Genomic DNA, 72,089 nt, shown 5'->3' with positions numbered 1-72,089 from the left:
TTTGTGAAAAAAAAAATTAATAAGAAATCAACCATTTTTATAAAAATTAGATGAGGAAATGTTCACTAACCTTCACAGTACCTACTACTAGCTAAGGCTCAGTACTGGAAAGTTATAATAATTTTTCCAAGTTGGAGGTATTGATATTAAATCCTATTTTTTTTTTTTTTAACCTTGCAAAAACATGTAACTATGTGCTGGAACACATAAGTAGGAATGTCTGCAAAGTTATTGGGAATGTGGGCCTGTGTATCAGGAAAAAGATTAGTACTGAAATGATAAACCATAATGAAGTGACAAACCAGACAGTTCAAAATGTATGTAAGAACAACATCTTATACAAAGTGACTGTAAGAGATCATTAGAGAGTCAAAGCAGAATTAGAGCATATCTGTATTCATTGAACAGGATAAAGAGACTATAAAAAGAAAAAAAAGCATAATTTTAAGAAAGCAAAAGAAGAGTTATGTATTCTCAAGTATGTTCTATACCTTTCTTATTGTGCTTATTTATTTTTAGCAGCTTTCTAAAGGTGTAATTTGCATATTCTAATTCATCCATTTTTAAATACACAGTTCAGTGAATTTTGACACATGTATATAAGCATATCCCCACCATGAAAATCAACTCATAGAACATTTCCATCTCCCAAATGTTTCATGTCTCTTTGTACTCCTAGCCCTAGGCAACCAATGATCTGCTTCTAGTAAATATAATTTTGCCTTCTAGAATTTTATAAAAATAGAAATACTTGTTTGATTTATTTCATTAAAAATGAGTTTTTGAAATTTATCTATATTATTACACATAAAAGTAGTTTGTTCTCTTGTATTGTTAGATAGCATTTAATAGAGTAGAATTTAGTTAAATAAATATGCCTCAATTTGTTTATCCATTCACCGGTTAATGACCATTTTTTTCTAGATTTTGACAATTATTAGTTATACTGCTACACACATTCATGTGTAAGCCTTCGTCAACACATTTCATTCTGTCTTATATAAAAACCTAATAGTGAAATTACTGGCTCATATGCTTGTCATATATTTAACTACCTAAAAAACTGCTTAACTTTTTTCCAGTGTTGCTGTTTTGACTTTGAATTTTTACCAGTAATATTTAAGAGGTCTGTTTGCTCTACATCTATGGCAAAAATTTATTGTTAGTCTTATTCATTTTTAGTCATTCTATGTTTTTGTGTAGTAGTATTCACTAGAGGTTTTATTTTTAATTTCCTGTTGATTAGTTGTGCATTGGGCATGTGAATAGCTTCTTCTGTTAAATGTCTATTAAAATCTTATGATAGACACTTCTAATAATTGTTTTGTAAAAATTAGCTAAATACTTACCTTCATTCAAAATATTTTCCTGACGTTGGTGGGTTGCTCTTTATTTTTAACCATTTTAACTTTCAAAGGGTAACAGTTTTTAATTTTGTTGTGGTCCAAGTTATCATTTTTTAATATGTTATCTTTGTGTTATACTTTATAAAGTTTGCCTAAATCAAAGTAAAATATTTTCTCCTATGTTTTCTTTAAACATTTGTATGATTTTATCTCTTTGTGGTAAATCCTTATTTCATTATTTCTTAGTTTTCATTTCGATTACAGGTTTAACTTTCTTATATTAGAAGTAGGGTTCAGTCACTCTCAACATAGTTTTCAGGTATACACCCCACCCAGATGAATAAATCTGGTTGCCAGAGTTAGGAACTTAGAGACATCTCTCCCAGTTGGCAGACTGGGCTCCCTGTTTTGCTGCAGCTTCATTTAAAAGGACCATTCAGGCATTTGCCTACATATACATAATTTAAAGTTATCCATATATGTATATATGTGTGTGTGTGTGTGTGTATATATATATATGAAATAAGAAACTTAAATTCAAGAGAACACTGAGAAAGAATTCAGACTCCTATCAGATATATGTATCAAAGAGATTGGAATTTTTTATATATATGTGTGTGTGTGTATATATATATGTATTTTGCTAGTTGCCAAGTGTACTCTCTCGCTTATTCTCTCACTCACTCTCTCTCTCACTCTCTTTCTCACTCTCTCTTCTCACTGTCATCTCTGTCTGCCTAACTCTTCATACATGCATAACATGGCATAGGACTCAACTTTCCCTGCTCAGGATCTGTAAGTAAAATATTTTAAACTTATTTTCTGTGATGGTGGTGTATTGAATGTGTGCCTTCCATCAAAAGCACTAGGGTCTGCCCCAGGCCAGGTTTTCCCTCAGATGCTGGGGAACACAAAGTCAGCCTACCAGTGCTGGAGTGATTGTCAGGTGTGCATAAACTGGACACAAGTCAGACAGCATCCATAAGCGTATCTGCCAGTATAAATGATTTTCCTGTGTGATGTACTCCCTGGTCATGGGTTGGACAGCAAGTCATTAGGTCATCTGCCAGGTAAAAACATCCAGCTCTCCATTTCCCCTTAGGGCAGATTGCTAACAGTTCTGGTATGGTATTAGAACCCCAATTTATCTGGGCACTCCCAAAACATTGTTTAGATATAAGATTGCTTTTGAGTTTATTTTTACAGTGTTAAATAAGAGTTGAAGTAATTTGTTTTCCACAAAGATTCATTGTTTCCGGCACCTTTTCCTGAAAATATTATTCTTGCCCTGTCACATTACCTAGTCTATCAATTCGATTGCTTTCCTGCTCTGTATTTCTATCCTTAAAATCAATACCTAGTTCTCAAGTACCATATGGTAAGTCTTGAAGTGTGGTATTGTAAAGCCAACTTTACTCTTTTTTTAAAGTTCTTTTAGCTTTTTCTGATTCTTTGAATTTACATATAGCATCTTAAATAAGCCTGCCATTTCTACATAACATCCTGGGGAAATTAGGTTAAGATTGAATTGAGGAGGCAGAGCAAGAGGGTTGAATAGAAGGCTGCACTGATTGTCCTCCCCAGCAAGGATACCAATTTAACAACTGTCTACACAGAAAACAAACAAAAACCCTTCATAGCAATTAAAAATCAGGTAAGCACAAAGAGTATCCGTTTTTAACTTCACATCCCTAAAAGAGGTACTGAAGAGATGGAAAAAAACAGTCTTGATGGCGGATGCCACTCCTTCCCTCCCAAGGCCCCCACAACCTGCAGCACATGTGTGGTTCAGAGAGCATCTCTGGGCATTGGGAGGAGAGCACAGCAATTGTGAGGTTTTGAAATCAGTGCTGTCCTGTTACAGCAGAAAGGAAAACTAGACCAAAGTCACCTGACGCCCACGGAGGGAGCATTTAAACCAGTCCTAGCCAGAGGTGAATCGCCAATCCCAATGGTTGTAACTTGAATTCCCACAAACCTAGCCACCAAGAGTTACAATGCTCTGTGTCTCTAAGTAAAGTTAAAAGGCAGTCTAGGTCATAAGGACTCTTTGGTGAGTCGCAGTGCTGAACTGGGCTCAGAGACATTGGGTTTGGGGGAGGGGGAGTAGGGATATGACCTGGTGAGACACCAGCTGGGGCAGCTAAAGGAGTGCTGGCATTACTCCTCTCCTAACCCCAAGCTGTACAGCTCATGACTCCAAAAGGGACTCCTTCCATCTGTTTAAGGAGACGAGAGGGAAGAGTGGGGAGGACCTTGTCTTGCATCTTGGATACAAGCTCAACCACACAGGATAGGGCACTAGTCAGAGTCATGAGGCCCCTTTTCTAAGCCCCAGCTTCCAGATGACATTTCTAGATATACACTGGACCAAAAAGGAACCCGCTGCCTTGAAGTAAATGACCCAGTTCTGGTAGCATTCATCACCTGCCAAGTGAAGAGCCCTCAGCCCCTGAATAACCAGCAGCAATACTCAGGTACTACATCAAGGGCCTTGGATGAGCCTCTGAGATTTGCTAGCTTCAGGTGAGACACAGCACATTAGCAGCTGTGTTACAAGGAGAAACTCCTTCTGCTTGAGAGAAGCAGAAGGAAGAGTAAAAGGGACTTTGTCTTGCATATTAGGTACCAGAACAGTCACAGGGAATTAGAACACCTTTGGGCTCTTGGAGTACTCGACTCCAGGAGTTGACTCTTGAAGGGCAATTTCGGACATGCCCTGGGCCAGAGGGGAGCCTAGTGCCCTGAAGCTTGAGTCCTAGGCCAGACAGCATTCACCACAAGCTGACTTAAGAAACCGTGGGCCTTAAGAGAACATTGGCAGTAGTCTGGCAGTACTCCTCATAGTATGTGGTGGCAGTTGCTATGGGGTGAGGTGCCTCTGCCTTTGGAAAGGAGAGGGAATAAAGAGAGGAACTGCTTCTTGAGGGTTGAGTGCCAGCTCAGCCACAATGCAATAGAATACTAGGAAGATTACCAAGGTTTTTGAGCCTAGTCCCTGACTCCCAGATGGCACCTCTAGACCCACTAAGGGCCTGAGAGAACTCACTGCCCTGAAGAGAAGGACACTGGCCTAGTTGTCTTTGCCACCTGCTGGTTGTAGAGCTCCAAGGCCTTGAGAGAACATAGGCAATAGCCAGGGAGTTGTTATAGTAGGCCTTGGGTGAGACCCAGTGCTGTCTGGCTTCAGGCCTAACCCAGCACAGTCATAGTGGTGATGGCCACAAGGGAGCTTGTGTCATTCCGTCCCCAGCTTTAGGTGGTTCAGAATAGAGACAGAGACTCCATTTGTTTAAGAGAAAATAAGGGAAGAGAACAAGAGTCACTGCCTGGTAATCCAGAGAATTCTACCAGACTCTTATAAGTCTCCAAGAACCACAGTGTTACTGGGCTTGATGTGCACCCTCAAATAGATGTAGCTTAGATCACAAAACCCATGTCCCTTTTCAATATCTATAAAGCTTTCCCCAGTAGGACAGGTACAAAGTTCAGACAATAAGGACTAAATAAATACATAACTCTTCAATGTCTGGACACTGAAGAACATCCACTGGCATCAACATGACCTCAGCAAATGAACTAAGCAAAGCTCCAGGGATCAATCCTGGAGAAACAGAGATATGTGACCTTTCAGACAGAGAATTCAAAATAACTGCTTTTTCCAAAATAGGAAACTTAAATTCAAGAGAACACTGAGAAAGAATTCAGACTCCTGTCAGATAAATGTATCAAAAAGATTGGAATAATTAAAAAGAATCAAGCAAAAATTCTGAAGCTACAAAATTCAATTGGCATACTGAAGAAAGCATCAGAGTCCTTTAAAAGGATAACTGATCAAGCAGAAGAGAGAATTAGTGACAGGCTATTTGGAAATACACAAAAGAGACAAAGATTAAAAAAAAAAATGAAGCAAGCCTACAGGATGTAGAAAATAACCACAAAAAGTCAAATTTAAGAGTTATTGGCCTTGAAAAGGATGTAGAGAAAGTAACAGAGGTAGAAAGTGTATTAAAAGGGATAACAGAAAACTTCTTAAACCTAGATAAAAATATTAATATCTAAGTACAAGAAGGTTATAGAACACCAAACACATCTAATCCAAAGAAGGCTACATCAAGGCATTTAATAATAAAACTCCTGAAGAGAAAAGATAAAGAATTCTAAAAGCAAGATAAAGGAACAATAACATATAATGAAAATTTAATTCCACTAAAACTTGGCAGCAGACTTTTCAGTGGAAAACTTACAGGCCAGGAGAGAGTGACATGACACATTTAAAATGGGGAGGGGAAAAAAAAATACTTTTACCCTAGAATAGTATATCTGGCAAACATGTTCTTCCAATGTGAAGGAGAAATAGATTTTCCCAGATCAATAAAAATAGCTAAAAAATTCAATTAGTACCATTTCTTGTCCTACAAGAAATGCTGAAGATATTACTTCAATAAGAAAGAAAAGGATGTTAGTGATCAGTGAGTAATCTCCTAAAGGTACAAAACCCACTGGTAATAGTAAGTGCTCAGAAAAACACAAGATATTATAACACTGTGGCTATGGTGTGTAAACCACTCATCTTAAGTAGAAGGACTAAATGATAAATCAATACAAAATAATAACTACAACCACCTTTCAAGATGTAATACAGTAAGATATAAATAGAAACAACAAAAAGTTAAAAATTAATGACACAGTTAAAGCATAGGGTTTTTATTAGTTTTTATTTTTTGCTTGTTTATACAAATAATATCTACATGGTGCTGGCAAAAATAAATAGCCTTATGTAGAAGGATACTGGACCCCTATCTCTCGCCATATACAAAAATGCAATCAAAATGAATTAAATACTTAATGGGCTTGGTGTGGTGGCTCACACCTGTAATCCCAGCACTTTGAGAGGCTGAGGCGGGCGGCTCACAAAGTCAGGAGATTGAGACCATCCTGCATAATACGGTGAAACCGTGTCTCTAATAAAAAATAGAAAAAATTAGCTGGGCATGGTGGCAGGTGCCTGTTGTCCCAGCTGCTCTAGAGGCTGAGGCAGGAGAACGGCGTGAACCAGGGAGGCAGAGCTTGCAGTGAGCCAAGATAGCACCACTGCACTCCAGCCTGGGTGACAGAGCAAGACCCCGTCTCAAAAAAAAAAAAAAAAAAATTAATTAAATACTTAAATCTGAAATGTCAAACTGTGAAACTACTACAATACATCTGAAATGTCAAACTGTGAAACTACTACAATACATAGAAGGAAATTTCCAGGACATTGGTCTAGGGAAAAATTTATTCAACAATACCCCACAAGCACAGGCAACCAAAGCAAAAATGCACAAATGTGATTAAGTTAAAAAGCTTCTGCACAACAAAGAAAACAATAAAAAAAAAGTGAAGAGAAAACTAACAGAATGGGAAGAAATACTTCCAAACTACTCATCTGACAAGAGACTAATAACTAGAATATGTAAGGAGATCAAACAACTCTATAGGAAGAAATATAATCTAATAGAAAATTAGCAAAAAGAATTGAATAGATATTTCTCAAAAGAAGATATACCACTGGCAAACAGACATATGAAATGGGGCTCAACATCACTTATCATCAGAGAAATGCAAATCAAAACTACAATGAGATGTTATCTCACCCCAGTTAAAATGGCTTATATCCTAGAGACAAGTAATAACAAATACTGGTGAGATGTGGAGAAAAGGGAACCCTGATACACTCTTGTTGGGAATGTAAATTAGTACAATCACTGTGGAGAGAAGTTTGGAGGTTCCTCAGAAAACTAAAAAATGGGCTACCATATGATTCAGCAGTCACACTGCTGGATATATACCCAAAAGAAAGGAAATCAGTATATTGTAGAGATATCTGTACTTCCATGTTTACTGCAGCACTCTTTACAACGGTAATATTTGGAAGCAACCTATGTGTCCATCAACAGATGAATGGATAAAGAAAATGTGGCACATATAAACAATGGAGTGCTATTCAGCCATAAAATAGAATGAGATACTGTCATTTGCAACATGAGTGAACTGGAGATTATTACGTTATATAAAATAAGCCAGCCACAGATAGAGATACATTGCATCATCTCAGTTATTTGTGTGATCTAAACTCAAAACAATTGAACTCATGGAACTAAAGAGTAGAAGGATCATTACCAGAGGCTGGGAAGGGTAGACAGGGGCTGAGAGGGAGGGGAGAATGGTAAATGGTTAGAAAGAATGGTAAATGGTTAGAAAGAATGGTAAATGGCAAGAAATAATGGTAAATGGTTAGAAAGAATGAATAAGACCTACTATTTGATAGCACAACAGGGTGAGTGTAGTCAATAATAACTTAATTGGACATTTGAAAATAAGAGTGTAATTAGATTGTTTAACACAAATAATAAATGCTTGAAGGGTATGGATAACCCATTCTCCATGATATGATTATTTCATACCACTTGTCTCTATCAAAACATCTCATAAAGCCCATAAATATGTACACTTACATACCCACAAAGATAAAAAATCAAAAAGTACAAACAAAAATATAAAATGATACCAAATGAAAAAAATTATTGAATTAAATGTATAGATCACTTTAAGCATTATTGTCACTGTAACACTTTTTCAATGTATAACATATATTGCTTCATATATTCAATTTCTCTCTAAAAGTTATTTGTCATTTTCATTGCAGAAGATTTCTAAAAGTAATTTGTGATTTTCATTGTAGAGGATTGAACGTATTTAATTAATTACTGAGTATTCTATTGTAAAAATGCTTGTTTTTTTAATTTCCTAATTGTTCATTACTGGTATATAGAAGTGCAATTGATTTTGTATATTGTTCTTGTTTCTTGCAAGCGTGGTAAGTTCACTCTTTAGTTCTAGTATTCATTTTGTAGACACCTATTATGTATACTGTCATGTCATCTGTGACCAAGGATAATTTTACTTTTCTTCCTGCTTTTTATGTCTTTTATATTCTTTTCTTGCTTTATTCCACTGACTATGATTCTAGTACAACAGCTAACAGAAGTGATAACAACATAATCCATCTCATATCACTGACCTTTACCTATAAATAATTTTGTTATTAACCAGTCTAAATGGCTATAAATTTTGGTATCTGTCCTTTATCAGTTTAAGGGAGTTTTTAAAATTACTACTTTGCCGGCCATCTTTACTAACATGAATGCATGTTGAGTTTTTTAATTGAGGCAGATTTTCTCTTTTATATGTTATTAATATAGTGAAATACATGATTTGATTTTTTGATGTTAATCCAAATGTTCATTCCTAGGATAAAACACCTTTAGTGATGAGATAGCTTTCTTTTTATATACAACTAAAGTTTATTTTCAAATAGCAGGTTAAGATATATGGACCTATATTAATGGAAGAAATTTGTGTTTAATATTGTTTGAAACAATTTTCTGGTTTAGTATCAGATAATACCAGTCTCATAAAATAAGTCAGAATGTATTCTTTTCCTCTCTGCTTTCTGTAAGAGTTGTTTAGCATTGTTTACTTATTGAAAGTTAAAAAATAAAATCACCATGTATCACAACAGGGCCTAAATTTCTGTTGAAAGGACTTTAATTACAAATTCAACTTATTTAATAAATATAGGGGTATTTAGGTTTTCTATTCCTTTGAATACTGCTTTTGATAATTTAGGCTTTTAAAGGATTTACCTACTTGAACTTCTCAAATTCATTGGAATAAATTTATTTCTGGTATTCAGTTATTATCTTTTTCAGGGTGAGCTCTGTAGCAATGTCCCCTTTTATTATTGATATTTAAATTGTGACTTTTCTTTTTTCTTCTTGATTAGCTAAGAGGTTTTTCCAATTTTATTACTCTTTTAAAACTCATATTTTGGTTTCAATGAATTTTCTCTATAGTTTTGTTTTCTATTTCATTGATTTCTTCTTTTATCATTTCTTAAAATTTATTTGCCTTTTAATGTAACTGATCTTGCTTTTCTAGCTTTTAAGATGGAGACTTAGATCATTAGTTTTAGATCTTCCTTATTTCATATTTGCACATGAAATAAATTTTACTTTTTTATTTGACCTGCCCAAATATTTACATGTTGTGTTCTCATTTTCAATTCAAAATATTTTTCTTTCTCTTTATTTTATTTTATTTTATTTTTTTGAGACAGAGTCTTGCTCTGTGGCCCAGGCTGGAGTGCAGTGGCCGGATCTCAGCTCACTGCAAGCTCTGCTTCCCAGGTTTACGCCATTCTCCTGCCTCAGTCTCCCGAGTAGCTGGGACTACAGGCACCTGCCACCCCGCCTGGTTAGTTTTTTGTATTTTTTAGTAGAGACGGGGTTTCACCGTGTTAGCCAGGATAGTCTCGATCTCCTGATCTCGTGATCCGCCCGTCTCGGCCTCCCAAAGTGCCGGGATTACAGGCTTGAGCCACCGCACCCGGCCATTTTTCTTAATTTCAATTAGAAATAATTGCAACTTTTGGACTGCTGGATCATTTAAACGTATGTTATTTAAATTCAGTCATTTTCAATTGTCCAGATATCACTTTTGCAGTTTGTTTCTAATTAATTTTTGTCAGATTTGTATAATTTTATTTTTTATACACTTATCAAAATATAGCACTTCCCATGACACATTTTGATGTAGGTTCTATGTACACTGGCAAAGAATGTATATTCTTCTTCTCTTGAGTGGAGTATTTTATAAATGTCAGTAAAAGTAAGCTAATTTATAAAGTTGTTAATATGTTTTCTGATTTTTCATCTACTTTTTCTATCAATTTCTGAGTGAGAAGTATTATAATCTTCAACTATAACTGATACATTGTCTATTTTCCTTTCAATCTGTCAGTTCTTGCTTTTATATTTTGGAGATATTTTAGTAGATAAGTATACAGTTTTTATTGCTATTTTTGTTGCATTGATGATGTTATTATGAAATCTCCCTTTCATCTCTAGTAATACTTCCTATATTACTAAAATTATGTTTTATTTGTTATTGATATAGTCAACCAGCTCAATGATACTTATTGGTTAATAGTATGTATCTGTGTGTTTTTATTTAAAGTCTATCTCTTTTAGACAATTACCTAAGTGGCCCTTTCTTATTAATTATGGTAATCTCTGCCTGTTAATAAGAAAGTTTAGTCCATTAATATTTAATGTAATGATATATGGTTGGATTTAGGTCTGCCTTTTTTTCAGTTCCATTTGTCTAATGTGAGTTTTTTCTATATTTTATGTCTTTTGAGTTAAGAAGATTTTTAGTATAATGTTTTAAACTTGTAACTTTCAACTATACACTTTCACATTATTTAGCAGTTGCTTTAAAAATTACAGCGTTCATATTAAATTTATTACAGTTCTCTTTAATATGTTATTATTTCTGATAAAACAGAAAACTTATGACAGTATTATTTCATTTATACCTCCTTATCCTTTACACTATTGTTATTGTATATCTACATACGTTAAAACACTAAGGAAATAGTGTTAGATTTTCTTTTGATTAGTTGTATTCATCATAAAGAAATTAAGAGAAAAAATTACACCTATGTATGTATATTTTATATATTGCATATATCTCTATATGCACATATGCTATATGAGTGTAGTCTTTTATATTTACCCATATCTTTATTATTTCTAGTGTTCTTCATTCTTTCCTGCATAATCCAGGTTGCCCACTGGTACCATTTCTCTTCAGACTGATTTACTTTAGTGTTTTTTGAAGTGCAGTTCTGCTAACAACAAATTCTTTCTGCTTTTAACATAAAAATGATTTTATTAAGCATTCATATTTAAGAGTTAGCCTGACTGATTATAAAATCCTGCATTAAAAGTTTTTTTTGTAGTACTTCGAATATACTATTTAAATAGGTTCTGGCATCCATTATTTCTAATGAGAAAACAGCCATTAGTTGTTGTTGTTTCTATATGTAATATGTAATATATCATTTTCTCTAGCTGTATTTAAAATTTTCTGATTTGACTTTTATCTGTTGAATTATAATGTACTTAAGTAAGTACAATTTTCCTTACATTTATGCTATTATATGTTCACTGAATTTTAGAAGTTTTAGTCATTTATTCTTCAAAAAATTGTCTGTTCCTTTTTCTGTTCTGCTCCTGTTGGAACTTTAATTGCAAATATATTGTCCCATTTGATAAGGTCTTTATGGTTTTTTTTAAAAAAAAAACTTTTTTTCACTCTTCATTCAGATTGTATAATATCTATTAATTTAATTTAAAAATGTACTGATTATTTACATGCCATCTAAAATGCTCTTTTAATAACATATAGAACATTTTCCTTTCAGTTAATTCAATTTTTAAATTATTATTTGAATTACTTTATTTTTATAATTTCTCATTTCCAGGTGAGATTCCCTCACTGTTTTATTGTTAATACCAAATTAACATTTAATTTTTTATACATAGTTTAATCCCTTGAGAAAATTTAAAGTAGTTGCTGTGACATTTTTAGCTGCTAAATCTCACAGCTGCATCCATTTGGTGTTAATTTCTAATGCCTGCTGCTTTGCTGAGTGTGATTCACACATTCATATTCCTTAGGTTATCGTGAATGGTGTTTTAAAGACTTTGAGATCTGGCTTTTTTGGTTTGTTTCTACTAGGATTATTGCCCTAATCTTGGTATAGTAGCCACTTAATTCACCAAGGCACAAATTGGAAAATCTTTCTCCTACATGGTGGGTATCTGCTGATGTTTCCGCTCAGTTTTTTCCTGCTCCTAGCTCTTATTCTTTAGCTTGAACCCTTGAAAGTCTTCACTGAGGCTGTGTAGCTTAGTAGTCATTCATGAGCAGAGTTTATATTCAGATTTTGAGGTTCACCTTCTGCAAGGTTCTTTGGCTTCTTCAGGTTTGCCTGAAATCTCATGTGCCCCCACATTCTACCCTCAAGCTTTCCATGTTGTGTCCAGGTTTGGAATCACATTAAAAGCACAGCAAACATGCAAATCCCACAAGATAAGGTCTACTTTTTTTTCCAAAGTTAGATCCTCTAATTTTTGTCTACTTTTGCACCGGGTTCTTGGGAGTCTCCTATATGTTTTCTAACTTACCTCTTTTCAGAACTCTATTGTATGCATCTTGAGCCAGTGAGGTTGAATATTACCACTGCCTAGACTAGGAAACTTTGGGGTGAGGGAACAGGCTCAAATAAGAAAGCCACAAAGTTAGTTCTTCAAGGTAGCAGTTGCTCAAGAGTAAACATTTTGCAAGTTTCTAACTCTAATTTTCAAATGCTCACAAGTAATCATTTCTAAATATTTTGTTGTCGTAGTTTGTGAAATGATAAATTATTCTCTCTGATTAGAAACACTTCTTCATATAGCCATTTTTGAAAGACCCTGCTTTGTGGATTTTTGTTTTGTTTTGTTTCATTTTAAGACAGGGTCTTGCTCTTGCCAGACTGGAGTGCAGTGGCACGACCTCAGTTCACTGCAACCTCTGCCCCCCGGGTTCAAGCAATTCTCATGCCTCAGCCTCCTGAGTAGCTGAGATCACAGGTATGAGCCACTAAGACCAGCTAATTTTTGTATCTTATTAGAGACAGGGTTTCACCATGTTGACCAGGCTGGTCTTGAACTCTTGGCCTCAAGTGATCCACCTGCCTCAGCCTTCCAAAGCACTGGGATTTCAGGCATAAGCCACTGTGCCTGGTCAGTATATTTTTAATTAGACACATTTCGTATTAAGTAATCTACAAAAGTGTTTACTAACATGTTATTAGATAAGACATCATGTTTGGTAAGCTCAAATCCAGTATCAAATGAGTTACCTAAATTTAAATTCTAATTTAATAAAAGAATTATACAATAAACAATTATCAATAAGAATAGGTCTTTGAAACTATAACCTGTATAATCAAAACCATCCCCCTGACTGTGATTTTTCATAAGTGGGATAAACACATGTTGAACTAGAACAGATGTGATTCTGAAAAGGGAGTTCCTTCTTCCAAGACTTGTTTTATGACTCACAGAATAAAATACATCTTCCTGTTCTATGATTTCAAAATAATTATTAAAGATATTCATTATTCTTTCAAGAATACTAGAAATGCCTTGTAAAACATGCTAGGAAGATTAGGAAAAATAAGCATAAAACACCTCTCATATTTACCAGTGTGATTTAAATTTCATTTAATTTGTTCTATTCTTGTTTGATGTTTCTAGTATTTTATTGACCTCAGATAAGATATAAACCCTAACGAAAATGTTACTATTTTAAAAAAATATAACTCCTCTCATTATTTTATGAAGTATGTTTGAACTTCAGAGATTTTTTGATGATTACAGTGCCTTATATTATGTGACACAGCTGCCTTGTCATGGTATATAAGATATTATCACTAATCTCTTTTTCTTATGTTTGTTTGTTAAAACTTTAATAAAGAGAAGAAAAAGTAAAGAGAGAGACTGTAATTTCAAAACTGGAGAAACCATGTCATTTAAGTCACTTTTTTGTTGTACTCTTTTTTTAAAAAATCAAAATAAGGCAAAAATAGAAGAAATTTGTTTCATATTTCTGTCACGCACTAATGACTGTATTTTCTTCATTTGTCTTCATGCTGGATTAGAAGCACTAGCGGTTAAAGAGGTCTCTAAATTTCCTTGGATTCCTCAATGTTTATCACAATGTCTGACATACCATAAGCAATCATAGTTTCTGTGGAATTAACTAATAAATATTGAATTTCATTTTCTAAGCTCATATCCATCCTAATACTCATTTCCAGTTAAATCTAACACATTTTTAGCCTTTTAGTGGAAGAAGGGAGGAGGTCGTATATCAGTGAGGAAACTGAAATAGGAAAAGCAATGCAGCCAGTAACTGTTATCAGTTTATAGAAACTTTCCTATTAGCCTGTTAGAGATAATCAGATTTCTGCCCACTGAAGCAAAACCATCCTCAGTAAGAAAAAGAGAATAGATTAAAGCTTTGTTCTGCTCTGGCTGACTTTTAGCATTCTTGTGTTTTATACAGAGCTCTGATACAGGATTAAATGATATCCAAAGAGGACTTATACCACAGTCCTTTGTCTCTCTACCAGTAATGTCTGCAGTAATCTATAACAGATGGTGCTGGAAGTCTTTAGTTTATAACATTCTCCAAAGAACTTGTGGCTGAAATCAGGGTAAACTTTAGGAACAGAATTGTAAAATTTGTGGAAAAAAAGTTAGATTGTTCTTTGTAAATTAACATTTACTTTAAATTAACACTTTTACTAAGACATTTTAAAAATCCTCCTCTGTAGTAGAGTTTCACAGAATGGTATACAAACAGAATCAAGGTAAACATTCTGGAAATAAAAATGAATAGCTATTTGTGAGCATTCCTACTGCACTATTAAAATACTTTGCAATGTATATGTGTGAAAAGTTTGTACTTAAAATTATCCAGAAATTGGTTTGCTGTATAATACAGTGTCTTAAGTAAAATCTAGTTAGGCTTTTCCCAATTTTCCATTCATATATTGTTGAAGAGTTGGGGCACTACTACTGGTATTACCCAAGATGTGTTTCCTACGTGAACATGTTGTGGCTGTGAGAAAAGAAAGTTATATTCTGATACTAATATATACTTGGCTCTGAAGTTCAGTCACTTGTGTGCCAAATTTCAATGTATCACACACTAGAAATATCAGAAGTTGATTCCAGCAGCATTGCATTAAATAAACCCTGCCAGATACTGAGAATGAAGTCATAAATTATACACAACAATGTGTACAGCAGCTGTAAAAATGGTAAGACGAATCCATGAGCACCCAGGTTAGCAAAGAATTTGGCCAAGAGCTATGCATATCCTCGAACCATTAGGAAAATATTTGGTCATATTTTGTACAATTAAGCATATATATATATATATATATAAAACCTAATGTAGTTATAAAATGTTCTTTAGAATAAAGTAGAACATATTTGAAGACTTAGCAAAAGATCACATCTATAAATATTTTATTATAGGAAACAAATTGTTACATCCCACATTATTATATTTTGCCCATTTTATACAAATTCCATACAAAACTTGTTCCTGTCACATTTGACAGAAAAAAATAACATTTCAGAAAATTATTTTGCATCTCAGTGGAAAAAATGTTGCTCATGCAACGTAAAACAAAATTTGATAAGGAGAAAACAAGATCCAAGACACAGAATATGAGCTGAATAGAAAATAGATGAGAAAAAAGACTGAAAAAAAGTCAATCGATTTAGCAAATTGTTATACAAACTGCATTTGAGGCTTTAAATATAGTTAGCAATGCAAAAGAGAAACAAGTTTTGCATGACATTTTTAGAAAGTCAGCAAAAAAGTAATAATGTGTGATGTTATAATTTGGAGAAGTGGGAATGAAGATCCACAATAAGATCTACTTTTTAATAAACCCAGGATAGTCCCCCATTATGTTTTTCATTTCTGTGGCATCAGTTGTAATGTCTCCTTTTAATTTCTGATTGTATTTATTTATTTGAGTATTCTCTTTTTTTCCTTAGTCTGGGTAAAGGTTTGTCAATTTTATCTTTTCAACAAATAAACTCAATTTTGTCTATTTTTCATATTGCACATTTCATTTATTTCTGCTCTAATCCTTATTATTTCCTTTCTCATGTTAACATTGGGCTTATTTTGTTCTTTTTCTAGTTCACTGATGTGCAAAATTAGGTTATTTATTTGAAATCTTTCTTTTATAATGTAGACATTTATTGCTATGAACTTCCCTCTTAGTACTGTTTTTGCTACATCTCATATTTTGGTACATTCTGTTTTCATTTTTGTTTGTCTCAAGATATTTTATAATTTCCCTTTTGATTTCTTCTTTGGCCCGATGCTTGTTCAAGACTGTGTTGTTTAACTTCCATTTATTTGTAAATGTTTTCCTTTTACTTTAGGTTATTGATTTCTAGTTTGATTCCATTGTGGTGTGAAAAGGTATTTGGAATTATTTTAATATTCGTAAGACTTGTTTTGTGACCAAGCATGTGATCTATCCTAGAGCATGTTCTATGTACACTTGAGAAGAATGTGCGTTCTACTGCTGTCGGGTGGAATGTTCTGTATATTTCAGTGAGGTAAACTCATTCTATAGTGTTGTTAAAGTTTGCTGTTTAGTTATTAATTTTCTGTTTGGATTATCTATCTATTATTAAGAGTAGAACATTAAAGTCTTCTGGCCGGGCGCGGTGGCTCAAGCCTGTAATCCCAGCACTTTGGGAGGCCGAGACGGGCGGATCACGAGATCAGGAGTTCGAGACCATCCTGGCTAACACGGTGAAACCCCGTCTCTACTAAAAAATACGAAAAACTAGCCGGGCAAGGTGGCGGACGCCTGTAGTCCCGGCTACTCGGGAGGCTGAGGCAGGAGAATGGCGTAAAAACCCGGGAGGCGGAGCTTGCAGTGAGCTGAGATCCGGCCACTGCACTCCAGCCTGGGCGACACAGCGAGACTCCGTCTCAAAAAAAAAAAAAAAAAAAAAAAGTCTTCTATTACTATTGTTCCCTACTATTTCTACTATGTGGTACAGTAATGCAATTCTGGTTATAAATTTGAAAGAAGTGAAATCAAGATTTCAAAGAGATATCTGCACTCCCATGTTGATTGCAGCATTATTAAAAATAATCAAGACGTGGAAGGAATGTAAATGTCCATTGATGGATGAATAGATAATGAACATGTAGTGTGTGTGTATGTGTATTATATATAAATGTATATCTACATAACATATATAAATATTTATTCAGTTTTTAAATTGAAGAAAATTTTACCATTTGTAACATGTATGAACCTGAAAGTCATTATGCAAACTGAAATAAGCCAGACACAGAAAGTCAAATACTACATAATCCCACTTACATGATTAATATAAAAGAGTCAAACTTATAGTAACAGAGAGTAGAATAATGGTTGCCAGGGCTCAAGAGAGGGAGAAATAGAAAAGCATTGGTCAAAGGGTATGAAGTTTTAGTTATGTAAGATGGATGAGTCCTAGAGATCTGTTGTACATCATGGTGCCTATAGTTAACACAATCATGTCATATACTTTGAAATTTGTTAAGAAGATAGATCTAATGGTAAGTCTTCTTATCACAAATAATAATAAAAATTAATAAAAAGTGAGGAAGGAAGCTTTTGGAAGTGATAGGCATGTTTATGGCATAGCTTGTGTTGTATACCTAGCTCCAAATTCACCAAGTTGCATAAATTATATATGTACACCTTTTTGCATGTAAATATTTCTATAAAGTGATTTTAAAAAGAGCAACTGCAATGACAATAATAATTAAAGATATAAATGAAGCAATTAATGAGCCAAAAAAAACCCCATAAAGGGTACAAAAATAAAAGTATCCTCTATTGAAATGTTGAAAACTTTCCTTTTGTAATAGATAAATATTCACTGACAGTATTTCTATTTTATTTTATTGGGAGTCCTAATGAGAGCAATAAGTCAATAAAAAGAAATAATACTGTATTAGTTGGAAAATATGAACCACAAATATACATTATTGCATATACATAATGAAAAAAGATACATTATTAAAATTAAACTTTTAGCATGTAGCTGAACACACAAAAATGTGACAGTTATTTTTCTGTTTTATGTCCAATTTCTGTGGTTCTCTGCCCTGCTTTGTCTAGCAGGGCATTTGCAAATGCAACGCTTTGTCTAGCATTGTATTTTCCAGGCTTCCTTGTCTTCAGTTTTCAAATAGCTTTAGGCTATGCAGGTATACCAGAAGGCTGCAAGGTGGAAGGAAGTGAGAAGACAGGATGTTTCCATTCAGCTGCCTTGAATAGCATCTCCAAAAATAGCTACAGTCCTCCTTCTTACCCTACATGGGTTTATCACCTGTTAAGCAACTCCATGCTCCATAGACCCAGCTCCTGGTAAACAAGCCCAACATAATTCGACACGGTTTCTGTGTGATAGATCTGTTCCTGAGCTCTGGTAACATCATGTCTTCATAGCTCTAGAGGTGCTAGGAAGTTCCCACTATTGCTTATTTCTGGGATGCCTCATCATCCTGTGTTTACATTCTCTGTTCTTCCATTATATGTGAAATCAGTTTCTTATATAAAGTTCTTCTGTTACAAATGCAGGTAATGGTTTCCATTTTCTGACTAGGTTTTGACTGACATAGTTCTTGGTATCAAGACTCTCAATACAAGATTATGGGATTAAATAGTCCAATTCTTTCAGTTTAAATACATTGATACAATCTTTTTAGTGACAAAGATATATCAATAATGTGTTACTTTATAAAATTCTGAACTATAAATGTTTGGGATGAACTGCCCATTGATTGTGAGGCTTTATGTAATAGATTACACCCAGCACTTTGGGAGGCCAAAGCAGGTGGATCACTTGAACCCAACAATTTGGGACAAGACGGGGCAGCATGGCAAAAACCCATCTCTACAAAAAATATAAAAATTGGCGGCCGGGCGCGGTGGCTCAAGCCTGTAATCTCAGCACTTTGGGAGGCCGAGACGGGCGGATCACGAGGTCAGGAGATCAAGACCATCCTGGCTAACACGGTGAAACCCCGTCTCTACTAAAAAATACAAAAAAACTAGCTGGGCGAGGTGGCGGGCGCCTGTAGTCCCAGCTACTCGGGAGGCTGAGGCAGGAGAATGGTGTGAACCCGGGAGGCGGAGCTTGCAGTGAGCTGAGATCCGGCCACTGCATTCCAGCCTGGGTGACAGAGCGAGATTCCGTCTAAAAAAAAAAAAAAAAAAAAAAAAAAAAAATTGGCTAGGGATGGTGGTGCACCTGTAGTCCCAGCTGCTTGGGAGGCTGGGGGTCAAAGGATTGTTTGAGCCCAGTAGGGCAAGGCTGCAGTGAGCTGAGATTGTGCCAGTCCACTCCAGATTGGGTGACAGAATGAAACTGTATCAAGAAAACAAAGCAAAACAAAACTGTAACAGACTACAAAGTCTGAGCATTAGGAGAACTACTAGATTTTTAACTCATAGATTTAGACATTGTCAGCTTTCAAATGTATGAAAGACCATGACAATCTATAGAAACTTTTTTTTTTTTTAAATTGAGACAATCTCACTCCGTTGCCCAGGCTTGAGAGCAGTGGCACAATCTTAGCTCACTGCAAACTCTGCCTCTGGGATTCAAGTGATTCTCCTGCCTCAGCCTCTCAAGTAGCTAGGATTACAGGCCTGCACCATGATGCCCTGCTAAGTTTTGGATTTTTAGTAGAGATGGGGTTTCACCATGTTGGTCAGGCTGGTCTCGAGCTCCTGACCTCAAGTGATATGCTTGCGTTGGCCTCCTAAAGTGCTGGGATTATAGGTGTGAGCCGCTGTGTCTGGCTTAGAAACTTAACATAATAATTTTCTCTTCTAGAACAGGGTTTAGTGAACTTTTTCTGTAAATGGTCAGATGGCAAAATATTTCAGGGATTATAGAAGCCCATCTAGTCTGTATTAGATATTCTTCTTCTTTTTACTTTTTAACTTTTTTTTTTTTTTAATTTTCTGAAACGTTCTTAGCATGGACCCATAGTTTTAAAATCTCTGTTAGCCTCAAAGAACACATGGTTTAGAATTGGATTCATTTGCTAAATGTACATGTTTCACAATCAAATCTCAAATTGAATACAGTCACAACAGGGTATTTTTGTTGAATTTAAAACAATATGGAAGGGGCAATACTTTGATCATTGTAACTGGGTATTTTAGGTTGATTTTGATTAACATGGAAATTCTAAGTTCTCTGAGCTCCCTTTGCCGGAAGACTTATCCTCTCCTGTCCTCTCCTGTAGCTCTTCCCTTCCTAAAGCCAGTGTGATGGCTTTACCTGAGCCAGTTGCTTCACAAGTGGTATTCTGTTCTTCTTATAACCCACCCAACCACTCTTCATTATTCTCAAACCCATAGGCAATTTGACACCAATATAACCCAGGAAAATTGCAGAATCTTCTCTAGAAGACATAGCTTATAAACCAAAAAAAAAAAAAAAAAAAGAAATTGTAATATTTTGCAAATTCGTATCAGCCAGAAGTTTAGTTAGTATGTATGTGGTTGGATTCTAAGAATGTTACACCGGCCAGGTGTGGTGGCTCACGCCTGTAATCCCAGAACTTTGGGAGGCTGAGGCAGGTGGATCACGAGGTCAGGAGATCGAGACCATCCTGGCTAACATGGTGAAACCCCGTCTCTACTAAAAATACAAAAAATTACCTGGGTGTGGTGGTGGGCACCTGTAGTCCCAGTTACTGGGGAGGCTGAGGCAGAAGAATGGCGTGAACCTGGGAGGCGGAGCTTGCAGTGAGCCAAGATCTCACCACTGCACTCCAGCCTGGGAGACACAGCGAGACTCCGTCTCAAAAAAAAAAAAAAAAAAATGTTACACCATAGATAAAGACTACATTTATTGATATAGGTGTCCTTAATCAAATCAAGATTCTTGATTTAATATATTAACATGAGTAGCTGGAAGTGACGCTAACAGATTATTAGTTTAGTTGACTGAATCTTGGTTTTAAAAATGGCTTTCATTCAGGTAGACCCCAAAACCGGAGCTTCAGCAGGGAGGGTTTCTGGCTTCTCACAGGAAATAATTTAAGGCCAAGCCTGTGGTGGTAGACAAAAATCTTTTACTGAATATATTGCTCCCTGTAGAGCAAGGCTAACTCATAGTGTGCTCAGAGTCAGCAATGTAGGGGCTCTTGGAAATAGTACTTTACTCACTTAAACCCACTTTTAATTATATATAAAGTAAGGGGAAGGTCAGTGCAAATTGAGGGGTGAGTTATTTAGAACTTTCTGGGAAAGGGACAGTAACTTTTCAGTTATTTCCATGGAAAGGGCTGGTAACTTCTGGGTTATTGCCATGGCATTTGTAAACTGCCATGGCACTAGTGGGAGTGTCTTATGCCAATGAGCAGAGGACAGCTAAGGATCTCTTTTGTTGACATTTGTAGGTTTCTGCCATGTTTCTTACCTTTTCTTGTCTGGATCAGATTCTATTTTGGTAAGCAGGGCAGTGATCAGAAAACAAGTCATGCCCATCTCATACCTCATTTTCCCTTCAGAGATTAGATACTCTTTTTTAAACTTTAAGGAGGCTGCAGAAACGTGGAGATCCATCCTCTGTTATTGCTTTTTGATGATTTTATAGGCATAAGCCCTGCCTAGAATTGGAGGAGTAAACATTTTTGGATACCTAATCCAAGGGGTGCAATTGCAGGATGTTTTTATTTTGGGGTCAGAAGATGGGCTGGATTAGATGGCTTGTGTTAGTATCCTCTTTATGTGGAATCTAGAATATATAAACTTTACTAGGAAATTAAACAAGAAAATTAAAAGAGAAGAAAGAGGAAAAAATAGTGTTTCTATGTTCACCTACAGCATCACATAATTTATACATTTGTGAAACAACAACTTTAAGTCTTTAAGAGTTTACAAGTGTAGGTTATGGTGTCCTCCAGTTATGCCTGCAGGGACTTACATGAAACAGGTTTAATCCTGGACAAGTGTATCCAGTTAGTGATTTCCTTAAGTTTAGCAGCAGTGAAGGTATTTAATAATACCTGATAAAGGCTTTTTATTTTAGTTGTAATTTATTTTCAGGAGATTTAAGAAAGGTTTTAGTAAGATTAAGTCTTTTAGTTGGAGACAATATTTTATTTTTATATTTTGAAGGACCTTGTGAACCTAGCTTAAACGTTAAAGGGAATATAGTGAGATGTGTCCAACCCTCTGTTTTCTTCATGGCCTAAATTAGATTATTTTAGATTTCTTAGGATTTCCACTGGCCAAAAGACCTGTATCCAATTAAACATTTTAGGCCATATGGGAATGGAGGTGGGCAGGCACTCATTAACTCTAAAATCCCTTTTTTAAGAGTCAAAGACTGAAAGACAAAATTAAAGTTATATATTAAGAAAAACAAAGAATGTAGAAATAAGCTATATTGAGGGAAAACACTGCTCCCATATACCTTTAATACAAAATACTTTAGCATTAGGCCACAATAATAGTGAGAACCAGAAAAGAGAATGTCAGAGAAGCAGACCAAAAAAAGCTAAAGGAGAGGGATATATTAATCTGAAATTATGAAAAAGAGATTGCAGAATTGAAAAGTAAAATTTTCTTGTAATTTAGCAATTAATATCTTAAGAAAATTTGATTTTAACATGTAGACCATTTTTAAGAAAGTCTATTATAAACAATATTTTAAATTACAGCTAGCTTAATTACACACAGTTTCCTCCATAAATGCTGCTTATGAATTTTGTTACAACTTACACAGACTATAATATGCTTGTACATTTTGAATTATTCTATATATTTTTTAAAAAACAGTCATTTTAGGACAAAAATTTACTAATAATAATTCTTTTTATATACATTTTTAAATAGTCTTTCTGTCACATGTGTCCGTGTGAAGAGAGTCCACCAACAGACTTTGTGTGAGCAACAAGGCTGTTTATTTCACCTGGGTGCAGGCAGGCAGGCTGACTCTGAAAAAGGAGTCAGCAAAGGATTATGGGATTATCATTAGTTCTTATAGGTTCGGGATCGGCAGTGGAGTTAAGAGCAATTTTTTGCAGGCAGGGGGTGGATCTTACAAAGTACATTTTCAAGGGTGGGGAGAATATTACAAAGTACCTTCTTCAGGGCCACGGAGGATATGACAAAGTACCTTCTCAAGGGTGGGGAGGGTGTATCATACAAAGTACATTCACAAGGCTGGGGGAATATCACAAAGTACATTATCGCAAGGGCAGGGAGGGTGTATTGTCACAAAGTCAATTGATCAGTTAGGGTGGCGCAGGAATGGAGGAATGTCTCAGTTAAGGCAGGAACTGGCTATTTTCACTTCTTTTGTGGATCTTCAGTTGCTTCAGGCCATCTGGATGTATACATGCAGGTCACAGGTGATATGATGGCATAGCTTGGACTCAAAGGCATGACACTTTCTTCAAAAACATTTTATCTATAATTATTAATATATTTTTTATTTACTGGCTTCTTTGTATTTTGAACCTCCCATTAATAATTTCAAAATGTAACAAAAATTATTCTTTATTCCAATAAAGAATACATTTATTTGTCATATTTTATACAAACTCAGGAAGAAAGAAATCCTGAACTGCCCACCAGCCATTAGCATTCTAGAGTTGAGAATTATTTTATAATTGTAAGATTTTTAACATACATAAAGCTGACTATGTAAGCCATCTTTTTAACATTTTAAAGCCTATAAAGTGATTTATTTAGGTAAAAATATTAAAGTTAAATTTTAGAAGACACAATATTCTCTTGGAATTTATACATTTATACTAGTCTTATCTGTTTATGAGCAGTCTTTTATAAGCCGATTTGATAGCATGCTAGACATAATACATGTCACAATATCTGTATAGACATATAAACAACAACATTAAACAAAGCAACCTAGCTGGATCTAACTTATTTATAAAATTGGGACATATCTGTCTGGCCAAATTTTGTTTGTCCTGATATGTATGGAAGACAGGAAGAGACAAGGAAGGGGATCCCATAACATTACATAAGGAAAGCAGGGGGCAAACTGTATTGCTCAAGGCAAGACCTGAGTCTCTGAGCCACTGGAGAGCTCACCCAGTAGCAGAGAAACCAAAGAAAAATGTTGAGGAGGCCAGTTTTCTGCCACTGTGGGAAGCTGTCCATTGAGTCAAGGGCCTGAAACCCTCAGTAAACTTACTTGAGCAAGGCAGCTTGTTTGGGCTAGTAGAAGGTGTTTAGCTTTTGTATTGATGGGGAGTTTTTCCTTTTTTCTCTCTCACCAGGGATGGTTAGGACATCCTCATTGCCAATGGCTCTTTTGCTTATAGTAAGCACACTGATTCTGACTCAGGGGCTGGCAGTTTGGGGACTCTTGTCTGGGCATCCCAGCTGCCAATCTTATAACAATGTTTTGGTAATTTTTGTTCATTTTGAAGTGGTAGGGGATTTAAAGCAACTGTTAATGGTTGCACTTTTTGGCTATTTTTTTTTTTCATTTATTTTGCCCTGCCCCTATTGTTGTACACTTTAAAGACCACATTTAAATTGGCCTATAGGGATTCAAGGTCCCATCGATGCTTTCTGTAACTTCTTCCTAATACCAGGTGCACATTGAGTAATAAAATGTATATCCAGGATAGCTCGCCCTTCTAGGAAGTCTGGGTCTGCATTAGTATATTCCCTGAGTGCCTCAACTAAATAAGTCTGAAATAGAGTAAGATTCTTATCTTTTCCTTGACTTATTTTTCCTACCTTATCACAGTTAACTGGCCTAACCACACCGTTTTTTTTCTGCCTTTTCTCCATGGTGCAGCAAGCAGATGACAATACTTGCAAGTCTTGAGAAGTTAAAAGAAAGAATATGGTCAATTCAACAAATTTCTCTGTAAACATTTTTGGATCCTTTGAAAACTGGCCAAATTTTCCTTCTATAAAGCCAAATCACACATAGAAAAATGGCACATGTTCTCTATGTGTTTATTTTTATTAAATATCTCCTGAAATGGACACAGGTTTGATTTTAGAGGCTGATATGGGGCCACATTTCTGGTGCTACTGGTCAGGTTTACTTTATCAGGAAGAAGTGGTTATAGGCTGGGGCCAGTTGGATAAAGGGCAGGGGCGCTTGATGACTTTTGGGTGGAATCCTTCATTAGATAACTGGCAGGTTATCTGTCAGAATTGGGGGACTTGGGAGATGATGGGGGGTGTAGGCCTTTTAGGGGGAGCATATAGGAGATCTCTTAAGTGTGGCTTCTTGGTACCAGGCAGTGACATGAGCCATTAAAGGGCCATAAGAGCCCATATCTAAGGGACCTTTTTCTATTTTTGTTTTCTATTTTTTACAGAATAGATTCAATTATAAAATATTATTATAACATAAACTATCATTTTTAGGCCAAATGTTTTGGTTTTCTAATTTGTATTGAACATAAACAGTGTCACAGTAGAAAATGAGTCTTTTTTTTTTCTTGTTTTGTTTTGTTCTAATGAGATTTGAATTTGTTTCATTAGCCTACAAGATACCCTAGTAGTGAGTCCTCCAGGATGCTCATTATTTTTTACTGGACACAGAAACATTTTACGTCTAGCTAGAGGGAAATCAACTGAGCCTTTGCTATTTTTCCCTTTTAGATTTTCACTTTCTGCAAAGAAAGTATATGTATTAAGGCATTGTGAAAGTGAAAATATGAGAAAAGTATTTTTATTAAACTAAGTATAGAAGGAAACATGTAAATAAAGTGACAATAAGAAAAGAAAATGCTGTTATGGAAAATGATAATTTTAGAACAGAAATCAAGAAAACCTAAGACCAGGATTCCCCTATAGTGGGTCTCCAACTCACAATCTTAGAGGAAATGCCAATGCCAAAAACCCCAGAGCATCTGGGGGCAGCCAAAAATACCAAAGGCTGAAAACAAGGAGTAACTGTATCAACCAACGAGTGTCCCCACACCAAATGCTGAAAATCCTGGGGTATCCGGCAGGTGGCCAACTGTGATTCCCAAAGGCCTGATTGGGGCAAGAGAATACCATGACTCTGGTGTCCCAGAGTCAAAACAACAGGAGATCTCTTGCAATCAAATATCCTGCCTTAAATAATTGCCCAAATACAGTTAACAGGGAGCTAAAGCAAAATTCTTTCAAACAAAACATACATTTTATAGCAGAAAATAAAATGGCCAACAGAAAAATAAATTGGTGTTAGAGGACAAAGGATTGAGAGAAGGGGTGACAAGGATGACGTTGTTCAAGTGTGCTTTTGTCTAAGGCACCCAAATGCCAGGGGACATTGAATAGACTACTTAGCCAAAGGCCTCATTATCTGGCTCACTCAATACTGGGGGAGGTAGAGGGGGCACTTACCCATCTGCAAGGAGTCAAAATGGCATTACCGTTCTCTAACTTGGGGCTTAGGTGAAGGTCTCCTCCCTAGGTTTCCCTGGCTTGGGCAGGCTTTGCTATTATGAGGAGATCAGTGCACAGTCTTGTAACCAGCCAGCCAGAGAAGTAGTTCTCACATGAAGTAGAACTGTGGCCACTCACCCATCCATTCAACCCCACCACCTGTCAGGAACGATACGACTTTTAAGAGGATTTGGCTAGTGTGAAAACTTTTTCATGTTAACAGCTCTTTTTTTTTTTTTTTTTATTTTGAGACAGAGTCTCACTGTGTTGCCCAGGCTGGAGTGCAGTGGCGTGATCTTGGCTCACTGCAAGCTCTGCCTCCCGGGTTCACGCCATTCTCCTGCCTCATCCTCCCCAGTAGCTGGTACTACAGGTGTCAGCCACCACACCCAGCTAATTTGTTGTTGTTGTTATTGTTGTTGTTTTTGTATATTTAGTAGAGACGAGGTTTCACTGTGTTAGCTGTGATGGTCTTGATCTCCTGACCTCGTGATCTGCCCGCCTCAGACTCCCAACAGCTCTTTACTGTTATAGCTCTGCAACTTTGGTTGTCATAGCAACAGTTGCCACCTTCCAGCTCTCCGTCTCACCAACTATTGTCTCACTAACTCTCACCAATTGCCACCTCTTGTCTCCTCTTGCTGTCTCATCAACTGTCAGTTGCTGCTTCTCACTGCCTTGCTGTTTTTCACTGTTTCTTGTTGTCTTGCCTCTCCACCAATTAGTGATTGCTACCATCTCAGATGTCTTGCCATCTCTCTGCTGATTGTCACTGTCTTGCTATCTCACCACTAATCACAGCCATCTCCTCTGTCTCATCACCTCTCTGCTGATCACCACTGTCTCACCATTTTGCCACTGATTGCCACTGTTTCATAGTCCTGTTAGTCACTCACTCATCTTTGTCCGTTTGTGGTCACCAGATGATGCAGGACAGGTAAGCCTCAAAATTGGGGCTTAGCCTGAGAGCGTTCTTGGCTTTGCCTAGGAAATAATTCAAGAATGAGGCAGTGGCATTATACAGCAATATTTTATTAAACAGTACTGGTCCTTGGAAAGCATGGCTAACTCATAGATACTAATCCCAGATTCAGAACTGTAAGGGTTATTGGCAACTGTATTTATACTCAGTAAAATCCACTTTCAAGTACATGCATAGTAAAGGGCAGGTCAATGCAAATTGAGGGGAGGATTATTTAGAACTGGATTATTTAGAACTTTCTAGGAAAGGTGCTGTAACTTTTCAATCATTGCCATGAAATGGGTGGTAAATACCCAGTTATTGCCATGGAATTGTAAATATCATAGCGCTGGTGGGAACATCTTTTGCAATGAGGGATGCTACAAATTGCTTTTGTCATCATATGTTATTCTCGCCAGTTTTTTCACTTCATCTGTCTGGATCAGATTCTGTTTTGTCCAGCAGGACTATGATCTGAAAACAAGTCCTGCCTGTCTCCTATGTCATATTCACCAGGAAGACCTAAATGTACACTCTTTTCCCTAAGGCATTAAGCAATTAAATAATAACAAAAGAGATATCATCCATAATATCTTCACGATGGCTGTCATCTGTAGTCTAGGAACGATGGCAAGAGATGCTGCTATTGAAATGGACTCCCTGAACTGAATAAAGGCAATGGAATTCTGAAGCAAAGGAGTCCAGGTGACAGTGACTAACCCCCAGAAACAGTGCAAGCACCAACATTTGCAACAAACATAATGGATGGAGTAGAAATTAACAGTATTTTCACATATAGGAATCTAAGAATAGTTTTCTTCTTTACAGTAAGCTAAACAAGGTTTAGCTTATAGATGATATACTATCTATAATTCCAACAGATGTAACATCATCTATATAACCCCAAATCCCTAGGCATGGTAAGCAGATACCTTATTTGAACCACTATCATCTAAAGTCATGAGTTCCCACCCAGTTAAGAGTTATTTACAGAAGGGGAGTCTAGTCTCCATAAGAGAGGACTATACAATAAGACCATCATGTTATGGAAGCTCAGACTAATAATTCCCCACAACACATTCTTGTCCTCATCTATGGAACCTTTGACTGTGTTAGTTTACATGGTGTATTAGTCCATTGTTTCATGCTATAAAAAAATACCTCAGACTGGGTAATTTATAAAGAAGAGGTTTAATTGGCCCTTGGTTCCACAGGCTGTACAAGAAGTAGGAAATTTCTAATTATAGCAAAAGGCAAAGGGAGAGCAGGTACATCACACAGCTAGAGCAGGAGCAAGAGAGAAAGAAGGAAGGTGTCACAAACTTTTAAACAACTAGAGCTGGGAAGAACTCACTTTTGTGAGGATAGTGCTAAGAGGATGATACTAAACCTTTCATGAGAAACCACCACCATGATCCAATCACCTCCGACTTAAGCTCCCACCTCCAACATTAGGGATGACATTTAAAAATGAGATATGTGTGGGGACACAGATCTAAACTATATCATTCTCTGCCTGACCCATCCCGTATCTCATGTCTTCTCACCCTGCAAAATACACTTATGCCTTTGCAACAGTCCCCCCAATTCTTAATTCATTACAGCATTAACTCCAAAGTCCAAAGTCTCACCTGAGAGAACCCTAGCTCTTCCACCTATGAGCTTATAAAATTAAAAAAAAATTTAGTTATTTCCAAGATGCAGTGAAATTATAGGCATTGGGTAAATACATTCCAAAAGGGAGAAATCAGCTGAAACAAAGGGGCTACCGGGCTGCAGGCAAGTTTGAAACCCAGCAGGGCATTAAATCTTAAAGCTCCAAAACAATGTAATTCCATGTCCTACATCTAGGGCCTAGTGTTACAAGGGGGTAGACTCCTAAGGCCTTGGGCAGCTCTGCCCATGTGGCTTTGCAGGGTTTAGCCCTAGAAGCTGCTCTCACAGGTTGTTGAACACCTGCACTTAACACTGAGCATGCAGGCTTCCAGTGTATCCACCATTCTGGGGTCTGCAGGATGGTAGCCCGCTTTCCACAGCTCCACTAGGCAGTGTCCCAGTGGGGACTCTCTGTGAGACCTCCAACCACACATTTTCCCTCCACACTGCCCCAGTAGATGTCCTTTGTGAGGCTTCCATCCCTGCAGCTTCTGCCTTGGCACTCAGACTTTCTCACATAACCTCTGAAATCTAAGTGGAGGGTTACAAGCCTTATTCTTCTTTGCACCTGCAGGCTTAACACAATGCGGAAGCTGGCTTATGGTAGCCATGCTCTCTAGAGCTATAGCCTGAGCGGTGCCTGGGCCCCTTTGAGCCGAGACTGGAGCTAGAGTGGCTGGAATATGGGGAGCAGTGTCCTGAGGGTGTGCAAGGCAGCAAGGCCCTGGGTCCAGTCCATAAAACCATTCTTTCTTCCTAGGCCTTAGGGCCTGTGATGGGAGGGGCTGCCAAAGTCTCTGAAATGCCTTTGAGGCAGTTTTCCCATTGTCCTGGATTATAGCACTTGGCTTCCTCTTAGTTATGCAAATTTCTTAGCAAGTGGTAGCTCCACAGCCTGCTTAAATTTTTCTCCCAAAAAAAGTTTGTTTTTTTTTCCTCTGCCACATAGCCAGGCTGCAAATTTTTCAAGCTTTTATGTTCTGCTTTCCTTTTAAATATAAGTTCCAACTTTAAGTTATTTCTGTGTTCCTGCACATGAGCAAGGGCTGTTAGAATCTCCCAGGCCACTACTTGAATGCTTTGCTGCATCAGATACCCAAAATCATCAGTTCAAAGTTCCATAGATCTCTAGGGCAGGAGCACAATGCAGGCAAGTTCTTTGCTAAGGAATAACAAAAGTCACCTTTTCTCCAGTTCCTGAGTTCCTCATTTCCATCTGAGTTCCTCATTTCCAAGTCTCCTTAGCTTGAACTTCATTGTCGGTATCACTGTTGAAATTTTGATCACAACTATTTACCCAGCCTCTAAAAAATTCAAAGGTTTATTTCATCTTTCTATCTTCTTCTGAGCCCTCCAAACTCTTTCAATGTCTGCTTATTACCCAGTTCCAAAATTGCTTTCCCATTTTCAGGTTTTATAACAATGTCCCCCTCCTCAGTACCAATTTTCTGTAGTAAGCTGTTCTTGCATTGCTGTAAAGAAATGCCTGAGACTGAATAATTTATAAAGAAAAGAGGTTTAGTTGGTTCACAGTTCTGCAGATATTATAAGCATGATGCTATCATCTGCTTGTCTTTGGAGGAGGCTGCAGAAAACTTCCAATCCTGGCAGAATGTGTAGGGGGAGCAGGCACATCACATAGCCAGAGCATGATCAAGAGAGGAACAGGGGAGGTTCCACATACTTTTAAATGACCAGATCTTATGAGAACTCACTATCACAAGTGCAGTGCTAAAATGATGGTACTAAACCATTCAGGAAAGACTACCCCTATGATCCAATCACATCCCAACAGGTCCCACATCCCACATTAGTGATTACATTTCAGCATGAGATTTGGGTGGGGCCACAGATCCAAACCATATGACATGGCAAAATGGAAGTAAAGTTGCAGATGGAATTAAGATTGCTAATTATCTGAATTTCAAATAGGAAGATGTTTCTGTGTATATTCATTTATGCATTCATTCTATTCATCTATATACGTTCTAGATGAATCCAATGTAATTACGAGAGTTCTTAAAAGTAGAAGTGGGAGACAGAATAGGGAGTCAGAGTTAGAGAGAGATGTGACTGGGAAGAATGAACAGAGGGATGCAATGTTGCTGTCTATGAAGATGAAGGAAGGGATCCAGTAGTCAAGGAATGGGGCAGCCTCTATAGCTGAAATAGGCAGTGAAAAATATTCTCTTCTAGCTCTGATGACACCTTTCTTTCAGCCTAGTGAGATCTATATCAGACTTCTAACTTACAGAAGTGTAAGATAATAAATTTGTGTTGTTTTAAGCCACTGAATTTATGGTGACTTGTTACTTCAACAATACAAAACTGAAAAGTAATGACCAGACATTAAGGACACTAGCTCTGAATCAATGATAATTTGAGGGAACAAAATAGTACTACATTTCATATGGAAGTTAGCTTAGTGATAAATGGAACTTCAGTCTGGGTCTGTCATATACTGGATCCTGTTAATCAATAGACACACAGGATGGTTATTACTCTTATAAGTTCATAGTCATCTTATGTAATTAGCTCCACAGACTTTTGGGAATATCTTAGATAAATATTTTCAATATATATTGGTATTAGTTTTCTATTGAAGTTGAAATAAATGGACTCAGCAATGGAAATAGAATCTAAAAACTGGTTTCCTGTCTCATTGGCTAAATAAGGGCTAAAGTGGTAGAAAGACCAAGTGGAAGTCTGTAAATTTACTCCTCCCTATCAAAATTCTGACCCAAATGCAGTACTGCATCTCTGAGTGAATTATAAAGAGAATAATTTACTTTCCTTGGTATACATTTTTATTGTTCTCATGAAATGAAAATTTTAATTGCAAAGAAGTAAAAATAAATTGCCTTAGGAAAAAAATGAATCACCCCTGGAGGAAATGTAGTTACTGGTGTGCTCAAACACCATCTGATATACTCCCTTTGTCTCAACCCATGTAAATTATAATCTTTCCTTCCAAAGGGTGATTTTAAAAAATCTTTTAAGGTGAGAGACATGATTACAAATTTTGAAAACCCAAGAGTTAACTATTTAAAGATATGTGTATTCTGTACATTAAAAAATTATCACCAAAAGTAGCGGAAGTGCATTATTTACATTCAAAGCCACATCAAAATAGAATACAACCATAATGCATGAACTTCCATGGGATAACTTATAAGCTGTATCAACTGGAAAATCAAATCAGCATGCCATGCTATAAACAAAATAGGCAATTTGATATATATATATATATATATATATATATATATAGCATGTGATATAAAATAGAGAAGCTATCTGAAGACAAAGGAAAAAGATAATTCACCTACAAAATTAGATAAATAGTGATGAAATGATCATTTGAGCAGCAAAGGGAAGTTCTCAAATTCTAGCAGCTATTCAAGGTCTTAAAGCCTTAAGAAAACAGGAAAATAAGCTTGTTTTAAAGAAATATGATTCAAGCCAGCTATCATTGTTGTAATCATTACTATTATGTCTTACTCTGTGCAAAGAAAAATTTTAGGTTTGTAGGTGGAAAAAAATAAATAAGGAACAAACATAAAGAAGACAGGAACATAATGTTTTATAACTTGATGCAGAATGTGTTAATATAATTGGAGAAAAATAAAGGAATCCAAGGCAGAGTGATAACATATCTAGCTTGAAGTCAGGAGAGATTTCTTACTTAAAAATAGTATTTGTGGTCAGCATACACCTGGTTGACATTACTAAACCTGCAACAATGGTGAAAAATTGAATTCAGAATTATCAACAAAATCCATTACCAGCAAATGAAAGCAGCAATCCGCAATTTTTTCAGCTATACATTATTTGGATAAAAATATCAAAACTCATTTAGAGTTAGTTGAAATTTCAAAATTAGTTGAATGGTATGTCCACCAAATAAAAAAATGGAATTTAAAATATGCTTTTGCAAATGTCATTTCCAATAATTCTAATATAACCCTTCTGACTTTTATTTCCTAGTTCTATTCCTTCTTATTCAGGATCATAATATGGTATGAGTTCATGATAAATTGTCTGTGATTATTTACTCATCAAACATTTATGGTCAGTTACTATTTTAAGGTAATATATAATTAGGAAAAGAATGATACTCAGATTTAGTATGAAAAATATGTAAATGTTTCTGTGTCTTTATATCTACCTATCAATCACTAAATGCCGAAAGAGAGATCTAGAGATATGAGTATGCTACGAAATATTAAATGAAGATAGTTTTCTCAGATCTGAGTGCTATCATGGGATTTGGGAATGTGGTAATATTTGAGCCTAAACTTGAGAGATGAGTATGAGTTGGTTTACAGAGATTTGAGAAGACTTAGTTGAAAAGCCGTTTCTGAAACTTTCTCAGAAACAACAGAAATGCCAATCACATCAAACTACATCAACAGAAAACTTCATGGAGACAGTTTTTTAGAACAAACTCTGTGAAAGGTAATGGGAATTAGTTCTGGGAAATAAGATTTGAGCCAAATCATAAAGGTATATGGTTTAAGTTTGCTTTAATTCTGTTTTCAGTAGCTGTTCACTCTTGCTTTTATTTGGTTTGATATTGTTATAGGACAGTGACATGAAGAGATTGTGTTTCAGGATTCCTAATCTAGAAGAAAGTTGTAAAATACATTAAAGTTGTGAGAGACTGAAATGTAAATACTAGTTGGATGTTTATCACTGTATTCCAGTTGAATGATTACAAAAACCTGCTTCTATAAGCACTGATTGGGGTTGAATCAGTGGTAGAAAGGGGAGTTTGGAGCAGCAGATTGGATGGGAAATAAAGGCAAGGGAAAGGAAAAAAGACAGTGATGACAGGGATTGCAAGACAGATACAGAGCATGGAGAAATGTCCTGTTCCCTCGCTCTTTAGATCCCAGTTTTGATAGTTTGCTCCCTCCACTCTCTTCACCATCGAATGAAGTTCTAAATCTCTCTGAAGCCTCTAAGTTTTGATGAGAAATCACTGGTGTTTCATTGCCATTTGTCAGTAGAACTATTGAATGTCAAAGTTAAAACTAATCTGCCAATTATGTGAGCCTCCCATTTTTAGATTCTCTGAGAATACTAATGTTCAGAGAAATTAAGTAAACCATTCAAGAACTAGCTATGTGGCATATCTAATTATTGGCAACTTTCAAATGAAAACCTAAATCTTGAGCCTTGCCAATCTACTGCTGTTATTAATTTTGCTTATAACTAGCTTTATCCCTCATTCTACATCTGGATTTATCAATGGACCTGTGAAGAGGGAAACAGAAGCAGTGTGTGGAAGTGTGATGCCAACGGAGACACTGTTTGTAAATACAACACTCAGCACACAGCTGAGACACAGATGGTAATTTTACAGATGATACTTAGCTTCCACCTGCCTGATGGAATTGATATAAACATTGGTATGTCTTCTCCATTTATAAGCTCATATTTTTGGAAAAAATATGGGGCAAATACATTATGTTTATGAAGCAGCTACTTCAACAGTCCCTTGATATATCTCCCAAAATTATTCTTTAACAAAACCAGAAAGGCCACAGTCATCAGTATCAAGCCTATAGTACTCAGTAACACTTAGATCCTGTATCTCCAAAAGATCCACAGACTGACCATCTGTAGTCACATGAATCGTAGATAAGAACAGAAGTGTGTGGCATGTAAGTTCAAATTATATCTAACAAAGAAAAGTCTCTTTATATAGACTCAAACAATGGTTAAATATAATGCAAACATAGTGGTATCTGTGTTTGTTAGAATTACTTGGCTCTTTTTATTCTGTCAGATAAAAGCTAAACATAATATAATAGGGGGGCGGAGCAAGATGGCCGAATGGGAACGGCTCCGGTCTCCAACCCCCAGCGCAAGCGACACAGAAGACCGGTGATTTCGGCATTTTCAACTGAGGTGCTGGGTTCATCCCACTGGGGAGTGCCGGACGATCGGTGCTGGTCAGCTGCTGCAGCCCGACCAGCGGGAGCTGAAGCAGGGCGAGGCATTGCCTCACCTGGGAAGCGCAAGGGGGAAGGGGGTCCCTTTTCCTGGCCAAGGGAACTGGGACACACAACACCTGGAGGGTCGGGTGGTTCCCACCCCAATGCTGCGCTTTGAGCAAACAGGCACACCAGGAGATCATGTCCCGCACCTGGCCAGGAGGGTCCCACGCCCACGGAGCCTCCCTCATTGCTAGCACAGCAGTCTGTGATCTACCGGCAAGGCAGCAGCGAGGCTGGGGGAGGGGCGCCCGCCATTGCTGAGGCTTAAGTAGGTAAACAAAGCTGCTGGGAAGCTCCAACTGGGTGGAGCTCACAGCAACTCAAGGAAACCTGCCTATCTCTGTAGACTCCACCTCTGGGGGCAGGGCACAGTAAACAATAAACACAGCAGAAGCCTCTGCAGACGCAAATGACTCTGTCTGACAGCTTTGAAGAGAGCAGTGGATCTCCCAACACGGAGGTTGAGATCTGAGAAGGGACAGACTCCCTGCTCCAGTGGGTCCCTGACCCCTGAGTAGCCTAACTGGGAGACATCCCCCACTAGGGGCAGTCTGACACCCCACACCTCACAGGGTGGAGTACACCCCTGAGAGGAAGCTTCCAAAGCAAGAATCAGACAGGTGCACTCGCTGTTCAGAAATATTCTATCTTCTGCAGCCTCTGCTGCTGATACCCAGGCAAACAGGGTCTGGAGTGGACCTCAAGCAATCTCCAACAGACCTACAGCTGAGGGTCCTGACTGTTAGAAGGAAAACTATCAAACAGGAAGGACACCTACACCAAAACCCCATCAGTACATCACCGTCATCAAAGACCAGAGGCAGATAAAACCACAAAGATGGGGAAAAAGCAGGGCAGAAAAGCTGGAAATTCAAAAAACAAGAGTGCATTTCCCCCGGCAAAGGAGCGCAGCTCATCGCCAGCAACGGATCAAAGCTGGATGGAGAATGACTTTGACGAGATGAGAGAAGAAGGCTTCAGTCCATCAAATTTCTCAGAGCTAAAGGAGGAATTACGTACCCAGCGCAAAGAAACTAAAAATCTTGAAAAAAAGTGGAAGAATTGATGGCTAGAGTAATTAATGCAGAGAAGGTCATAAACGAAATGAAAGAGATGAAAACCATGACACAAGAAATACGTGACAAATGCACAAGCTTCAGTAACCGACTCGATCACTGGAAGAAAGAGTATCAGCGATTGAGGATCAAATGAATGAAATGAAGCGAGAAGAGAAACCAAAAGAAAAAAGAAGAAAAAGAAATGAACAAAGCCTGCAAGAAGTATGGGATTATGTAAAAAGACCAAATCTACGTCTGATTGGGGTGCCTGAAAGTGAGGGGGAAAATGGAACCAAGTTGGAAAACACTCTTCAGGATATCATCCAGGAGAACTTCCCCAACCTAGTAGGGCAGGCCAACATTCAAATCCGGGAAATACAGAGAACGCCACAAAGATACTCCTCGAGAAGAGCAACTCCAAGACACATAATTGCCAGATTCACCAAAGTTGAAATGAAGGAAAAAATCTTAAGGGCAGCCAGAGAGAAAGGTCGGGTTACCCACAAAGGGAAGCCCATCAGACTGACAGCAGATCTCTTGGCAGAAACTCTACAAGCCAGAAGAGAGTGGGGGCCAATATTCAACATTCTTAAAGAAAAGAATTTTCAACCCAGAATTTCATATCCAGCCAAACTCAGTTTCATAAGTGAAGGAGAAATAAAATCCTTTACAGATAAGCAAATGCTTAGAGATTTTGTCACCACTAGGCCTGCCTTACAAGAGACCCTGAAGGAAGCACTCAACATGGAAAGGAACAACCGGTACCAGCCATTGCAAAAACATGCCAAAATGTAAAGACCATCGAGGCTAGGAAGAAACTGCATCAACTAACGAGCAAAATAACCAGTTAATATCATAATGGCAGGATCAAGTTCACACATAACAATCTTAACCTTAAATGTAAATGGACTAAATGCTCCAATGAAAAGACACAGACTGGCAAACTGGATAAAGAGTCAAGACCCATCAGTCTGCTGTATTCAGGAGACCCATCTCACACGCAGAGACATACATAGGCTCAAAATAAAGGGATGGAGGAAGATTTACCAAGCAAATGGAGAACAAAAAAAAGCGGGGGTTGCAATACTAGTCTCTGATAAAACAGACTTTAAACCATCAAAGATCAAAAGAGACAAAGAAGGCCATTACATAATGGTAAAGGGATCAATTCAACAGGAAGAGCTAACTATCCTAAATATATATGCACCCAATACAGGAGCACCCAGATTCATAAAGCAAGTCCTTAGAGACTTACAAAGAGACTTAGACTCCCGTACAATAATAATGGGAGACTTCAACACTCCACTGTCAACATTAGACAGATCAACGAGGCAGAAAGTTAACAAGGATATCCAGGAATTGAACTCATCTCTGCAGCAAGCAGACCTAATAGACATCTATAGAACTCTCCACCCCAAATCAACAGAATATACATTCTTCTCAGCACCACATCATACTTACTCCAAAATTGACCACGTAATTGGAAGTAAATCACTCCTCAGCAAATGTACAAGAACAGAAATTATAACAAACTGTCTCTCAGACCACAGTGCAATCAAACTAGAACTCAGGACGAAGAAACTCAATCAAAACCCCTCAACTACATGGAAACTGAACAACCTGCTCCTGAATGACTATTGGGTACATAACGAAATGAAGGCAGAAATAAAGATGTTCTTTGAAACCAATGAGAACAAAGATACAACATACCAGAATCTCTGGGACACATTTAAAGCAGTGTGCAGAGGGAAATTCATAGCACTAAATGCCCACAAGAGAAAGCAGGAAAGATCAAAAATTGACACTCTAACATCGCAATTAAAAGAACTAGAGAAGCAAGAGCAAACACATTCCAAAGCTAGCAGAAGGCAAGAAATAACTAAGATCAGAGCAGAACTGAAGGAGATAGAGACACAAAAAACCCTCCAAAAAATCAATGAATCCAGGAGTTGGTTTTTTGAAAAGATCAACAAAATTGACAGACCACTAGCAAGACTAATAAAGAAGAAAAGAGAGAAGAATCAAATCGACGCAATTAAAAATGATAAAGGGGATATCACCACCGACCCCACAGAAATACAAACTACCATCAGAGAATACTATAAACACCTCTACGCAAATAAACTGGAAAATCTAGAAGAAATAGATAATTTCCTGGACATTTACACTCTGCCAAGACTAAACCAGGAAGAAGTTGAATCCCTGAATAGACCAATAGCAGGCTCTGAAATTGAGGCAATAATTAATAGCCTACCAACCAAAAAAAGTCCAGGACCAGATGGATTCACAGCTGAATTCTACCAGAGGTACAAGGAGGAGCTGGTACCATTCCTTCTAAAACTATTCCAATCAATAGAAAAAGAGGGATTCCTCCCTAACTCATTTTATGAGGCCAACATCATCCTGATACCAAAGCCTGGCAGAGACACAACAAAAAAAGAGAATTTGAGACCAATATCCCTGATGAACATCGATGCAAAAATCCTCAATAAAATACTGGCAAACCGGATTCAGCAACACATCAAAAAGCTTATCCACCATGATCAAGTGGGCTTCATCCCTGGGATGCAAGGCTGGTTCAACATTCGCAAATCAATAAACATAATCCAGCATATAAACAGAACCAAAGACAAGAACCACATGATTATCTCAATAGATGCAGAAAAGGCTTTTGACAAAATTCAACAGCCCTTCATGCTAAAAACGCTCAATAAATTCGGTATTGATGGAACGTACCTCAAAATCATGAGCTATTTATGACAAACCCACAGCCAATATCATACTGAATGGGCAAAAACTGGAAAAATTCCCTTTGAAAACTGGCACAAGACAGGGATGCCCTCTCTCACCACTCCTATTCAACATAGTGTTGGAAGTTCTGGCTAGGGCAATCAGGCAAGAGAAAGAAATCAAGGGTATTCAGTTAGGAAAAGAAGAAGTCAAATTGTCCCTATTTGCAGATGACATGATTGTATATTTAGAAAACCCCATTGTCTCAGCCCAAAATCTCCTTAAGCTGATAAGCAACTTCAGCAAAGTCTCAGGATACAAAATTAATGTGCAAAAATCACAAGCATTCTTATACACTAGTAACAGACAAACAGAGAGCCAAATCATGAATGAACTTCCATTCACAATTGCTTCAAAGAGAATCAAATACCTAGGAATCCAACTTACAAGGGATGTAAAGGACCTCTTCAAGGAGAACTACAAACCACTGCTCAGTGAAATAAAAGAGGACACAAACAAATGGAAGAACATACCATGCTCATGGATAGGAAGAATCAATATCGTGAAAATGGCCATACTGCCCAAGGTAATTTATAGATTCAATGCCATCCCCATCAAGCTACCAATGAGTTTCTTCACAGAATTGGAAAAAACTGCTTTAAAGTTCATATGGAACCAAAAAAGAGCCCGCATCTCCAAGACAATCCTAAGTCAAAAGAACAAAGCTGGAGGCATCACGCTACCTGACTTCAAACTATACTACAAGGCTACAGTAACCAAAACAGCATGGTACTGGTACCAAAACAGAGATATAGACCAATGGAACAGAACAGAGTCCGCAGAAATAATACCACACATCTACAGCCATCTGATCTTTGACAAACCTGAGAGAAGCAAGAAATGGGGAAAGGATTCCCTATTTAATAAATGGTGCTGGGAAAATTGGCTAGCCATAAGTAGAAAGCTGAAACTGGATCCTTTCCTTACTCCTTATACGAAAATTAATTCAAGATGGATTAGAGACTTAAATGTTAGACCTAATACCATAAAAATCCTAGAGGAAAACCTAGGTAGTACCATTCAGGACATAGGCATGGGCAAAGACTTCATGTCTAAAACACCAAAAGCAACGGCAACAAAAGCCAAAATTGACAAATGGGATCTAATTAAACTAAAGAGCTTCTGCACAGCAAAAGAAACTACCATCAGAGTGAACAGGCAACCTACAGAATGGGAGAAAATTTTTGCAATCTACTCATCTGACAAAGGGCTAACATGCAGAACCTACAAAGAACTCAAACAAATTTACAAGAAAAAAACAAACAACCCCATCAAAAAATGGGCAAAGGATATGAACAGACATTTCTCAAAAGAAGACATTCATACAGCCAACAGACACATGAAAAAATGCTCATCATCACTGGCCATCAGAGAAATGCAAATCAAAACCACAATGAGATACCATCTCACACCAGTTAGAATGGCAATCATTAAAAAGTCAGGAAACAACAGGTGCTAGAGAGGATGTGGAGAAATAGGGACGCTTTTACACTGTTGGTGGGATTATAAACTAGTTCAACCATTATGGAAAACAGTATGGCGATTCCTCAAGGATCTAGAACTAGATGTACCACATGACCCAGCCATCCCATTACTGGGTATATACCCAAAGGATTATAAATTATGCTGCTATAAAGACACATGCACACGTATGTTTATTGCAGCACTATTCACAATAGCAAAGACTTGGAATCAACCCAAATGTCCATCAGTGACAGATTGGATTAAGAAAATGTGGCACATATACACCATGGAATACTATGCAGCCATAAAAAAGGATGAGTTTGTGTCCTTTGTAGGGACATGGATGCAGCTGGAAACCATCATTCTTAGCAAACTATCACAAGAACAGAAAACCAAACACCGCATGTTCTCACTCATAGGTGGGAACTGAACAATGAGATCACTTGGACTCAGGAAGGGGAACATCACACACCGGGGCCTATCATGGGGAGGGGGGAGGGGGGAGGGATTGCATTGGGAGTTATACCTGATGTAAATGACGAGTTGATGGGTGCAGCAGACCAACATGGCACAAGTATACATATGTAACAAACCTGCACGTTATGCACATGTACCCTACAACTTAAAGTATAATAATAATAAATTAATTAAAAAAAAAAACATAATATAATATGTGGGTAACGTCCTCTCTGAACAGAAAGGTAGGGCAGGCCAGAGAAGTACATGTAAAGGCCTAATTAAGGGGGTGGGGGGAATGACTCAGTCATCTGTGCCTAGAGACTTTCTGCAGTTAATGTTAGTGCAAACTTACTACATCACTCCACAACGGAGTCAGTAATAACTTGTGGTTAACAGTGTCCACAGATTGTACTTTAATCAGAATTCACAAGTTGAAGTGTTTATTAAAAGAGGACTATATGTATAAACCCTAAATTAGATAGAAGCAGTCAATGAATGGTCCCTATCCCCTCACACTCTCATATCCCAAATACAGCATATCTTTTGAAAGAATATAAAAGACTCAGGACATACCAGAGTGCCTCAGAGTGTGACTACCTGAGTTTAAATTCTGGGTTTTTGCCATTTACAGGCTTTTTTCTCTTGTTATGTGAGAAAATTTACTAAGCTTATTTTTTTCTCTGTTAAAAATAAGGGGAGGGGCCTACAGGTATTTTGCATATCTGATGAAAAGATTACATGTGAAATGTCTAGCTAGAAGCCTAATAAACAATAGACACTCAGGAAATTATAGTAAATTGTAGCTGCTATTATCACTTAGCATTTTATAGAAGCATGAACCTTAGGCACCCAAATATTATGTATTTTTTCTTTCATACAATCTGTATATAATCAATTAAAATTAAACATCATAAATCTGGAAATAATAATAAAACACCATCTTATTCCCTTCTATATGAGATGGAAACATTCCTAAATTCCTAGAATTAGACCTACATTCCAGTTTTCACAATTTGCGGGTTTATAATTTGAGAAAAAGTGAATGAATTGAGATATTGAGAAAGAGAAATAAAGCTACTTGTGGAACTATGATACTAAGTTATTAAAATTCACTGATTTGTTTAATCCACTTTTTAAACATCAAGAGACTTGCAATTCAGTCACAAATAAGCCACAGCCCCTGCCTTTGGGGAAGTCACAAGTTATCAGGGGAGCAGAAACTTAAATAAACAAACTACACACATGTTTATGGGGAGAGATAAGCAAAAAGAGAGACAGATACAGTGAGAGAAAGAGGAAAAGAGAAAATCAGAGAAAGAGGATGTAGGAGAGAAATAGAGACAAAGAGACAGAAACAGACAGGGTAGAAGAGAAAAGAGAAAGATGGTAAGAGAGACAACATAAGAGGAGACATGGACACACAGATAAAGACAAAGAGGAAGAGAGATTGAGATAAATAATACAAAATGTTTTACAAAATTTTATAAAAGCACTCAAGATAGAGCAAGTTTCTATTCAGTCACCAATTCTTCAAACCGTCCTGGTCAATGTACTTTTTAAAAAATACTTCCTGATAGAACATTACCAAAAATAACTCCAAATCATTAACTGCTTTCATCCAATTCAACTATTTCCATTTTATTATATCTAAAATTATTTTTACCTAGGGAATCCAGTGAACAATAAAATAACCTACTTGGGAGGAATTTAAAAATATTCTGGGTTACTTCAGACAAATATTTACTAAACAATTAACATAGGTACACGAACAGTTTAACCTAGGGTACATGAACAATTTAATAGCCTGAGTCTTATACAAACAAAAGGTATTTTTGTTGACTGTCTTTTTAACTTTCCTCTCGAATTTTGTCAAAACGAACTTCTCTGGAGTCTGCTTCTCTGGGCCTCTAGGAGACTCCAGCATGATCCAGGACTCCTCTGGCTCAGCTGTCTTTCATCATGCTCATGATGCTGGTGACGGTGGCTGCTGGTCAGAAGTGGCCACACGCACTACCTCGTCTCAGAGGTCTGGGAGGAGTTTCTCCGGCTCCCAGCAGCACGTCAGAGGTCTCTTTGCTCCCTGAAAATAGATTTCTTTTTTGCCCCCAGCAAGAACCTTAAGAAATCTTTTTAGAATATTATCATCCCAGGAAGCCCAATTAACCATCTGGCAGTGGTCTTTTCCTGTTTACTACTTCAAAACTTTGCCTACAAACTGCCAAAACGCTGTCAGCCTTAAGTTGTGTTTTACAACCAGATGCTGATGGTTGGGACTAGAAAACCCTCAATTACTTTCCTGCCCACTAAAGGTGGACTATAGACCTTGAAATACAGAAAGTCATTGTTCTCTGAGGGTCATTTGTAGTAGGAAGAAAACTAGGTAAATTGCTTAAAATAAGGAAGAAATTAATTTTAAGAGAGCAAGTGATATTTTACCTTAAGGTAAACTATATTAATATGAAGTTTCTTTTATATTTAATAACATTCAAAATATAATTGAAATTCTAACCTAATACTTAGAATATGCAAAAATAAAAATGAAATCAATCACATGTTGTATCAAAACTCTGAATGACAACATCCTTCATTTTATAATTCACCTTTACAACAGGATCATAAAGAGTGCAAAAATATTTGATATCCTCATCAGTTTCCCCAACGGCTTCTTTTAACTATCTGATTATCAAATCATTATCTTTACAAAATTCTGTCATCATCATTCTTGTTATTTCCTCTTATTTAGTATTAAGCAGTCTATGCTGATTCTAATTTGTCAGTGGTTTTGCCTATGTTTTGATGAATTCTCCGATACAACATTGCAAAAAGCATTTTCATTTGTAACTGATTTTTATCGTATTTGCATTGTATTATTTGGTGTTTAAAATAACCAAAAATTGGTGAGATGATAAGTAAGGCATAGGTATTACTACTTAGTTCTGAATTGGGGAGTTAATTTTATAAAGAATAAGTTTGCTTGTAAATATTTTTCCATGGTGATGCCCTTCATCAACTATAACTCTTCTCATTGGAAAGGCATGGATAATGAATATTTAAATGATGAGGACCCTTGTATTATCTTTGTATTGCTCTTAGTAATTACTAGCCCAAACTTTTATCCCTAATTGTTCCAAGGGAGTGTCCACATGTCACCTTACAGAAACAAAGTTACTTGATTGTCTAGATAGTTTTTAATGTAGTACATCAGCAATGAGATATTATCATGTCATTGCGTGAAACTTGCAATTCCGATCCAAGGAATGCAATTTATTGATATTATTGTAGTTGCCTCAGTGCTAAGGGAGGTGCGTTGCTTAAACTGCTCGTACCTCTAAGGGACAACTATGGAGCATCAGAATTGAGGTATTGTCATAGACAACCTGGTCTATACTTGTTAGAAATGTAATCAGAGTGGAAGGTCCTACATGGCACAATCCTGATTCAGCTCCATGTGAATCAGAACTCCAACAGCTAAGGGTCCAGAACTCTGGATTATAATTAGCCTCTCCTCTTCCACTAACTAGGAGTGTAATTTCATAAAACCTTCTGTAATCCCTATTATTTCAGTTTCTTTTTCACACAGGATAACATCCCAAGATCTTTTATTCCTGTAGCAGGCTGAATGCTGACCCCCTGAAGATGTCCATGTCCTAAATCTCTGGAAACCTTTAATATGTTACCTTACATGTTAAAAGGCATGTTGCAGATGTGATTAAGGATCTTGAGATGGGGAGAGTATCCTGGATTGTCCAGGAGAGCCCAGCGTAAAGGCCCTTATAAGAAAGAAAGAGGAGAATTTGAGTAAGTAGCAGGAAATATGAGCAGGGAAGTTAGGTGGAGGGATCTGAGGAAGGAGCTATGAGCTAAGGAATGCAGGCAACCTCTAGAAACCTAAAAATGCAAGGAAATGGATTCCTCCTTTAAGCCTCCTAAGGGAACACGTCCTACTGATATCTCAAATTTACACTTTCAACTTCCAAAGCTATGAGGAAATCATATTGTTTTAATCCACTAAATAACTGATAATTTTTACAAGAGCAATATGGAGATCAATGGGACAATAAGTAACAGATTCTTGGGAGAAGTCAAAAGAAGTGTTTAAAATCAAAATGTTTAAAAGCAGAGCAAAGCAGGTCCCTTATTCTGATCATGGGTAATTAATAAAATTACATAAATTACAAACACTAATCAACCAGGAGATTGGAATTGGTTTCTCAATTACTATATGCGTCAAAGCAAGTGGAAAAAGTACAATCAGAGGTGGCATGGATGTCCCAGCTTTTCTGATTATAGCACAAAGGCCTCCAGGTGCATTCTATCTCATTACCCCTATGACCTTCAGCCATCAACTATGTTGACACATTTTCCATACCTTTTCCCTTTTGCCCCATCTACCCTGACATGTCTTTCTCCTTTATTAAAATGGCATCTGCTGCACTTTGCCAGGGAAAAAAAGAAATAGCTAATAACACTAAAAAGAACCTGTGGTTGTAACACGTCATGACCACTTTGTCAGTTGTATAAGCAGCTAGTCCTACATGTGGAGAGAACAAATTAAGTGAGAGTAAGGGATAATTTGAACATATCATAAATATTCCAACTTTGGGACTCCAAAAATGAAATGAGTCTCCCATGTTAGTCATTTTCTGGGCCTTATTTATTTGGATACAAAATAACTGATTCTAAAGCCAAATAGTCTAAATCTGGAGGTTCAAATGTCATACATAAAACTTATTAAGGACAGAAATTATTACCTTGAGTACTGTGTATAGTCCCTGGACTTACTAAGTAAATGTTTTTTATCTGGAATATTCGTATAGAAAATCCCACTCAACACTCAACAGCAATCTCTTTAAATTCTATATTTAAAGTAGGAATAATTAGATTTATTTCACTATAATTTAAACATGACAGACAACATATAAAATTTAATATTTATGTTTATAATCTTTCCTTAATATCTCCTAATTTTTAAAAATATGACTTGTAACAGTTGTCACTCATAATAATGACTATGGAACATCAACTGAGATCTGTTAGCATGAATATCAGCTTACCCTGTCAGATATCACACATTCAGCACAGTTCAAAGGAAGTCTGAGAAAGGAATGGATGATATGTAATCAAACATGTGAAGAGAAATCAAGAGTAATTGGAACCTTTATTAATTACAATAAATTTCCCCACAATACCCTAAATGGTAAAATATTCAGCAAACATGTCGGAAAGAAAATTAAAAATATAATTCTCAATCTTATTGTTTCGAATAGTGTATAAAGTGTACATATATCTCTCTCATATATATATTCTGTTTCTGTAGTGAACCTTGACTAATACAATGACTATGTTAGCATTATTTAATTAAGAATGAAGAAGCAAAGCAAATCACAGTATTATATTCCCAGGTTCAGTTCTGTACTGCTTTTGGAACGATCTCATATTTCTCTAAGACATCACTAAAGGTATTATGAAAAAATAGTAGCAACCAAAAATATTTATTCTGCTGCATCACTTTTGTACTCCATCCCAGTGTGGCATTTTGAAATCCAATCTATAAAATCAAACTCAGGAAGACTGCAAAACTTAGAATGATTCCAAACTACTTCCTCTGTAGCATTTTTTGTTACTATAAATATCAACATAGGATTACTTACTCTACAATAATATTTATATATTTATACTTCTCAATAGACAGCAATGAGTTGCTTGATTATAGCAGGTAAGTTGAATTAATAAAAAGAGTTTAAGAATCTAATAGCCTAATTTTTATTAGAAAAGCTTTATCAATTGTTACCAATTCTATCATTTTTATAAACATCTAAAAAGCATACAACTGAAAATGTTTGTATAGTCCATGATGACTTGTTTAGCTTTTTTTTTTTAATTGTTATAAGAAGGTACACTATACGTTTTTATTTTTTTGTTGTCACAAAGCAACTATTTTCATGCTTAGTTTCTTTTACCTCTTCTGTTTTTTCCTGAACCAGATCACTTGATGTATGCATACAGGCTCCAAATAACTATTTCTACTGTGTCCTGGGACATTTGCCCCTGTGCTACCTTTGGAATTTTTTTCTTCACTCTTGAGATAGGGAATGACTTTATTCTTTTCACCTGCATTTGCTTCTGGCCATGTAAACTCTCTCTGTAATCCAATATTATGCCCTAACTAACTCCAGTGCTTAGCAAAGCAAAACTTCATTTTCATTAAAATCCATTATTGTCTCTATAAAGAAAATAATTTCAGACTGACTTTGATATGCTTAGCTCAAAAAACATGAATGTTTCAGTTCACACATTTGCTAACATTTAAATGTTTGAACAATACTATTTCCCAGAAAACATCTGTGAAATGTAAATGCTACTTATGTAGCTTAAGCAACCAAAAAGAATAAAGTAAGTTTGTTCCAAATGTCAAAACACTGTCCCAAACATTCTTATCTCTAAATATTGTTGTTTTCCTAGCTCACCCTTTTGCTAAAATTTACGAGTATCAACAATGGACTTTTCTGGAGAACTTCATGATAATGCAAATGCTGTTATGTAATTTAAGCGAACAAATAGAATAAGATGGGTTTTCTTCATAGTCAAAGCAGTGTAGCACTTAGGATAATATTAAACAGGAAAAACTAAGAGAAAATGAAAGAGTTATAAGAACTTGGGCCTGTCCTTCCTTGATGAAATATGTGATAAGCTTGGGCATTGAGAAGTGGAAAATTTCTTAGTATGATAACAGAAAAAATGTATGATAGTGTATTAAAAATAATACATTTGGTATTAGTACAGTATTAGTCTAAAGTTTTTTTTTTTTTTTTCTCATTTAACCATCAGAATACTTACAAGAGTTAGGTACTGTGATTATTCCCATTTTATAGTTGAAGCAACTAAGAAACAAAGGTGGTTAATTTGCTCAAGGATGTATAGCTAGTAAGTATCAACACCAGGATTTTATCCAGGCATTTTGTCCTCAAAGCTTTGCTCTGCATAAGGCTTATGAAATTCAATAATCTCCCAATAAAGGAAGAGGTAAAGATACACGTTTTTCATTTATATTCAGATGCATAATATGTTTCTTGTTTTCTTAAGACAAAGTGAGAAAAAAAAATAAGTGACTTTCAGACTTTTAAGTCACAAATGTTACCATATCACCAATTAAACTACAATTTCTTAATGCCACCCTGTGGGCTTAGTGAATTGGACTATGCCTGGAGGTCACCTGTGTAGCAGCTGCAATAACTTTCACTGATAAAGCGACCTTTGGAGTTTAAAGTAGTTACAACAGGGTGGGTGTCATCTTTCAGGAAGATGACAAACTTCTTAAAAGGGATATGTGGGAGGTTAATGACAGGAGTCCTACAGAGCCAGAACCTTCTGTTCAGTATCAGCCAATACAAACCTTTCTCTCAGCTGGGTGGCCTCTCCACTCTCCCCTCTAAAGGGTATGAGTATTACCATTCTAGAGCTTTCTCTTTTATTGTTGATTAACTCATTTCTAAAGTCTATGGCAATCTTTATTTTATGATAAAATAAGGACCTTTGTTACCTCAACAAATAAACTCCCTTGATAAAGTGCAAAATAGGAATACCATGCTAAATATAGATCATAGAATTTTATGCTAAAGTAAGCCATGTTAGAGTAAAAATATGTTCACTGCAAAATTAAATATATGGGAGAAATATGAATTTGCTGGAGTTATAAGTTTTATGTTTTAATAACTTTATCACATACTGCTTAACTATTCATTATACATCATTGTTGCTGAAGATTTACAAATAACACAATTTTTAAAGAAATATCATCACAGTATCTGAGTAATTTATTACAATATTTGGAAAGTCTTTGCTCCTAGAAGAACTGAACTGTAAACACAATTGCTTAATAAGAGAAACATCTTCACTCCAAATAATGAAAAGAGGTGAGAGTCATTTAAAAAAAAAAGATAAGAAAGAATATTTGAGGAGGTGAAAATGATATTAAAAATGGAAATTAAATGCTTACCTCCCCATCTTACCTCCTGCAAACTATTTTGGAGTCTTTTGCATGTATATATGTATAAGGTTATCCAGAGCCTCACTAGATATTCACCTGAGAGCCTGACCATTCAGTCCCTCCACCTTTAGCATAGCTCATAATATCTGAAGCAAATTGCTCAGAAAAAAAAAATATATATATATATATATATATAATCGAATGATAATATCTGTTTTTCTCAAATATAGGACTTTTATTCAGTGGCAAAATATATCAATTTTATCCAAATTGATAGTGAGATTGTATAGGATCATAGAATTTTAGAACTGAAAATAAGCACATGAGGTTTCTTGGTGTCTAAGATAATTTTAGACTGTAGAAGAAAAGTATGATCTGAGAGAATCTGAATCCAGCTCTCAGGCTGTTGGGTTCTTTTTTCTCAGTTATTTGTATTTTTCTGATATTTTAAAATTCAACATTTCTTTTCATACTGGTGTGACTCCATTCAGTCTGCTTACCAGATGCCTCTCAGGCTGGTCTGTAATCCTACTCTGTGTGGAAGTATTTCCTATTGTACTAATTCAGCGAGCACCAGTTGTAGGGAAATGACGGCTCAATGGCAACAGAAATTTCAGAGAAAGATATTCAAATAACAGATAGTAATGAATCTTCTAGAGCTTCCATTTTTAACTTTTTAAAAATTTATCTTAGGTTCGGGGTACCTATGCAGTTTGTTATATAGGCAAATTGCATGTGATGGTGTTTTGGTGTACAGATTATTTCACCACCCAAGTAATATTTATCTTTAGAACACATTCAAAGAGCTCATCTAACTCAAAGATACACTGCTGTTATCTTTAAATATAATGGTTTAATTGAAGGAATGTTAGGATGAGGTTCAAGGACCTACAACATATACATCAACTTTTCCTGTTATTATACCAGTAGTATCATTCTCCTAGATTTCTATAGCATAAAAATTCAATCACACCCAAGACAGGTCATATCTGCAAATGCATTAATTATCATTTAAAACCTTATGCAGGGTTACTAATCATCACTTGACACCAACTCTGGGACTTGGTACTAAGTACAAAAGAAATACTTAGGGTGTGAAGAAAATATGACTAGAGGTAGTTTAAGTACACCAAAGATTAAATTAACTCAACTGGATTTGAACTGTTCCTCTTCAAACACCATAAACTCTTGTACAAATTTGTGGGATTTATTTACATGGCAGTTACATGAGTGTTTTATGTTCCTTTTTAGCATGTGTCATCTGTGAGGGTAGGAATAGTGTAAATGTTTCTATTTGTTTCCTTAGTTCCTATTCCAAGTTTTGTATGAAAGAAATGATCATTTTATGTTTGTATATTCAGTTTTGCTTTAAGCCACCATTATACTTGTTAAGAATATTCCTCTTTGGTCATATTTAGGATAAAAAAGGAGCAAGCAATAGTCCATAGACTTGTGCTAATTAATTGCAAAAGCACTAATAGTCTAAAAAAAAAAAAAAAAAAACCATCATAATGTGTAGCAGCATTCATTTTGTTTCTTATCTCTAATTATGATTCAAAAGAAAAAGGCAATGAAATCTGGCTTTTTGTGTGCTACAATTTTGACCTATGAAGCTCCATACTTCACCAGCAACCTCTTACAAACCACCAGTTTCTAGTTTTATTTAATATGTTCAAATCAGATTAAGCAGAACTCAGTCCCATTCCAGCACATCAGGCACAAAAAGTCTCTTTGATCTTTTTGCCACTTTTAAGAAACATCTGCATCTTTGTAAAAAGGCCTAGCAGGATGAGCCAAACATTTGAGAATGGACATAGCCACGTGCGGGGAGATAGAAAAAAATTATTAGGGGAACTGACTCCTTGTTAGATTCCCAGAGACCAGAAAGGATGACATTGTCTGGGGCTTATAAACATGAAGTAATTTCTCAGAGTTGGACTTCAGAGGTGACCCATCCTATCAAGCTATTAAACAAGATAAACAGAATGGTAGGACTAGTTTCAAGGTTATCCAAACATTCACTTCACAAATAAGGAAACTTACAACCCCAAAAGTTCATACTTGTACATTGCCCTTTTCTATTTTTTAAGATAAAGCTTAGATTTTTCTTGGCCAGATTCCCTCTGTTGTGTTTTATTCAGTCTGACAAGGAGAAAAGAATATCCTGTGTGAACACCCAACAAATATCTCTATGCATGCAGTGGAAAGGCTTAGCTACTGCATCTGTCTCCCTCACAAGACTCTGAGCCCCTGGAGTGCTTAGTAACCTTGTGCACCTTTCACAGCTCCTGCCAAGTGTTTGAACTGAATTGAACTTTTTTGTTGTTCTAGACAAATACTGAAGTGTGCCATGTAAAATAATGTTCAAACACTTCTCCTTTTGAGCAGAGCATGGCAAATGACAAGATGATGAATCCAAGATTAGCTCAGACATGCTGGAGAGGAGGTAGGGAGTGAGAACCAGTTGCAGACCTGGGAAGGGTTAACTGTGGCCTACCATCTCTGCTGCTGCTTAGAAGTTTACTTTCCCAGGCAGGTGGAAATGGACCACTGAATGAAAGAAAAGCAAAGTGGCAGATAATAGACAGCATACGTTTTCAATCTTAGCCTTGTCCAGGTTTCTAGCACATGTTGTAGATTGAGTGTTCTGTGAAGCCCAACAGGCATGAACTGAACAGGAGATTGAGCCAAAACTCCTCATGGCTTATTGAAAACATTTCCAGGTCCTGGAAATACATCCAAATAGAAATTCCAATCATTTCTGGAAAAGCCAGGCAAACCAATATGTTCTGAGAACCCAGTGGCCTTCCCTTGCCCCTTCTGGCAGGAAGACATAGTACCGCGTTCAGTCAGTCCATCTTTAAGAATAAGTCACTTTCAGAATTTAAACAAAAGGAGGCAATGCCGTGTAGAATATCACATAGTACTCTAAGTTTTCTATTATATATATATATATATATATATATATATATATTTGCACATACATATTTATGTAGTTAATGCAATTCAGATTGGGAAGCAAAAGATCTTGATTCTAACCTATGTTCCCCTCCTCATTAGATATAAAACTATGTGTAACTAATTTAACCTTTTTGGACTTAGTCTTCCCTTTTCTATAATATCAGGGAAGACAACTAAATGATTTCTGAGGTTCCTTCAAATTTTAAATTATATTCCATTTATTTTTGTTAAATTTATTGAAGTATATTTTAGGTAAAATAAACTGCATCTATTTAAAGTGTACAATTAAATTAGTTTTGACAGATATACACACCCATGAAACCACCAATAAGATCAAAAAGCAAAACATTTCAATCATCCCCTAAAGATTTTTCATGCCCCTTTGTAGACAATTCTTCCTCCACCTCCAACCCAAACAATCACTGATCAGTATAAAGGAGTTTGTATTTAGGTAAACAGAATTATGCAGTATGTACTATTTTATGTCTGGCTTTAGTCACTCAGCATAATGATTTTTGAGAATCATCCATGTGGTTATCGTGCACCAGTACTTTCTTCATTCTTCTTCATATTATTTAATCTATGCATCTGCTGATTGACATTTGGGTTATTTCTAGTTTGGATCTATTATGAATAAATCTATGAAAATGCATGCATAAGTATTTCTATGAACATAGGTTTTCAATTCTACTGGATAAATATTTAAGAGTAACATGGCTGAGCTATATGTTAGCTGTGTCTTCAAAATTTTTAGACAGTGCTAAATTGTTTTACAGAGTAGTTATTTAATTTTACATTCTGACCATCAGAGTACAAGTGTTCCTCCACTTCCTCACCAACACTTGGTATTTTTAGCCTTTTCAATTTGAACCATTCTAATGTGTTCATAGATTTATCTCATTTCTATCTTCATTTCCTTGATGACTAATGATGTTAAGTGTCTTCTCATGTGTACATAGTCATTCTTTTATCTTCTTTTATACATCTTTGCAAGATGTATATCTTGCAAGATATACATCTTGCAAATATTCATTCTCAGTCTTTGGTATGTTTTTGCTTTCTTAACTATGTTTTTCAAAGAGAAAAATAATTATGATAAAGTCAAACTTAACTATCTGTGGTCTATGTGCTTTTTATACCCTGTTTAGGAAATCTTTGCCTACTCCAACTTTGCAAATATTTTCTCCTTTGTTTTTTGTAGTTTATAATTTTACATTTTATTTTGCAATAATATTAACCATACGGAAAAGTTGCCAAAATAGTACTGAGAGTTCCTGAAGACCCTTCACAGAACTTCCTTTAATTTTAACACTTTTTTGTGATCAAGTTATACTTATCAAAATTAAGATGATAAGATTGCTAAAATAGTATTAACTAAACTAGAGACTTTACTTGTATTTCATTAGTTTTTACACTAATAGAATCCCAAAATCCCATATTACATTCAGTTGTTAAGTCTCCTTTGTGGAAATAAATGAAAATCACCCAAATAGGAACAAGTAAAGGTTGCAGCTTTTTCCGGTTACTCTAAGTTGGAAGTAAGGGAAAATTAGAGAAGCTGTCAGTTATTAAATTCTGGCTTTTTAGGGCTAATTTATGTAGGGGCTATTGTTTGGCTGCCCAGATTGTTAGCTATAAATAATAATTTGAGTTGCTGAACTGGTTACTGAAGGTAATGAGTTGGCTTCCTGGACTGGTGGCTGCAGACTGTGGGTCAGAGTTCTATTTTTAAATATGGTATGGCCATTGTCTGTATTTTCAGCCTCTTATCTTTGTCTCCTCCAATGAGTGACAGTGCCAGTCTTCTTTATGTTTTATGACATTGGCAATTTTGATGACAACTCCTCAGTTGCTCTGTAGAATGTCCTTCATTTGTGTTTATCCAACATTATTTCATGATTAAATTGAAGTTATGAATTTTTGGCAAGAATAATAAATGAGATTTCCTTTTCAGTGCAGTATACCAAGGAGTACATGATATCAATATATCTTATTACTTGTGATGTTAACTATGATCATTTGGTTAAGGAGGTGTTTGTTGGATCTGTCACTGAAAAGTTGTTTTCTCTACGTAGGTAATGACTATCTTGGAGGAGATACTTTGAGACTATGCAACCATCCAATTTCACTTTCAACTTTTACCCATTAATTTCAGCATCCATCAGTATATCCTTCCTGCAAAAATTACTAGTGTGGTGTTCTTTCTATTTTCTTCATTCTTTATATATTTATTAATAAGAATTCTTCTGCAAGGAATAACTGCCCCATCTTTCCATATATAATTTTTTATATGCATGTGTATTCATGAATTATTTTTATTTTATGAATTATAAAACAGTGCTATCATTAGTTATATCATTGTGAGACAGTTGTACATTTGGCTATTGGGAGCTCCTTCAGCTTGCTTCCTGTGTTCTTTTAACATGGTTCCATCCTTTTTTGAGCACTTCATTACTTTCTGGCACCAAAACATGGTTTAGGCTCATCTTTTATTTTTCCTGTGCCATCCCTGAAATCAACCACATCTTCTTGTATTTTTTAATTGAATAATAATATTGAGAACCCAAGTTTGTGCTACATATGCTAATCCACTGCTTATAGTTCTTCTCAGTGAACAGAGCTCATGTATGCGTATATACTCACACAAAGATTTATATTTATTACTGTCTCCAGTTCTATTTTTAAAAAAACAATCAGTTAACACTGATAATTCTGATTCCTACCCCAAGACACAAGGTCCATTCAAACTTTCACCCTTCCCTTTTTTGTAACTTCTTTCGCTTGTAGTAATACACCTGATTTTTATTATTTACAATATACTTACTTATTTTCACAACTCTAGTTTATACATAATTTTAAAGTTGCTAATCCATATGTGTCTGAAACAAATTTACTCTGTATGGTACAATGTTTCTGTGCAAACTTTAACCTTAAATATGAAGTCCAAATACTGTTACTCAAGTTTCTTAGGTCAGTCTTTTCTTCCATATTCCCTTCACTATGGTTGTTAATCATTTGTGATACAATCAGGTTCATTTCTAGAGTTTGTATTTGATTTTGAATCTCCCCCACATTCTGATTAATATTTTAAAATTTATATACAGTACAATTTACTATTTGTTGTATACATTTTAAGTATTAACAAATTGTTTCACTGTCACTATGGTCCTGGTTCAAACAAGTATATTAACTAAAAAGAAGCTTTTTATTTTTTATTTCTTCAGTCTAGTTAGATGATTATCAATTTCATTGATCTTGAAATATATGTGTGTGTGTGTGTATGTGTGTATATATATATATCACCCTTGTTAATTATTTGTATTCTATTTCATCCTCTCTATTTTTTGTTTTTATTGGCCCTTTTCTATCTACTTATGGATTATCTGAATATTTTTCACATTCAATTTTATTTTATTTTATTTTACTGTAACACTGTTACTTTATTTTTAGTAGGTGGTGTGGTATTAAATAATGTCTAATTTTTATGGTTTATAAGTTAAAATTTTATGAGTAAATACAGAAACCTTAGAATAGAGTGTGGCAATTTATCACCCAGACCCTTCTTTTTATATATATACTTATCATATTTATTATGCCACCATGCATTCTATGCCTCCCAGAACAGTGTTGTAACTTTTGTTTTAAACCTTTGTAATTATTTAAAGAAATTAAAATAAAGTGTCTTTTTTTTTTTTTTTTTTTGAGATGGAGTCTCGCTCTGTGGCCCAGGCTGGAGTGCAGTGCTCCGCCTTCCGGGTTTACGCCATTCTCCTGCCTTAGCCTCCCGGGTAGCTGGGACTACAGGTGCCCGCCACCTCACCCGGCTAGTTTTTTGTGTTTTTTAGTAGAGATGGGGTTTCACCGTGTTAGCCAGGAAAAGTGTCCTTTATATACACTGAAACATTTGTCATTTCTAATGTTTTTCATTCATTTAAGATTTATGCTTACCGCTAGTGTCTTTCAGCTTGAAGACCTTCCTTGAAGTGCGTATCTGCTGGTGATTTGTTGTTTGTTGTTTATTTTGTTTTTGTTAACCCAAAATTCCTTTATTTCACCTTCATTCTTGAAGCATATTTGTGTCAGACTATTTTTCCTGACTTTTTCCAACATTCTTTCTTCCACTTTGGTGTTTTAGCAGATTTTTTTTTTCACGTGGAGGCATTTTATTTGTATTTATTCTACTTGTAGTTCACTAGCCTTCTCAAAGTTGTAAACATAAGTCACCATTAAAGTTGATATGTTTGTTTTAACAGACAGTCAATTGGGTTAGATTGACACTGCGAATTCTGTTTCTCCTGCAGGGTAGTATTTCAGATCTCATTTCAGTCCTTTATCCTTAGCTACAACTATTTTGAATTGCCTCACATATGCATGGTTCTGGGGCCAAGTAGAGATTTCAGTAGAGTTTTTACAGAGAAATTACCACTCCCCTTCTCTGATTTTCTCTGATTCAGGAATTCTTTCTCATTTTCTAGGGGTCATGGGTGACCTGGGCTCTGTCTTTTGGTTATTTGGACAGAAGGGCAGTCATTTTTCTCTAAGTATTTTAACTGTCCTTCCCCACCTTGCACTTGTGACTGTGGTTAGCCTCAGTATGAAATCATAAAAACAGGAAAATTAATCCATCACAGTCGTTTCTTCCAAATTTTAACTGCCCTCCAATATGTCTGCTTTTATCTCTTCTCTGGAACTGGCTAGTAGAATTCTGTGGTTTATTTTCCTCGAAATTTTATAGTTGTTATCCGGTAAAGGTTCAGTCTGTTATGTACTAGAGGCAGAAATTCACCAAATTCTATTATGTTATATGCCAATAAATGTGGTATACTTTTGACTAACAATTATTTATGCTGCTGATTACTTTGTTTACTCATTTCCTATAATATTAATTTTTATTTAAGATTATTTATTCTAATTGCTAACATACTACTTCCTTTTACTAATTTCTCATATTAATTATATTTTTAATCAGTTATTATTTTAATTGCCTATGTATAGCGTACTCCTGGCTTATCAAATACGTTCTTTTGTATAATGTTTACTTTTTCCAAATAATCTCTTGAAAAATAAAGTAGATATTATTTTTAACAGCTAAGAAAAAAGGAAATTGAGATCCCAAGGATTAGTAAGATATCATAAGATCACACATCTGGCATGAATTCACGTATGTGTGTGCAATAGAGATCTGCCAAATTTTAGAGCAAGGACAAACAAAGAAATCCTGAGGATAATAGAATACAAGCATTTCATATAAAACACTGTAGCTAGATTATTGAAGTGACTTTCAAAGATTACATAACTAGTTACTGACTGAACTAGATTGTCTCAATCTGGATTAGGGATCAAACTAGTAAAAATGTACATAAATGAGCATAAAAAGCAGACATTCTATAGAAGGATGAACTTCTGGCAAAAGTGCCACATTAAAAAAAGGCAATCTAGAGTATTATATATTCTCCATGGATTAAGAGACATTTAAACAAAGACTAAACTTGTCAGAGAAGCTGTAGGTATTTGATACATAGTTGAATTAGACAATTGTGTAGGTGCCAGTGGAAACCTTCCACTTTGCCCTGAAGTGGCATGGAAAAATCAACTCATAAAAGGTAGATTAGTAGGATAAATGGTATACAAATTCATTACTGTGCACAGGGAAGAATCACACACAGTGTAATTGTCTCCTATCCCAGTGGGCTAAGATGCTTATATACCCTTCTTCCTAGAGTAAAGGGAGGTGGGGAAGTGTGGACAATATTAGGGTGGTAGTAAATTATTTTTAGGGGAATCAATGGACTTGGAGAACATACAATGGCCTAGGACAAAGTCTGTTGGGCTTGAGGAGCAGATAACGGTTTGTGATAAAAGTTTGTCCAGGTGCATTGACAGACTTCAGTCTTTCTACTTGTCATATGAGTTTAGTTAATGAAAACTCAGGGAAGGGATCAGAGGTAATTGTTTCCTTCTTTGCTAGGTCCAAACTTTAGGCAAGTAAGGGAACTTTAGAAAATTACTTCATCCTGTACTTTGGGAGAGACAGAGTGTTGAGAGACAGGGAGGATGGGGAAATGTTAGAGAGATCTTGAGACTTCTTCAGTTCAGCATGTCAAAGCACAGCGATATGGATTGGCTGTGTATCACCTCCCCCCCGCCCCGCCCCACCGCCCAAATCTTATCTTGAATTGTAGCTCCCATAATCCCCATGTTTCATGAGAGGGACCCAGTGGGGGGTAATTGGATCACAAGGGTGGGTTTTTCCTGTGCTGTTTTCGTGAGTAAGTCGCACAAGATCTGGTGGTTTTATAAAGAGCAGTTCCTCTGTACATGCCCTCTTGCCTGCCACCAGGTAAGATATGACTTTGCTTTTCCTTCAACTTCCGCCATGATTGTGAGGCCTCCCCAGCCATGCTGAACTGTGAGTCAATTAAATCTCTTTCCTTTATAAATTACCCAGTCTTGGGTATGTCTTTATTAGCAGCATGAGAACAGAATACTATTTTGTAGTATCTTTTATGAATCCCAACAAGTAAAGTTCCTTCCAAACCAGAATGTTCATGGCTTAACCATTCAGTGATTATGATGTTACATCTGAAAGTATCTTGCTTTCATTCTGACTCTATCATTTTAATTACCGTTGAATAGGAAAAAATACTTTTTGAAATTTTGGAATTAATATTCTTAAGATCTGCTGCTTGCGGAGTCTACTGATACTACCTTAGAAAATCTTTTGGAATCCTTGTCAGTAGCAGACATGGACTTTACATGATAAAATCACTTTCATAAAGTTAATCATTTACTGTTTTGCAAAAAATATTTAACTAAATTAATGTTAGTATTATAAAGTCAATTGTTAAGTAAAATTGCAAAAACTCTCTCTTCTTGTAAATCAAACACACACTCACAAGTGTATAGAAATATAGTTATTGGTATCAAAATTTTTCCTTGAAAAAAATATTTATTTGTATTTAAGATTAATGTAGTTCAATTTTTAAATTGTTAGTCAATATGAAATTATCACTTGTTAAAATTGTTCTACGATTTAGCGAAATTTACTCATGAGCCACCCCCATTTATCCAGTAGGACAATAGTTTTTAAAGTATTATCAAGGGAACCCCTGGAAGTTCCCAAGACCATTTCAGGAATTCTGCAAGGCCAAAAAAATTTAAATAGCAATAAGACATTATTTGCCATTTTACTTTAATTCTTGACCAGGTATAGAGTAGGCTTTCTAGAAAGTATATGCCATATAGGATGTCATGGCTTATGCTAATAAAATATGTGCCTGAATGTTCTTATACTTACTTAAATCTAACATTGGCACATAAATATTTGCATTTTCATATATTAACTCAGTTTTGAAACAGCACTTCTGCTGTTCTATTACTATCACTGGTTATATCCTAGTGATCTTATAAACTCATAATCATCTAACAAATGTTATTTTGAAATCCTGAAATTCTTCTTTGTCTACATAGAAGCATAAAAAGGTCAACATGTTTTTACTTACATTATATCTTAATTTTTTTTTAATTTCTAAAGTTTTAGATTTCACCTAAAACTGTTATTATTTTAGAATGTAATCATAGTTTATTCTGAAATAGAGGGACCATTTCTCCTATATTTACAGAATGATTATTGGCATACAAAAAATGGTAAAATGTTTATCCATGCGCAGCTGCACGGTCTACACCTAGGATACTAAGTAAAACTTTCATATCAGAGGGTCATTTGATTCATGAAAGAGAGGAATCTACTCCAGAGAACCTGGGTGTAACTGTAATTAATACTATGACAAGTGCTATTTCCATCATCTTTACATATGCTAACACTTTTCTTTGTTGTATCTTTTGGAACAGAATCTTTTTAAATAGTTTTGTACTGCCAATTATATTGCAGTGTCATTTTGAAACCAAACATTCAAAGGTTAATGTAAAAAATAATTAAATACCTTATTCATAGCTGGATTGAAGTCTTTAACAGCCAGAATCATGTGTTACAGCTTTTCAAACTAAGACACAGAGAAGCTGCTGAAACATCCTGCAGCATTTATATCATATTGCATTTGCTGTAGAAGAACATACAATAGCTGGAGTTTAATAAAACCTTAGACTATTGATATTACTCAATGTCTATTGATGAAAAATTAGTAAAAGCATTCACAGCAGTGCCAATTTCTAATGTTGTTGTATCTTGTTGAATTAAAGATGATGTTGCAAACATGAAGAGTGAGATAATATCTTGTTTGCAGAACTGGACTTTTTACCTTACAAATGGATAAATCTGCAGATGTGGCTGGTCTAGCTCATTTGCTTCTATTCATTTGATTTCAGCACTGACTAAGCAGCCACAAAGATCTTGTTTTATGTGAATGTTTGGTAGCAAGTACAAGGGACACTGAAATATTCAAAGTATTGAGTAATGCTGTTGAATTTCTTTTTTTTTTTTTTTTGAATCTCATGAATGCACTGGGTTGACTTTGGCATGGGTGGTGCAGAAGCAGTGATGTGTAGAATTGCTAGTGCCTTAGCACAAATTAAGGTAGTAGCTTCCAACTGTACTAGTGGTCGCTATGTTCTTCACTGAAGTGCACTTGCAAGTAAAAGAAAAAAAATGGCAGTTTTGCTTAAAAATATCTGGTCCCTTCACTCTCACTGAGCACCAAAGGTAATAAAAATCCGGTGCCTACTTTCTTACCTATAATGCTCAGGGGAGATGAATGATTTCACCTGAGAGTAGCTTTTATGCCCTCCTTTGTTATATTATTCCATAAAACATGGAAGATTGGAGGAAGGAGGAGTCAGGGATGAGTAAGTGTGCTACTGTCCTCCCAGAATTCCTTTGTAATTAATTGGTTAAAGTATGAATAAACAAATCCACTAATGTTTTCTTGAATGGCTAATTTATTAATGATTTTCAAATAGAAATTCATTATTATTATTCACAAATATAGTTCTAGTTTTAAAGATTTTCTTTGCTTTTTATTTTTTAAATATTTTTTATTTATTGTTAAAGTTATTTAATGTATTATTGTTTCTCTCTTTCCATTGTAATGTAAGGCACATGAGGACAGGGACTATGTCTATGTTCTTGTTTATATACCCCAATGATTAGAATAGTGGCTGGAACATAGTAGGTACTCAAGAGATACATATGAAATGAGTGATTTTTATGTTCAACTTCTTAACTTGTCTAAATTCCTTTATAATTTTTTATGATCTATGTTTCAAATGAATCATTCCTATCAAAAAAGTAGTTAATCCAATTATATCTACTCTTATTTATAGAACAAACAAATTTTCCTTTGTGTATTTATATATATGAACATTTTCTAGCTTTTTTTTTGGTTTTATTACTCTCTTTTCTGACTTGTGACATTTCATTTAATTAGTGACATGTCAGTACTTCTTTTCTGATTGAATTTTGATGTTTTTGTTTAGTCTTTCAGACTTAGTTAATGATAATATGTGTTTTAAAATATAGCTTTGTCTAATGGGTTAAAATCATGTAAATCTATGTTTTTAGGATATCTGAACACTAAAAGACACTAATACCTAGAAATGTCACTGTATTTGCAATAACTGACATTCCCTCATGGTCCCTGTCTTGATTTCCCTTGCTCAGAATAGCCACCCTCACTTTCTTACACCTAGCTATACAACTGAGAGTCAGCTTATACCTGGTTAAAACCCCTACCCCTTCAGTTGAAGACTTGGTTTAAAAGTCTCCATTTCCCCATTTTCAGTTGTACTTGTCTTTGAATTCAAATGCTTCTTACCCTAGTACATCAGCAGAAACATCAAGCTACAGTCCAACCTACTCCCTATTGTGTCTGGATATCCATCTCTCTAGCCTCCTGTTTATCTTCTTTTCTCACCAGAATTTCCTGAAGGGTTTGAAGGCTGGTTTTGAATCATTTTATTTTTGGTAGAAATTGTTCCTCTCCTTGCCTTGTTTCACTCCGCTCTTTCGCCTCCAGTTGGACTCACTTCTGCCTTGTTTTATATATATCCACTTTATCCACAGCTTGGAGATCTACCATGACCCTGACACATATATAGTAATGTAAACCTGTGAATACACAGTCATACAAACACTGAACGATGCTACTCACTACAAGCGCCAAGTTTGAGCATGAGCACATTGTAGAGGGCTAATTTGGGTGCCAGGCATGCTCTCATAGGGGAGAAATGATTTTGCTTTTCCACACTCACAGCATAAGACAACAGGCTACATAAATATGGCTACACTGGCTGATGTAATTTCCTATGCAGTTATTTATTTTCATCATCATTATTATTACTATGCACATGTATACAGATTTGCTATTTCTTTTTATTATGAACATCACGAATTTCATTAACTCAAATGGTGTAGAATGTTGAACATACCTACATTTGACAAATCCAACATCATTTTCTGAACCACTAAATTTGTTTTTATTTTAAAGAAGGGAATTCTGATGTTCAGAGCAGAAAAGTTATTTTTTCCTAATGGTTCACCGTATGTCAGTGATGAAGCTGGTAATAAAACCTTAGTTCTCTGTATCTCCAATTCAGTGCTCAATTGAAATTGCATTATTCACTCAATGAAAGCTGAATGAAAAAATGAAAGTTACATTCTGATTTTACAGGATATGTTGTGCTAGACTAATGTCACACATTTTATTCCTTGCAACTCAAGCATACCTCAAGTACTACTTACTAAATGACCTATGAAGGTCATTTATTAAACAGTGCAATGTTTGAAGGTTGTGAGTCACTCATATTATGAAATATTAATAAAATATATTTTGTGAGATTTCTTACCCTTGCTCATAAAATGGATAGACCACTTACTTACCCTGGAGTCCTAATAAGGTTGTAAGGACTTATTCATTCAAATTAATATTAATAATGATAAGTACTGTACTAAGCAGTTAATTTTTTAAAAGTTGTCTGTCATTTGCCAAGCAATATCCATGAAAATGTAGTATATACTATCTCACTGAAACTCCTAAAAAGAGCTAGTGAGATTGTATATAAATGCTGTGCACATGACACTCTTTTTCTATCACATTCTCTTTTCATTTATCAATTTTCTTTAACAACAACAAATCAATAACTTGATATATACCTTTTCTCCAAACAATATATGGACCGTAATTTGCTATTTCCCCCTTCTTCCTTGTTGATGGGAGTAGTCCATAATCAGCCAGGCAAAAAAAGAATCTTCAGCAAGTCTGCTGATTGCTAGGTGAAGGCAGAGAGATGAGTTAATACTGGGAAGGCGGAAATAATCAGCTGTAGTTGTCCTTTACAGAAACCATATCCCTGACATGGGACACCTACTAATACAATAACATTCTATTAAGCCTTACAGGACAATGAGTAGGAGACATGGTACCAGCCCAGTTACTATAGGCAGCCAGCTGTGTGAAAGGAGGGAAAATAACTTTCAGAAGTTATAGGGTCTACCAAGTTTTTTCTTTTTTTTTCTTTTTTTAAATTTATTTATTATTATCATACTTTAAGTTGTAGGGTACATGTGCATAACGTGCAGGTTTGTTACATATGTATACTTGTGCCATGTTGGTGTGCTGCACCCAACAACTCGTCATTTACATCAGGTACAACTCCCAATGCAATCCCTCCCCCCTCCCCCCTCCCTATGATAGGCCCCGGTGTGTGATGTTCCCCTTCCTGAGTCCAAGTGATCTCATTGTTCAGTTCCCACCTATGAGTGAGAACATGCGGTGTTTGGTTTTCTGTTCTTGTGATAGTTTGCTAAGAATGATGGTTTCCAGCTGCATCCATGTCCCTACAAAGGACACAAACTCTGTTTTTGATGTGGGTGAGTAAGCCGAGGTGAAATGATTAAGAGAGAACCTTGAGCAGCCTATGTTAACATTAAAGCCTTAGGTGTCAGAATTGGGTACTAAGGGCTAACATATAAATAAAGCTTAATAGTTACTTCCAGTCCTCAGAACAATTAAAATGTGTTTATTTGACTCATGGTTTAATACTAGTTGTAGAGCAGATAAATGTTTCTAAGAAGTGGTATGTAAGCTTAAGGGACAAAAGTGTGTGGTATATTTTACATTTGTGAACATACGGGTATTATTAATACATTAGATTGAAGATAGATAGATAGATAGATAGATAGATAGATAGATAGATAGATTTTTTTTTTTTTTTTGAGACAAGTTCTTGTTTTGTCACCCAGACTGGAGTACAGTGGCAAACATAGGTCACTGCAGCCTTCAACTTCTGAGCTCAAGTGATCCTCTTGCCTCAGCCTCCTGAGCAGCTGGGGTTACAGGCATGCACCACCACACCTGGCTAACGTTTTTTTTAGAGATGGGGTCTTGCTATATTGCCCAGGCTAGTCTCACACTCCTCACCTCAAGCAATCCTTCCACCATGATCTCCCAAAGTGTTAGTATTACAGGCATGAGTCACCATACCCAGCTGGTTAGGTATATTTTTGAAGTAGATAAATGAAGAAGGATTTCAGTTGATTAGTTACCAGAGACATTTCTCACACAAATTTAAAATTAATAGGAAAGATGGTATCAGTATCTTAGACTGTTTTCTTTTACTATAACATAATATCACCTACTGAGTAATTGCAAAGAGAAATATTTATCATAGTTCTAGAGGCTAGGAAGTCTAAGATGCCAGCATTTTGCAAAGGCCTTCATACTGTGTCATCCCATAGAAGAAAGTAAAGGGGCAAGAAAGCATGTGCATGCAACAGAGAGCAAGAGATTGAACTTGCAGCCTCAAGCCCTTTTATAATTGGCATTGTCCATTATTGAGGGTGGGGCCTTTATGGCCTAATCACCTCTCAGAGGTCCCACCTCTTACCGCTGTTGCATTAGGGATTAAGTTTCTGACCCATAAACTTTGGGAGACACATTCAATCCATAAAAGGCAGCAACTTTTAACTGTAAAAGTCTTGAAAGTTATGAAATATGAAATAAATCCAATCATCTGAAAACATTCGTGATGCAATTCAATTTTTTCCATTATCAACATAGGATTATTTACTCCTAGAATATAAAGTAAAACTCCAAAACTTTAAACAGTATGCCTGTCAAATAAGGTAGCCATATACAAATAAAGGAGAAATATCAACATTTAAACAATTACATTATTAATAGCTTATTATTCATAGCTTATTTTACTATATTATTATTTATAGATTATTTTACCATATAAAATTAGTTTCAGAACTATTAAAAATACAGGATATTTTATTTTACGTATACCTTAAGTGTTTTCTATGCCTCATATAAATGGTTCTTCCATAAAAATTATTAAGCTTGATCCTTTTCTACGTATACCCAATATTTTGATTTCTAAACCCAATTACATTTTTCTAAGTTCTTCAAATGTTGAATAGCAGAAAATTTTATATTATTTAAAAAGAAGAATAGAAAAAAATCTAAATAACATATAACATAAGCTAATTTATTTCTATTTTTTTCTATTGGGTCTCATCAGTTGAGTTTATAAGAATTATTTTATAATTGACAAAAATTTTATATATTGTGTCCAGCATGATATGTTTCTATATGTATGCATTGTGGAATGGCTATATCAAGCTAATTAACATATCTGTTATCTCACAAACTTTTTTGTAGTAAAATATTTAAAATCACTATTAGTAATTTTCAAGTATATAATACATTGTTATTAACTACCGACACCATGCTGTACATTTCCTGAATTTATACTGCTTAACTGAAATTTTGTGTCTTTTAACTAACATCTCATCAATAATAAGAATTATCAAAAGATAATTCCATTTATTTCCTATCTCTTCTCCAAAATTATTAACCAAAATTTAGATCTTTATCACTGAATGAATTGAAGCTATAAGAGAGACTCAAAGACATTATATAACAATGACACAAGACTGAGCTAAAGAATCTAAAAGTTCATCTAGTTCTCATATATCACGTTCTCATCTTAGGTTTCACAGACAAAACAGTACTAAGAGCTAGTTGATATTCTCTAGAATTTTAATAGGAGACAAAAGTCTTAGATTGTCCCTGAATAGGCCCCCTCTGGGAATTAATCTAGCTTAAAATGAGTAAGATAAATTTTCTGACCTTATGTTTCATCATTTTAGCTAAGTCACCTTTTGACTTACCACAAACTCAAAAAACTTAATAATTCATAGTAATATAGTGTTGGTAGTAAAAACATGGATTCTAAAGCTAAACTGACTAGCTCTGCCATGTTAGTTGTGCCCCCTTGGCAAGTTGCTTAGCTTCTTCTGTGTGACATAGTTCTCTTACATTTCCAATGTGGATAATAATATTACCTATCTCATGGAACTATTGTGAGAAATAAAGACAGTATTATATGTTTGGACATTATGTGACACGTAGTGGATGCACATGTGTGTTTGCTATCACTTCAATTATCTTATCCTTTAATTAACTTCTCTGAAAATAGGGAAATTGAGAAGTAGAGTTAGCATGATTTGGAAACTCAAAACCTTTCTGCTTTCTGCAAGTCTTCTCAACAAAGATATAATTTAATTGTGCTATAATAGAATATGACTGTTAAATTCAATGTTGCCTTTTTCTTTTAGCATTTTACAGAATAATTTTGCTCATTCTTATGAAAAGGGAATATTTTTCCAAGACTGAGTAAAAATAATCTTTTTTTTTTTTTAGGAAGAAAAGATGAGACAATTTGGGTTCTCCAAGGAAAGGGAAAATAATTTTCTTTAGATAATGACATGGAGTCCAGTTATAATGGGCTATTGAAATTCTACCTGATAGTCTATGGTACATTGCTGTGTTTGAGTAAATAAATGCTGCTATGTGGATAAATGAAATACTAGTTTAATGTGCATAGTAAAGTGAGTAGGAGCTGAGAGGCTGTAGAGACTTGGATAGAGAAGAGAAATAGCAGGGTGAAAGGAAAACATACAGTAAGCCCAGGAAAATAATGCTAGAGTTTCTGCTGGAAAGAACTAAGTAAATGGGAGAGAGAAAAAACATTACAAGGATTTTTTTTTTTCCTATGTCCAGGAGTCATGTTGAAAGAGATTATTTGATAGCTAAGCAGTCTTTGCATAAATTATAAAAGACTTTTAGTGGTCGCTTTTGAACTTTAGAATGTAAAGCATCCATTTCCTCATTCTTCTATCAAAAGTAGTCTGATTTTTCTTGGTGAGAGAGTTTATATATCCTTACAGTATAGTTGCTATACTTATTGGGTAGCCTGGAAGAGAGTAGATTACATTAATTTAATCTGGTCAATTTATCTCATCCCCATGGCTTTGGTATTTTATTTAATGGTGACCCAGAATCCAGTTCAGTTCTCAGGCCACTGAGAAATAGCTTTTTTCTTCCTCTGGATAAACTGATGAGATAATATGAGGTACAGAACAGCAGTCATCATAAAAAAGGATCCAGGAGCCACTATGTGGAGCGAAAAAGACCACTAGTTGGCTAGTGCTACAGAAGTTAGAGCAAAGAGACAGAAAAGAAATTAGATGCCTAGCAGTTTATACTCACTGTGCCAAGTCACATATGCATCCTTTGTCTTGACTACTGAGTTATATAAGTTAATAAATTCTTTTTTGGTTGTTCATTATACCAGTTTGTATTTTGTTTCCTATTATTTGCAATTAAAGTAGTCTTAACCAATACAAGCAGAAATTTCACATGCAAATCTTGGGCTGATCTATCACTTGGCTAACAAGTCTTCAGGCATGTAGAAATTTTGCACGCTGTAAACCGTGTATCCTATTAAGTGATGTCTCTACTGAAGTGTCATAAATTTTTAACCTAATCCCACTTGGTGACCCCATAAGAATCTTTGTGAGGTTGAGTAGAGCATGCCAGAATAACCAACAAAGGGATAAGATAACTGGAAAACTATTTTTGTTATTTGCAAGCACACTAAGTTCCACCTGAAAAGTCACAGCAAGCACATAATAGCTCTATGTGTTCATTTAAAGATAGTACCCTACAGGTCAAATATATATCACACCCCCCCCCCAAAACACACACACACACACACACACACACACACACACACATATTCCACTGTGCCCAAAGAAAGACATAGAAATGGCATGTGATCCAATGCCCACGCACAGCCCTTAGTCAGACATAGCTTTATCATCCTTTCTCCTGTATTACTTGGAATAGAAAACAATTTTGTTTCCCAGAATGATAGGAAAAGCTGATGTCAGTAGCAAAATTTCCATCTGTTTGGCTATGTGAGGTCTGTTAGCTCACAAGATAACCTCTCCCAAAGGACTCATCTTCATATCCTAAAAAGTAAATTTGAAATTCATTATTAACATTTAAATACTTCTTTAAAATTTGGGATACCGAAAATTATTTCCAACACATGCAAATGTTTCTTATGGTAGCTAATGTCAGGGCCTCAGTGGATCTACATGTTCTTTCCTCTTAATAATTGGCTATGTTGACAAGAATATATTGAACCACCTCATGATATTTAAAACATTCTGTCCTAAACTACAATAGAAAACAAATATCAAATCTTCTTAAAAGTTTTAGGACTGTTAAAATATTGTAAAGAGTAAAAATAGATAACTATAGTCAACACCTACTTTACATTCTCTGATATCATTCTCTGACTTTTAACCACAGGACTTTCCACAGTCTTAAACTGTGTGTGTATGTCTGTGTGTATGTTTGTGTCAGAGAGAGAGTTCCATTGTTGTTGCTGCTGCTGTTGTTTTTCGTTCATTGCTATTTCTTCTTCAAGTCTGTAAACTATTAAAGGTCAAGGGGCAAACCTGTTAGGCTGAGAATGGGAGCCTAAAATCTATTTGTTGAATGCAGAGAATGAATAAAATTAATGAATGAATAAGTGAATAAGTAAATGAACAAAGATCATTGTATATTCTGCATTGATCTAATAATGAAGACAAATGCTCCAATAGCCTCAGTTTGTGTTCATAATTGTTTTCAATGCTCTCAATTTATTTATTGGACAAATGTTTATTAAGCACTTACTCTGTTTAGCAGAAGAATAATATGCAGACCACTACACATAATGGTAGGGTCTTTGGCAACGATTGTTTTGAGAGATCAGCAGGCTTCAGAACCATATAAATAGGCTACAGGACTGTGCAAAAAAAAAAAAAAAGATCAAACAAAACAAAACAAACAAGCCTAATTGTCCAAGAAGGTTCTAGGGATTTAGACTCTTAATATTGTCTCTCGAAGCATCTTGTCAAAGAAAAAACGTATCAGATAAAGTTAAACAAGGAGGACTTTATTTAAGACTATTGCAATAGAGGAGAGAGATTGAACCGAACTCCACTAAAACAAAAGGTAGCTTGGTTTTTAAATTCTGGGTTGGATAGTGGGAAAAGTACAGTAAAATATTAGGGGATAGATGGTCAATGTTAAGTCATCTGTGTTTGCTACTTTTAAAAAATTAGGCTCCTATCCTTCCACAGAAACTGGAATATAGAGATGCCATCTTTCTTAATGATTACATATCAAAGGGATAACTCCCAGGTCTTTGAGAAAGACATTTCTGGGTTGTAAAAAACTTTTCCATCTCTAAGAGGCAGAGAAATAATTTACAATGGAAAACTTTCCAAAATAAATGCTCTAAGAAAAAGCCAAGGGTCTTAGGACCAAGGGTCTGGAGAAACCCCCTCTAAAGTTCAGTCAAACCAAGGGGAATGTTAAGTCCATCATGGCCAGTCCTAAGCAAACTAGGATGAGTTGGTCACCTACTAGGTGTTAAGTGTTACACAGAACTTCACTAGAAATTTTCTATACCTGAAAATTGTGATATTCACATTCAGCAAATTATCATGTAGATCTATGACTTTGTTACCTTTGCAGGCCTACCAAGGAAATATTTTTTTTTTCTTGAAAAGATATTTATCTCAATATACAAGAAATATTTTTGTTCCGTGAAATAGGTTTTTAAAGTACATAGTTTGGGAGCTTTTGTTGAGTTGTGCTAAAATGAAGATCTCTTATTCACTGAAAAGCTTTAAATAGACCACAAACACATGCATACAAAATACGTCAAAGAATGAGTCTCTGTCTGATGATGCTTTTTCTGCAAAAAAAAGAAAAAGTACATTTCTTAATTTAAAGGCTAAATACCATTTGTTCATTATAAACTTCATTTTAGCATTGAATAACATTACAAACTTTAGATTTGCTTCTTTTGAAAACTTGAATTACAAGAATGTGACCACAAAGTCAACTTTGAACATTTAAACTCTGGTGATAAGGACATGATAATTTGTACGTGGCTTGAAATAGAAGTTCCATTGAAAGGAGTATTTTGGCTACAATAAAAAATAAATCTCATAATTTGCCAAGTTAAAATGAGTCAGTGCTTAATGTAATAATGCATTGCATTGTTAGTTTTCTATATTTTTGATTCTTAGAAATTTTCTGAGCCCATAGAGCAAAAAAGTTAGACCATAGAAATGCACATAACCCAACACTGCTAGAGACAAAACGGAAAACCTTTTTCCAGTGCCTGTGGCCAAATCATTGTCTGCTTGAGCCAAAAGAGTGGACATGAGAAAGAACCTAGATATTTTTGTGAAGAACCAAATAATAAATCCTTGCAGTCACAATGAGGTCAACAACCTTCAATGTTTTTCATAATAAAAGAGAGACCGTCACGTCATCAGTAGCTTAACACTACATTAATTTTCTTCAGAGAGTAAAAGAATGAGTTAGTAATTCCAGGAGGTTTTTTTTCTTGCTAATTCCAGGAATTCTGTTTCTCTGTGGGGTGTGTGTGTGTGTGTGTGTGTGTGTGTGTGTGTGTGTGTGTATGAGTGAATGAGTGACCGTAACAGTTCTGAGAAACTACCCAGAGGAAATAACAATTTTTAAAGGTCAAAACAGAGACATCTAGTATATTGTGAGTTGAGAGAAAAACAGCAAGCTGACAGTTTATATAACAAATAGGATATGTCTAGATAGGTAACAATATATCTAAATGGTTAATCTACTTTAACTGGTAAAATATTAGAAGAGGAAATAAGTTGAAAGTCACAACTCAAAGAGGTTGTTTAAAAATTATACATTTATTGAGTCATTAAAAAAATGTACTAAGCATTTTCTATATGTCCAGGCATTCAGATAGGTGGTATCTGAATAGGAATGCTCTCTAAAGAAGTAATATTTATCAAATAGATTCACATCTGTATAATCACTCTAACACAATAGAAACTCAGCTGTTGCCCTTGTAACATAGATGACAGATGTGTTTGTCAGCAGAATCACACTCCTAAATGTAATCTTCCATAAATAAACTTAAAGAGGCTCTGCTATCTTTTAAATAAAGCTTCCAAGATCACCATGGAAGTTGTCTTCAGTTTCACTGACTGGAATGAAAAACAAACAAACAAAAAAAAGAAGATTGCCAGGGACATTTTATGGGCCAGTGTTCTAAGCGACTTCAGGTCTCAGCTACTGACATTGCATCGAATAGAACTGGTCACACAATCCCAGCTACAAGTACATACAAGAAAGCCTGGAAAAATTTGCCTTGTACCTCCCTTAAAAAACTCCATAATATGGAAGAGGAAATACATTTTTAGTGAACAATTAGCTATCTCTTCCACAATCTATCTCTCATCCCACCGAATATCACTCTGCATTCCACTCACGAGGAAGTAATTCAAAGTCCAATCCAGTCACTGCATCTAGTACAAAGTCCAGGAGATCCAGGAGATGCATATTTTTTTCAAATAGGTATAAAAGTGGCTTCTCATAATCTTGTGGTATCCACTAAAGCCATTAATTTTCATCCTCCAACCCCACATGTCCATTTTACAAGGTGGAGCAAGCATGGCAATTACAACTCACTTCGAAGTGTTAAAGAATACCAGATACACAGCAATCACCCATCCATAGAAATCCTGGTATTCTCACTGGCAGTCATTGTAGAAGTCCCCACCCTGGCAGTGTGGGATGGTCTCTCATTTACTCAGATCTTATCTGAATTATTTGGAAGAACCTATTGTTCACCTCTTGCCCAGAGCTACATCTAAAAAGGAATGTTGAAGAGTATGCCCTCTTTGACGGATTTCTCAGCTCCTTACTTGTTACACATACACATTAAATAGCTGGAAAGTTGTTATAAGGCTTTAATAGTCAAAGATTTTTTTGGTTCAGGCTAATCATTTTTTGGAAACACAATTATTTCAAAAACAATAGGCTTCAATCAGTGCTAGATGCCTCCAGTCAGTATGAGGTGCCAGTAACTACAACTTAAATTTTCTCCTTGACATACTTCTTGCGTCTTATTTATTTCTCTGCTTCCACATCTCTGTCTCTTTATGACAGCTACCTTGAGGCCATGTGAAACATTACTCTTGAGTGGAAGGGAAGACTTTTTAACTTAAACCTTGCAAAACTGAGATCCTCTGCTTAATGAGAACCTTTGATGAACCTGTGTTTTTAGTTCTTTGTAAATCTTGTTTCCTACTATGTAAA

This window comes from Theropithecus gelada, chromosome 4 (assembly GCF_003255815.1).
Source record: "Theropithecus gelada isolate Dixy chromosome 4, Tgel_1.0, whole genome shotgun sequence".
Classification (NCBI taxonomy): Eukaryota; Metazoa; Chordata; class Mammalia; order Primates; family Cercopithecidae; genus Theropithecus; species Theropithecus gelada.
This window is presented reverse-complemented; position numbering follows the sequence as displayed.